The sequence below is a fragment of the Coregonus clupeaformis genome, chromosome 30, assembly GCF_020615455.1.
Source record: "Coregonus clupeaformis isolate EN_2021a chromosome 30, ASM2061545v1, whole genome shotgun sequence".
Lineage (NCBI taxonomy): Eukaryota > Metazoa > Chordata > Actinopteri > Salmoniformes > Salmonidae > Coregonus > Coregonus clupeaformis.
In genome coordinates this window covers 545248-617336 of record NC_059221.1, presented here as the reverse complement: position 1 = coordinate 617336, position 72089 = coordinate 545248, and the positions used below count along the sequence as shown (strand labels likewise).

At 43.8% G+C, this 72089-nt stretch overlaps 1 protein-coding gene across 3 annotated transcripts; it reads right to left on the bottom strand.

The window, feature by feature from the left end:
• Window positions 1–21980: 21980 nt before the first annotated feature.
• On the bottom strand, window positions 21981–51448 carry LOC121545970 (glucocorticoid modulatory element-binding protein 2). Of its 3 annotated transcripts, none has more exons than XM_041856925.2 (10): window positions 51323–51448; window positions 37810–37958; window positions 37147–37220; window positions 36048–36172; window positions 35667–35803; window positions 34873–35030; window positions 34691–34765; window positions 31759–31896; window positions 22969–23091; window positions 21981–22766 (listed from the first exon to the last, which is right to left on the bottom strand). In XM_041856925.2, the coding sequence occupies exons 2-10, from the start codon at window positions 37938–37940 to the stop codon at window positions 22135–22137; spliced, it is 1593 nt and encodes a 530-aa protein (XP_041712859.1). In that variant the 5' UTR covers window positions 37941–37958; window positions 51323–51448; the 3' UTR covers window positions 21981–22134. The 3 variants fall into 3 exon arrangements, with proteins under 3 accessions (XP_041712859.1, XP_041712860.1, XP_041712861.1); XM_041856926.2 differs by having other exon boundaries at window positions 35667–35770; XM_041856927.2 differs by lacking the exon at window positions 37810–37958.
• Between the last annotated feature and the right edge of the window lie 20641 nt (window positions 51449–72089).

Genomic DNA, 72089 nt, shown 5'->3' with positions numbered 1-72089 from the left:
ACACAACCACACAACTACTGGCCACAACTACTGGCCACAACTACTGACCACAACCACACAACTACTGACCACATAACTACTGACCACAACAAAACAACTACAGACCATAACTACTGACCACAACTACTGAACACAACTCCTGACCACAACCACACAACTACTGACCCCAAAACGAATGACCATAACTACTGACCACAAACACAACTCCTGACCACAACCAGACAACTACTGACCACAACAACTGACCACAAAACTTCTGACAACTACTGGCCACAACTACTGACCACACAACTACTGAACCACCCAACTAATGACTACAACCACACAACTACTGACCACAGCTACTGGCCACAATAACTTACCACAACCACACAACTACTGACCACAACCAACCAACTACTGACCACAACAATGCAACTACTGACCACAACTCCGGACTACAAAACCACCGACCACAACTACTGAACCATAACTACTGAACCACAATTACTGACCGCAAAACTACTGACTACACAACTATTGACTACACAACTACTGAACCACACAACTACTGACCACAACCACACAACTACTGACCACAACTACTTCCCACAATTACTGACCACAACCACACAACTACTGACCACAACCAACCAACTACTGACCACACAACTACTGACCACAACAACACAACTAAAGACCATAACTACTGAACCACACCTACTTACCAAAACTACTGACCACTACTGACCACAACTACTGAACACAACAACACAACTACTGACCACTACTACTGACCACACCTACTTACCAAAACTACTGACCACAACTACTGACATCAACTACTGACCACAACCACACAACTACTGACCACAACTACTGAACCACACAACTACTGAACACAACCACACAACTACTGGCCACAACTACTGACCACAACCACACAACTACTGACCACATAACTACTGACCACAACCACACAACTACTGACCACATAACTACTGACCACAACAAAACAACTACAGACCATAACTACTGACCACAACTACTGAACACAACTCCTGACCACAACCACACAACTACTGACCCCAAAACGAATGACCATAACTACTGACCACAAACACAACTCCTGACCACAACCAGACAACTACTGACCACAACAACTGACCACAAAACTTCTGACAACTACTGGCCACAACTACTGACCACACAACTACTGAACCACCCAACTAATGACTACAACCACACAACTACTGACCACAGCTACTGGCCACAATAACTTACCACAACCACACAACTACTGACCACAACCAACCAACTACTGACCACAACAATGCAACTACTGACCACAACTCCGGACTACAAAACCACCGACCACAACTACTGAACCATAACTACTGAACCACAATTACTGACCGCAAAACTACTGACTACACAACTATTGACTACACAACTACTGAACCACACAACTACTGACCACAACCACACAACTACTGACCACAACTACTGCCCACAACCACACAACTACTGACCACAACCAACCAACTACTGACCACACAACTACTGACCACAACAACACAACTAAAGACCATAACTACTGAACCACACCTACTTACCAAAACTACTGACCACTACTGACCACAACTACTGAACACAACAACACAACTACTGACCACTACTACTGACCACACCTACTTACCAAAACTACTGACCACAACTACTGACATCAACTACTGACCACAAAGACACAACTCCTGACCACAACCATTGACCACACAACTACTGACCTAACCTACTGACCACAACCACACAACTACTGACCATAACTACTCACCACAACTACTGACCACAACCACACAACTACTGACCACAACTACTGAACCACACAACTACTGACCACTACTACTGACCACAACTACTGACCACTACTGACTAGGGATGGGCATTTGAAATGATTTCACTATTCAAATCATATAATTAAAGTCAAACTTTTAAAACTTTTTCCACTACCACAAAAATAATTTTAAAGAGATTTAGCAAGCCCCAGAACATTACTTGTAAAGTTACCATCTAGTTGGTAATAATTAACAATAATAATAATTAAATTCAGCTATCCACATGTCATATAATTATTACTGTTGCTATTATTGTTAAAATATCATAGTTATGTTTTGTTGATGTTGTTATTGTACTATCAACTGTAACCAAGTAACAGCTCATAAACATTTAACAGCATTAAAATGGACTTTGAAAGTGTGTCTTAACCACATTCCAGACACTTTTTAAAATCAGGTTTGCCAATCAACAAACTGATGGATCTGGCAGGAGAATGTGTTCAGTCTGTGTCCTTGTACCCTCCTGGCATGCCATAGAGTGCGTACCAAACATGTAAACAAAGAGCTTACTGGGCATGTTGTCTGGCAGCTGGGTCATTGTCATCGCCTATTGGTCAGTGCAGGGTTTTCTGCAACTGCAATCAAAAGGGGTATTCAGCAGGGCTTAGGAGAGTCCACTGTGGTCAGCAGGAATATAATTGGACGACCAAGACTGTGAAATCGCAATGTCTCATTGAAGATTAACATTATTTTTCTGGCCTCTCTGGACTAAAACCCAATTATGATAAGTGTACCATATTACGTATTGGATCTTTAAAAGACACAACTTTTACATGACCCTGCAGTTTAGCTATAAAATGGGGTGATGGTGAAGTAGACATACTTGGTATTCATATCGCAAAATATATAAATGAGCTCCCCAAAATGAATTTCAATAGAAATTACACTAATTAACTAATTAGTAATATCGAGTTTACTCACTTACTTATGGTGCTGCCTACCCCTGATGACTAGTTTTTCAAAACATATGAGCAAAAAATATTTCGCTTTATCTGGGACGCTAAGCCAGAGAAGATAAAGCGTGCCTATCTATATAATGAATATGAACTGGGTGGGCTGAGATTACTAAATATTAAAGCACTAAGTGGGACAAAGTGGGACATGTTGGAGCAGAGGCATGCAGAGATGTTTTTGACCATTTCTAATTATTATTACTCAATTCTATAGTTTGGGTAACACCAGTGATTTAAGCAAACAGTTAATGTATTCTAAACTGAAAATCTGTTTCCATTACGTGGAACAGTGTAAAGTAATTGAAGTGGATTACAGTTAGTTTTGACTATTAAGCTGATGAGACAGCAGCAACTTGTTGAAGGTTCTAGGTTTGTTAATCAACAGGTTTATATTTTTACTAAATCAATGCAACAGGTTACAATAATAAGATTACCGGAAAGGGGTTCTGGGTTTGTTTATTTTAGAAGGTGTTTGTTCTGCTTAACGGGATGCTGTATCATCTGATATGTGTTTTAACTTTACCCTATGGGAAATTAGATTGGAGTTAATATTGTGTGTAAGTGTTAGTAGAGTTTTAAGAAGCAATTCTGTCAAGTGACAGCATTGGGGTTACCAAATCTAAAATGACTTTTAAAATGTTTGTTCATGAACATGAAGGGCATTGTGGTGTGTTGGATCATGCTAAAAAAAGAGAGACCAGTCATAGACGGGAGTGAATCTTTAGACTTGGTGGTGAGATATTTGTCACTGTATCTAAAAGAGAGTACATAAACGTTGGGGTGGATTAAAACAAACAATTAATGATTGGAGGGAGGACAGTGGACTTATCATTATCATGTTTTGTTTGTATTTAAAACTTTTGGGTTGCTGATTAAGATGTAGCATAGCGAATGTTAACGATAGTGAATGTTAATGACATGTACACTTTCTCTTCCAGGAGAGGGGTTAGTCATTATCTCTCTCTTTGAAATGTTTCCTGAGACTGTGGTCTGGGGAGCGCAGTTAGTGAAATTCAGCAGTTTTATAAGAATAAAGGAATCCGGATTTGGCCGTAAAGGGAGCACCCAAATTAAATAAGGCCTGGCCATTGTTGTTTGTTTTTGCCCTATGGTTTGCAAATACCCACACGCAACACACTTGTAATGAATATTTGTTAGTGTCAAGGAGTGCTGAAGGTGGGTGTGGTGCATGAATCAAGCGCAGGACGCAGAAGCTCAGTCCAAAAGACTTTAGTGCAATATTCACGTAGAAAATAAGCACAATAAGCCCGAAGGCGAAATAACGGCGCACACAGGCGTCAAACAAACGGCGCACTAACATGTGCGAAAAACCTCTCCAAAACACTGGAGGGAAGTACGTAGCTCCAACACGAAACAGAAGAGCAATCACACACAAAGACAAACACACACAACGAGAACTAAATAGGACACTAACGAGGACTAACAAGACACAGGTGTACAACATCAAGACAAAACCAAACGAACATGAAACATAGATCGGTGGCAGCTAGTACTCCGGGGACGACGACCGCCGAAGCCTGCCCGAACCAGGAGGAGGAGCAGCCTCAGCCGAAACCGTGACAGTTAGTGTTTTTAATACCATGTTTGACTTCTTGAATGGACTATTTCATTTGGTTTAGTGGGTTTTTCACGGGTTAGACAGACTGCACCTTAAAGGGGCACACACATGGAATTTTCGGAAGTTTTTATTTTCTGAGTTTTAATTTAACAGCATGTGATTTCTTTTGATAAGAACTGTACTGAAAACTTACTGTAAACCTGGAATACGAAATGTATGACATGTTTGACTGTTTTTAAATAATTGGTCTACTATAGAATTAAACAGTTATTTGAAGGGTTTGAATGACCTCTGACCTGACTTTCTAGTGTGGTTTGATCGCCCTCCCTGGAAAGCCAAGAGACATTGGGTGATGATTTAAAGGTCATATGTAATACTGATTTGAAGGCCATTTGTACTACTGATAATTAGTAACACGTTTATAGTTCATAGCCCTATTTGTGATTCGGTCCACGGGGGAAAGAGAGGGCTGCCCTTTCAATAAGGGTAGGCTGTCTTAAGTCTATTTTCCTTTGACCGTATTGGTAAAACAAATTCTTTATGGAGTTATTACAGTATTTGTTCTTTTAAATTGTTTTATTTGTACTTATCCAGTAGAAGTGTTGTTGTTTTTACACATTAATCACGATGTGAGTAATGTGTCAAAATGAGGGAATTACCAGTCCTCTGAACGTTTTTGGATTGAAGTTTTACACACCTTGAGTGATATATATAGAAGTGTATTGTTGTGTTGTTTGTTTCCGTTTTGTTTCGATACAAATCTCAGTCTGCTGGATGATGGAGATTACTCCCTAAGGATTAGTGGTCTAACTTCCTGATCCTGTGACTCTGATAGAGTGATAGAGGAGTATAAGCCAATTTGAAAAAATTGTTTCAAAGGAATGTGTGGTTATGCTCTTTGACATTTGTCTTAGAAATTTGTATTGAGAATATTAACGAAGTCAGGCACAGGACACAGAGCTAATCGAAAACGTACTTTACTCGTAGGTAACGTAAATAACATAACCTCCACGCAGGGAGGAAACAAACCCGCTCACCAGACGACAACCAAACATGAACAGACACGCACAAAATACAGTGGGAGCCAGAGGGTTAAATAGGGAATTAATCAATACAAAATGGGAACCAGGTGTGAACAATAAAGACAAGACAAGTAGAACACAGAAACATAGATCGGTAGCAGCTAGTACTCTGGCGACGCCGAACGCCGAAGCCTGCCCGAGCAAGGAGGAGGAGCAGCCTCGGCTGAGATCCCCAGACGTTCCATGAACGCCCTCCAGAACCTTGAGGTGAACTGGGGACCCCGATCAGATACAATATCCTCAGGTACCCAGTAGTGCCGGAAGACGTGTGTAAATAGGGCCACAGCAGTCTGTAGGGCAGTAGGGAGACCGGGCATAGGAATGAGATGGCAGGACTTAGAAAACCAATCCACAACGACCAGGATCGTGGTGTTCCCTTGTGACGGTGGAAGGTCCGTAACGAAATCCACCGATAGGTGGGACCACGGCCGTTGTGGAACGGGTAGGGGTTGTAATTTCCCTCTGGGCAGGTGTCTAGGTGCCTTACACTGAGCGCACACCGAGCAGGAGGAAACATAAACCCTCACGTCCTTGGCTAAAGTGGGCCACCAGTATTTCCCACTAAGACAGTGCACTGTCCGACCGATGCCAGGATGACCAGAGGAGGGTGACGTGTGAGCCCAATAGATCAATCGATCGCAGACCTCTAACGGCACGTATATATGACCCTCTGGACACTGGGGGGGGAGTGGGCTCTGTACGTAACGCCCGCTTGATGTCCGCGTCAACCTCCCACACCACCGGTGCCACCAGACACGACGCCGGAAGTATGGGAGTGGGCTCAATGGACCTCTCCTCTGTGTCATACAGTCAGGACAGGGCGTCTGCCTTAGCGTTCTGGGAACCTGGTCTGTAAGAAAGTGTGAAAACAAAACGTGTGAAAAACATGGCCCACCTTGCCTGGCGAAGGTTCAATCTCCTCGCCGCCCGGATGTACTCCAGATTGCGTGGGTCAGTCAAAATGAGAAAAGGGTGTTTAGCCCCCTCAAGCCAATACCTCCACACTTTCAGAGCTTTAACCACAGCTAACAGCTCCTGGTCCCCCACATCATAGTTGCGCTCCGCCGGGCTGAGCTTCTTCGAAAAGAAAGCACAGGGGCAGAGTTTTGGTGGCGTACCCGAGCACTGAGACAGTACAGCTCCTATCCCAGCCTCGGATGCGTCCACCTCTACTGTGAATGCTAAGGAGGGATTCGGATGAGCCAGCACCGGAGCCGAGGTAAACAGGTCCTTCAGGTGACCAAACGCCCTGTCCGCCTCGGCTGACCACTGCAGGCGCACCGGTCCCCCCTTCAGCAAGGAGGTAATGGGAGCTGCTACCTGACCAAAGCCCTGGATAAACCTCCGGTAGTAGTTGGCAAACCCTAAAAATCGCTGCACCTCCTTAACCGTGGTTGGAGTCTGCCAATTACGCACGGCCGAAATGCGGTCAATCTCTATCTCCACATCTGACACGGACAGGCGGTGCCCTAGGAAGGAGACATACTTTTGAAAGAACAGACATTTCTCCGCCTTGACAAACAGGTCATGTTCCAACAGTCGACCAAGCACCTTGCGCACCAGGGACACATGCTCGGCTCATGTAGCGGAGTATATGAGAATATCATCTATATACACCACTACACCCTGTCCGTGCAGGTCCCTGAAAATCTAATCTACAAAGGATTGGAAGACTGATGGAGCGTTCATCAACCCGTACGGCATGACGATGTATTCATAGTGCCCAGATTTCCCTCCCGGATACGCACCAGGTTGTACGCACTCCTGAAATCGCACCCCGTGCAATGACTCCATCATACTAGCAATGAGCGGTAGTGGATAACTGTACTTGACAGTGATCTGATTGAGACCCCGGTAGTCAATGCACGGGCGTAAACCTCCATCCTTCTTCTTCACAAAAAAGAAACTCGAGGAGACAGGTGAAGTGGATGGCCGAATGTATCCCTGCCCCAGAGATTCGGAGACATATGTTTCCATAGCCGCCGTCTCTTCCTGTGACAGGGGATACACGTGACTCCGGGGAAGTGCAGCGCCTACCTGGAGATTTATCGCACAATCCCCCTGTCGATGGGGTGGTAATTGAGTCGCCTTCTTTTTACAGAAGGCGAGAGCCAAATGGGCATATTCGGGGGGAATGTGCATGGTGGAGACCTGGTTTGGACTTTCCACCGTAGTTGCACCTATGGAAACACCTACACACCTCCCCAAGCACTGACTTGACCATCCCTTGAGAGCCCTCTGTTGCCATGAAATCGTGGGGTCATGAGAAGTTAACCAGGGAAGCCCCAACACCACTGGAAACGCAGGAGAATCAATCAGATAGAGACTATTTTCTCCTCATGACCCTCCTGCGTCTTCATCCCTAATCAGGCCTGACCCTAAAGGGCGACTATCTAAGGCATGTACAGGGAAGGGCACATCAACAGGAACAATAGGAATCCCTAAACTACGGGAATACTGACGATCAATAAAGTTCCCAGCTGCGCCTGAATCTACGAGTGCCTTATGCTGGGAATGAGGGGAAAACTCTGGAAATACGATATCAATACACATATGCGCAACAGGGAGCTCTGGGTGAATCGGGTGCCTGCTCACCTGAGACGGTCCACCAGTGCTCTGCCTACCGCCTCGACTCCCGAAAGAACTCCCCAGCACCGACCAGCAGTGTGTCCTCCGCAGCCACAGTTGGTGCAGGAGATGGCCCTTCTTCCGGTCTCCCTAAGCGCAGCACCTCCGAGCTCCATAGGGGTAGGGTCGGAGGTGCTGGGGGATGGAATGGACGGCCCCTGATCCGGACGTCCGCGGGTTGCCAACAGGTTATCCAGCCTTATCGACATATCCACCCGTTGGTCCAGGTTAAGGGTGGTGTCCCTGCAGGCCAGTTCCCGACGAACGTCCTCCCGTAGGCTGCATCGGTAGTGGTCGATCAGGGCCCTCTCATTCCATTCTGCGCTGGCAGCCAGAGTCCTGAAGTCCAGTGCAAAGTCCTGTGCGCTCCTCTTCCCCTGTCTGAGGTGGAATAGACGTTCCCCCGCCGCTCTCCCCTCCGGTGGATGATCGAATACCGCCCAAAAGCGGCAGGTGAAATCCTAATAGCGTACTGACGCTGCGTCTATTCCTCCCCACTCGGCGTTGGCCCACTCGAGCGCTCTTCCCGACAGACAGGAGATGAGGGTGGACACGCTCTCGTATCCCGAGGGAGCCGGGTGGATGGTAGCCAGGAAGAGCTCTACCTGTAGCAGATATCCCTGGCACCCGGCAGCTGTACCATCGTATGCCCTCGGGAGCGAGAGCCGAATCCCACTGGACCCAGGTGATGAAGAGGTGGACAGCGGTGTGGGTGGTTGTGTAGGATAACCACCTCTCTCCCATCGCTCCATAGTGTCGAGAGTATGGATCATGGTCGCCTGCTGTTGGACATGTTCCTCCATTGATCCGGAAGAAATGAATGTACCTGCTGACTCCATTTATGGTGCGTGTTTCTGTCAGGAGGTCAGTGTGATGCGGTAGGACGAAGTCAGGCGCAGGACACAGAGCTAATCGAAAACGTACTTTACTCGTAGGTAACGTAAATAACATAACCTCCACGCAGGGAGGAAACAAACCCGCTCACCAGACGACAACCAAACATGAACAAACATGCACAAAATACAGTGGGAGCCAGAGGGTTAAATAGGGAAGTAATCAATACATAATGGGAACCAGGTGTGAACAATAAAGAAAAGACAAGTAGAACACAGAAACATAGATCGGTAGCAGCTAGTACTCCGGCGACGACGAACGCCGAAGCCTGCCCAAGCAAGGAGGAGGAGCAGCCTCGGCTGAATCCTTGACACATGTTGTTTGGGTTAAGGGGTTAATCCTGCTCAGAGTTCATTCTCATACTTCATACAAATAAAATAAAAGATAAAAATGTTCTCTACTAAAAAGCCAATATGAAACGGTGTTAATTGGTGCAAAATAACATTTGTCACAAATAATTTCCCAAGAATAACTAGGAATCACATTAATTCACACCTGACACATATTAATTCACACTTTGCATCCTTCTCTGGCAAGACATTAAGTTTTCACGTTTCAAGTACTTCTCTGCTTTTAACCTAGTTCTATCTTCAGATATTGAAGTTAACACATTAACGTCTTGCTTGGATTTACACCATTCATTTCCTATTAAATGTCATACAATCATTATTATTGTTCAAGAAATGTATTTTGGATCCATGTATTTGAGAATGTTTATGATAATGTGACTAATGACTCATAGGCATATATCACTAAGCATTTTGTTTCTTCAATTATACAAAATATATACAGTGTCTTCGGAAAGTATTCAGACCTCTTGACTTTTTCCACATTTTGTTACGTTACAGCCTTATTCTAAAATGGATTAAATAAATAAAAATATTCAGTAATCTACACACAATACCCCATAATGACAAAGCAAAAACAAAGTTAAAAAACAGAAATACCTTATTTACATACGTATTCAGACCCTTTGCTATGAGACTCGAAATTGAGCTCAGGTGCATCCTGTTTCCATTGATAATTCTTGAGATGTTTCTACAACTTGATTGGAGTCCACCTGTGTTAAATTCAATTGATTGGACATGATTTGGAAAGGCACACACCTGTCTATATAAGGCCCACAATTGACAGTGCATGTCAGAGCAAAAACCAAGCCATGAGGTCGAAGGAATTGTCCATAGAGCTCCGAGACAGGATTGTGCCGAGGCACAGATCTGGGGAAGGGTACCAAAAAATTTCTGCAGCATTGAAGGTCCCCAAGAACACAGTGGCCTCCATCATTCTTAAATGGAAGAAGTTTGGAACCACCAAAACTGTTCCTTGAGCTGGCTGCCCGGCCAAACTGAGCAGGGCCTTGGTCAGGGAGGTGACCAAGAACCCGATGGTCACTCTGACAGGGCTCCAGAGTTCCTCTGTGGAGATGGGAGAACCTTGAGGACAACCATCTCTGCAGCCCTCCACCAATCAGGCCTTTATGGTTGAGTGGCCAGACGGAAGCCACTCCTCAGTAAAAGGCACATGAAGGCCCGCTTAGAGTTTGCCAAAAGGCACCTAAAGACTCTCAGACCATGAGAAACAAGATTCTCTGGTTTGATGAAACCAAGATTGAACTCTTTGGCCTGAGTGCCAAGCGTCACGTCTGTAGGAAACCTGGCACCATCCCTACGGTGAAGCATGGTTGTGGCAGCATCATGCTGTGGGGATGTTTTTCAGCGGCAGGGAATGGGAGACTAGTCAGGATCGAGGGAAAGATGAGAGATCCTTGATGAAAACCTGCTCCAGAGCGCTCAGGACCTCAGACTGGAGGCGAAATTTCACCTTCCAACAGGACAACGCCCCTAAGCACACAGCCAAGACAACACAGGAGTGGCTTTGGGACAAGTCTCTGAATGTCCTTGAGTGGCCCAGCCAGAGCCGGGACTTGAACCCGATCTAACATCTTTGGAGAGACCTGAAAATAGCTGTGCAGCAACGCTCCCCATCCAACCTGACAGAGCTTGAGAGGATCTGCAGAGAAGAACGGGAAAAACTCCACAAATACAGGTGTGCCAAGGTTGTAGCGTCATACCCAAGAAGACTCAATGCTGTAATTGCTGCCAAAGGTGCTTCAACAAAGTACTGAGTAAAGGGTCCAAATACTTATGTAAATGTTACATTTCAGTTTTCAATTTTGAATAAATTATCAAAAATGTCTAAAAAACTGTTTTTGCTTTGTCATTTTGCGGTATTGTGTGTAGATTGATGAGGGGAAAAAACGATTTAATCAATTTTAGAATAAGGCTGTAACGTAACAAAATGTGGAAAAAGTCAAGGGGTCTGAATACTTTCCGAAGGCACTGTATTTGGGAATTTTTATTTAATTATTTCTAACAAATAAAGGCTGAGATCCTGCTATTAAATGTGTCCTATTTCTTCTGGTATAGGCCAGCAAAAAACAGAAGAACAAAAGATAGGCCTATATCAAAACAATCCAATTCAGTTGATGGTCTTCAGGAGAGTATTTTGCTCAGCTGTGCTCCTGACTGTTTGTTACCTTGGTTGCAACTCCAAGGTTTCTCCCCCATTCAAAATAGATAATCTAAGGGGGGACCCTGCTGCATCCAAGCTCTTTCAATGAGCTCAAGTGACCAGGATGTAACCTTGAAGTATGAAGTGCCATGTGATTTCTCCAGATTGAAGACGTTACACTACTACTTGACACAAAGAAAACGTGCTGTTATGACCATTCAAGAAGCCTATTGAAATTGTAAATCCTCGCATACATATTGTAACCCAATACCCTATGAACGGGCTAGAACGTGTGTGATGATTGAGTTGTCAAGTTTCTGTGAGGCGAATGTTGAGTGGGTGTCAGAAAATAAAGAGGGAGAGAGGCGGTGACCGGTGCGAGTGGGCTTATTTGCGCAGTATTTCTCTACCATTGGTCACTTAATAGAATCTATTCTGATGTTCTTCAGTGACATGAGGAAGATTCGGTCAATAAAATTAAAGGTGACAAACCAGTCAAAAGAAAAACAACTGTTGGGGAAGAACAACACTGACTTAGCCTACATCATATGCACTCCTGTTCCACCTGCACCTCTCCACGCCTGGGTTGAATCAGTTCTCCAACGCTAATGAGGTATTTATATTATATTTATTATTATAGTATTTTTGTCAGTCTGGTTATTACCGTGTTGTATTGGTGTTATAATATTTCCAAATAACTAATTTGTTAGTCGTTGCAGCTTTTGCTGTCTTGCACAGTTACTCGCAATTACTGTGTATTATAATCAGTAATGGACTTGTAAATGTGTTGTTTATTAATCAAAAGAGTTATACTAGCCTATTACAACATTGGCAAAGTGTTGGCAGTTAACAGTGTAGGCTTGAATGGCGTGGTGGCCAAACCATTACGCTTGGTCGATAAAAAGAGAGAAATTTGCGTCTGAAATGGGATTGAAACAAAGACTAATCAAAGTTAAAAACAAATAAATGTTATCTGTAAAAAATAATCTGTAATTAGTCTTAAGCTTCTTAGACAAGTGTTACAATTTCCCCTTGCAAATGAACATTACATTTTCTTCACCTTAGCTCTTTCATTTCAGGGATTTGGGGAAGAATGGAGAGGTATGTCCTGGTGTTGATACTTAGCTTGCCATCTTCGACCCAAGCATACTGCTCTTCCCAGTGTCTGCAATGTGCGCAACAAATTCTCAATACAGACATCCCAGTCAACAGTTTGGTAAGATTCGCTGTACATCCAATGGAAACAAACAGCAAGTGTTGTTTTAAGTGGATTTGTATTTATTTATGATGATGTAATTTCTGTTATCAAAAGCGTGGAGCGTTGAGCATGTTGTGTCAGTAGGCAAAGGCTCTTGGTGCATTTCAGCACCATGGAGAGCGCGCGTGGCTTGTGGAAGCAAGTGAGAACCCACTGGGCACACACTGTTTGAATCAAAGTTGTTTCAACGTAATTTACCAATTTGTCAAAGTATTATGACCTGGAATCAACGTGTAAAAAAGTAATCAACCAGTACTGTTTTCATCTAATTTCAACCAGCTTTGTAAACATTGAAATTAGAGTAAAACTTCAACTTAATTCAGGGGTGCAACTTTGGTTTTAGAAGTGGGGGGACATAACCTGGCGGGGGTCTGGGGGTCCTCCCTCAGAATTTTTGGGGGCATCTAAAGCTCATTTTCTGCATTTCTTCACAATCTAATATGACTCTTTTGGGGTCACCTTTATTGTAAATAAGAATAGAATATGTTTCTAAACACTTCTACATTAATGTGGATGCTACCATGATTATGCATAATCCTGACTGAATCATGAATAATGATGAGTGAGAAAGTTAGACGCACAAATATCATACCCCCCAAAGAATGCTAACCTCCCCCTGTTATTGTAATGGTGAGAGGTTAGCATGGCTTGGGGGTATCATATTTGTGTGTCTAACTTTCTCACTCATCATTATTCACGATTCATTCAGGATTATCCGTAATCATGGTAGCATCCAAATGAATGTAGAAGTGTTTAAAAACATATTCTATTCTTATTTACAATAAAAGTGACTCCAAAATGGCACAATACATGATTTACCATTCATTTCTATTGGGCACTAAATAATCTGAAACAACCAAAACAAACAGCTTATGCATCCAACACATTTGTAGAGTCACACGCTTGATGTAGTCATTGTGTGCTATGAATGTGGGACCAAATACTTAGCGTTTTACTACTTTAATATACATACAAGTGAATGTGTCCCAATTAGGGCTGTGGCGGTCACGAAATTTCGTCAGCCGGTGATTGTCAAGCAAATAACTGTGCCCTTCTCCCTGAGTGCTGCGCAATCCGAAGCGCCTCTCATGGCTCTCCATCACGTGATCGGGTTTTCTCACAGGCTACAAGTGAAGACAGACACATTGAAGACACATCGGAGACGCAACTGCGCGCGTCCTTATGCAATTCCGAGGTGCATATTGAAGATATTGGAAGAACTGTCCACATTTACTTTTCGTCAGCCAACAAAATGAGTAGGACTAACGAACAGCAAAAGCACTAGCCTGTGTCAATCCACTATCCCCCATAGTACAAAAGTTGACCTATTCTATTCTGTGCAATAAATAAATATTCCAAACATAGTCTGGGACAGTTGTGGGGTGCAATAGATCCCAAATGAATACAACCACTAGCATCAAAAACAACTTTTTTACACAATGTGGCTGACGCAACAGAACAGAATGTTTAGCTTAAAATGTTGATAAACTATTAGGCTATTTCTTCACATTATAAGCGCAGCAATGCGCACATGGCAGTAGGCTATAAGCCCGAATGTTCCATTAGCAGGAAAACACCATTATCAAAAGTGACCGCAAATGCGATTATGCATGTAACGCTTTTATTATAAAGGTGCATTTTTATGGTGAAAATTGTCCTCCCCAAACTTGAAACTCACGCGCTGCTTATGTATGCCAGTTAGGCTCTAAACCCCTTGTAAAGTGGATTAATGTGCTTAATTTTAAGAAGTTATTTGGCCACTTTAATTGTGATACAAACCTTATCAAAACATATAGGCCTATGGGCTAGGCTACATGAGGTGTGTGACTATCATTCGAAAAGTCTCCAAAAAAAAAGGCTGTTCTTATGCTGGGCATCATTCACAAGTGATAATATATAATTAACAAGTGATAGGCTAATATTGTCACCCATCAGACTATTCTTGATTTAATCTTATCTTTACATATACTAAATAATATGTGTGAAATTTGTTTTGATTTAGAATGGACCATTATCATGCACCTGTCTCGAAACAGGGGCAGCGGGAAAAAATACATGTCATCTATGCACTTAAATAGCGAATGGAGGACGCTTTTCCTGTGGTTCATTTTCATGCCAGCCAGGTAGGCTATACTCCTGTTGCAAAGATAAACAATGTGCTTAATATTAGGAAAGTTGAGAAATAAACATAGTAGGCCTAGGCTATAGAAAGCTGATGGGATCCTCCTCTTTTTGTAGAGGCCATCACTCTGTTTTCTCATGCAATTGCATAGCCTATAGAAATGTTGAGCAACATGTGCTCATGGGCTCTCATTAAGTGTTTGATTACATTTTCGATTACATTTGCATTTACCTGAGCTCCGGGAAGCCTGGCTGTCTGACCCTGCTGGGACACCTGTCACCATCTGATCCTGCTAAGACATGATGATAATAGTGTTGTGTACTGACTGTGAACCATGACAGTGTAGCCTGAAGAGCTGTTTATACTGTGTCAGTGTGAAAAGTAGGGAATGAACTAGGGAAACGGACAGATTAATAACATTACATTACTCTACTGACTAATAAAAACTCACATTGCGCTGTCAAAAAATGTCAGAATATTGGTCTTCAATCGTTTGGCCGCTGGTTTCATCATTTGATTAAAGTATAGTGTGATTGAGGCAAAAAGAAAAGCTAAAGTTAGTGAGCTAGCTAGCTAACGTTAGCCAACTTATGGCTAGCTCTAATGATACATTAACTGGCGAAAACTAGCCAAGTTAATTTACTTCTGTTGAAACGGGACAAAAAGGCTACAAAACATTTCCACACACACAACAGCTGTTAGATAGTGCTACCTGACAGATAACTAGAGGCTAGAGCTGATCTGGCTGTGGTAGCTACTAGCTAGCTACGTGTCTAGTCCCCCCCCGTCCCCAGTGAAAGTTGCGCCCCTGACTTACATACATTGACTTAACCTGACTAACAGGTTGTTACAACAATATAATTTCAACATAATCAACAGAACTACAGTGGGGAGAACAAGTATTTGATACACTGCCGATTTTGCAGGTTTTCCTACTTACAAAGCATGTAGAGGTCTGTAATTTTGATCATAGGTACACTTCAACTGTGAGAGACAGAATCTAAAACAAAAATCCAGAAAATCACTATGTATGATTTTTAAGTAATTAATTTGCATTTTATTGCATGACATAAGTATTTGATCACCTACCAACCAGTAAGAATTCCGGCTCTCACAGACCTGTTAGTTTTTCTTTAAGAAGCCCTCCTGTTCTCCACTCATTACCTGTATTAACTGCACCTGTTTGAACTCGTTACCTGTATAAAAGACACCTGTCCACACACTCAATCAAACAGACTCCAACCTCTCCACAATGGCCAAGACCAGAGAGCTGTGTAAGGACATCAGGGATAAAATTGCAGACCTGCACAAGGCTGGGATGGGCTACAGGACAATAGGCAAGCAGCTTGGTGAGAAGGCAACAACTGTTGGCGCAATTATTAGAAAATGGAAGAAGTTCAAGATGACGGTCAATCACCCTCAGTCTGGGGCTCCATGCAAGATCTCACCTCGTGGGGCATCAATGATCATGAGGAAGGTGAGGGATCAGCCCAGAACTACACAGCAGGACCTGGTCAATGACCTGAAGAGAGCTGGGACCACAGTCTCAAAGAAAACCATTAGTAACACACTACGCCGTCATGGATTAAAATCCTGCAGCGCACGCAAGGTCCCCCTGCTCAAGCCAGCGCATGTCCAGGCCCGTCTGAAGTTTGCCAATGACCATCTGGATGATCCAGAGGAGGAATGGGAGAAGGTCATGTGGTCTGATGAGACAAAAATATACCTTTTGGTCTAAACTCCACTCGCCGTGTTTGGAGGAAGAAGAAGGATGAGTACAACCCCAAGAACACCATCCCAACCGTGAAGCATGGAGGTGGAAACATCATTCTTTGGGGATGCTTTTCTGCAAAGGGGACAGGACGACTGCACCGTATTGAGGGGAGGATGGATGGGGCCATGTATCGCAAGATCTTGGCCAACAACCTCCTTCCTTCAGTAAGAGCATTGAAGATGGGTCGTGGCTGGGTCTTCCAGCATGACAACGACCCGAAACACACAGCCAGGGCAACTAAGGAGTGGCTCCGTAAGAAGCATCTCAAGGTCCTGGAGTGGCCTAGCCAGTCTCCAGACCTGAACCCAATAGAAAATCTTTGGAGGGAGCTGAATGTCCGTATTGCCCAGCGACAGCCCCGAAACCTGAAGGATCTGAACAAGGTCTGTATGGAGGAGTGGGCCAAAATCCCTGCTGCAGTGTGTGCAAACCTGGTCAAGACCTACAGGAAACGTATGATCTCTGTAATTGCAAACAAAGGTTTCTGTACCAAATATGAAGTTCTGCTTCTCTGATGTATCAAATACTTGTCATGCAATAAAATGCAAATGAATTACTTAAAAATCATACAATGTGATTTTCTGGATTTTTGTTGAAGTGTACCTATGAGAAAAATTACAGACCTCTACATGCTTTGTAAGTAGGAAAACCTGCAAAACCGGCAGTGTATCAAATACTTGTTCTCCCCACTGTATGTATAGGTTAAATTGCGTTAAATTCCACATAGAAACATCAAAAATATTTTAATTGTGTTGCTGAAATTATGTTGAATTTTATATTTGATTAGACATTTTATTTGACCTTGCATGGAATATGGAGGCTGAATGTGTTGACATGATAGCTCAGCTGAAATGAACACAGCTTGTTTCTAAAACTAAGCAGGCTATAGAGGTAGGCATCTGGATGGTAGACTCTCTCTCACTGCCATACATTACCTCTCATATACCAGTAGGAGTCACTGTTCAGGCAGAAATTGTTGGATTGTGGATTCACATTTTATATATTTGTTTTTTGCTATGGTAGCACCCCATCTATGGTAGCACCCAAGGAGGCTTGAACATTCTAGCTCCTCCCTGTAGATTTTGCAGTGATGTAGTGTCCCTATGAGTGACAGAACACTGAGCCAATCATGTCACAACTAGAGAAGATTACCAATCCCTACGCTCTGTATTTTCCGCTGGCTGCCCCTCCACCACAGAAAGCACTGAGCTAAGCTGAAACACCTGCATTTTGTAGCTGCCTTACTTAAGACAGCAAAAAGAGACCATGTTTGTATGCGGCTTTATTAACAAAATGTTGTTGTTTTTTACATTGTTTGCAAACTGATATGTGACAAGTATTAATGCCAAAATAACATGCAAAACAGGCAACACATTTAGATTTTTTTGCTAAACCCTGAATGACGGGTCACCACTGGCTACCATACAAAAAAGCCTACAAAAATGATATCCAATGGAAATCTTGCCATTCACCTTAGTGCCAAAGGTGACCAAACCCGTAAATACGCACACACATCTTTGGTCACCGCCAACGACCTGTGACCCTAAACGTTTTTAGGTTTCAAAGTTGATAATCTCATCCATTTTGTTTATGGACTTATGGTTCTGAGACAACTGCAATATTTGAAAAGAACACCAACATCAGCAAAAACATGGCCTACAGGCCTGCAGCATAGCGAACACAGTATGATGAGGACCTTTTAGATTGGTGTTTTCATTTTTAGCCATGTTCAACAATAGATTTCTTAAAATCAATCACCCAACTAAATGGAATGCTGTGATGAATGAAATTGGACTAGCACCATCTTGTGGATGAGTAGACAAGAATAGTCCCACATTGCCAAGAGGGCAGCGTGGAGCGTTGAGCATTGTGGAGTGCCAACGCAAATAGGCTCGTGGTGCATTTCAGCATCATGGAGAGCGCCTCTCATTGCAAAATAGGACCTTTCATTGCATTCACGATCAGGAGTCCGCTCAAATGATTCACATTTAATAAACTGTTGTAGCCTTTGAAGTTCACTGATTGTAATCCATCAAAACATTTGAACTTTGAACAAAAAGTTCCCATCAATTTAAATGACATGGATCATGAAAGGGCAAATCAAATTCAACTTTGAGCGGTGAGTCCATCAACTGTTATTCACGGTTGATGCCATCTGATTTCATTTGCTGTGCACCCAAAACCAAGTGCAACGCACCTGTCGGCAGTCACTGGCCAAAGATGAGTATCTGGATAACAAGATAACTAATGTAAAATATACTGTGTCCGTAAAATGTATATAGGTTCAGAACTTTTGTGAAACAGCACAGTTGAAAAATATGGCAAATAGAACTCACAACTGGAGGGGTTGAGGGTATCTGAAGGATGGGACTAAAAACAAACAAAAGATAACTATTGTAAATTATAAACTGGGTGGTTCGAGCCCTGAATGCTGATTGGCTGACAGCCACAGGTATGACAAAACATTTATTTTTACTGATCTAATTACATTGGTAACCAGTTTATAATAGCAATAAGGCACCTCAGGGGTTTGTGATATATGGCCAATATCCCACGGCTAAGGATATTGGCCATATACCACACTTCCTCTGGCCTTATTGCGTAAATATACTGTGTCTGTATATTGTATATAGTATTTATAAGCTGTAGGTAGAAGCCTAAGTGTTGTTGTCCATTAGTTTACTCCAATTAGTGGAGGTAGGGTTAGGGGAAAATAATAAAGGAATATATATATATATACAGTTGAAGTTGGAAGTTTACATACACTCCACAAATTTCTTGTTAACAAACTATAGTTTTGGCAAGTCGGTTAGGACATCTACTTTGTGCATGACACAAGTAATTTTTCCAACAATTGTTTACAGACAGATTATTTCACTTATAATTCACTGTATCACAATTCCAGTGGGTCAGAAGTTTACATACACTAAATTGACTGTGCCTTTAAACAGCTGGGAAAATTCCAGAAAATGATGTCATGGCTTTAGAAGCTTCTGATAGACTAATTGACATAATTTGAGTCAATTGGAGGTGTACCTGTGGATGTATTTCAAGGCCTACCTTCAAACTCAGTGACTCTTTGCCTGACGACATGGGAAAAATCAAAAGAAATCAGCCATAAAATTGTAGACCTCCACAAGTCTGGTTCATCCTTGGGAGCAATTTCCAAACGCCTGAAGGTACCACGTTCATCTGTACAAACAATAGTACGCAAGTATAAACACCATGGGACCACACGGCCGTCATACCGCTCAGGAAGGAGACGCGTTCTGTCTCCTATAGATGATGAATGTACTTCGGTGTGAAAAGTGCAAATCGATCCCAGAACAACAGCAAATGACCTTGTGAAGATGCTGGAGGAAACAGGTACAAAAGTCTCTATATCCACAGTAAAACGAGTCCTATAGACATAACCTGAAAGGCCGCTCAGCAAGGAAGATGCCACTGCTCCAAAATCGCCATAAAAAAGCCAGACTACGGTTTGCAACTGCACATGGGGACAAAGATCATACTTTTTGGAGAACTGTCCTCTGGTCTGATCAAACAAAAATAGAACTGTTTGGCCATAATGACCATCGTTATGTTTAGAGAAAAAAGGGGAATGCTTGCAAGCCGAGAACACCATCCCAACCGTGAAGCACAGGGGTGGCAGAATCATCCTGTGGGGGTGCTTTGCTGCAGGAGGGACTGGTGCACTTGGATATATTGAAGCAACATCTCAAGACATCAGTCAGGAAGTTAAAGCTTGGTCGCAAATGGGTCTTCCAAATGGACAATGACCCCAAGCATAATTCCAAAGTTGTGGCAAAATGGCTTAAGGACAACAAAGTCAAGGTATTGGAGTGGCCATCACAAAGCCCTGACCTTAATCCTATAGACATTTGTTGGCAGAACTGAAAAAGCGTATGCGAGCAAGGAGGCCTACAAACCTGACTCAGTTACACCAGCTCTGTCAGGAGGAATGGACCAAAATTCACCCAACTTATTGTGGGAAGCTTGTGGAAGGCTACCCGAAACGTTTGACCCAAGTTAAACAATTTAAAGGCAATGGTACCAAATACTAATTGAGTGTATGTAAACTTCTGACCCACTGGGAATGTGATGAAAGCAATAGAAGCTGAAATAAATCACTCTCTACTATTATTCTGACATTTCACATTCTTAAAATAAAGTGGTGATCCTAACTGACCTAAGAGAAGGAATTTTTACTAGGATTAAATGTCAGGAATTGTGAAAAACTGAGTTTAAATGTGTTTTGCTTAGGTGTATGTAAACTACCGACTTCAACTGATATATATATATATATATATATATATATATATATATATATATATATATATATATATATATATATATATATATATATATATATATATATATATATATATATATATATATTTTTTAAATGAGTATCTGGAAAAGCAAAAAATAAACACTTCAGCGTTCTCTACCGGCAAGTTCTGATATCAAGGTGTGGGGCTAGTGCCATATTACAGGTCTGAAAACGTACATAATAAACACTATTGTAACAGGCCGATGCAATACAATAATAGCTTTCAGAGCGTGTAACGAGCATGAGTAAGTTTAAAAAGAAAAACATTGCGTTAAAACAGGGCCATATTTCAACATACAAACTTAAAGCTTACCTACAGTATTTCATTGCAGCACGACCAGCTGATGAAAAGACTGGTGAAATTCACAACTCTAAAACGCCTTTTCTGGTCAGAATAAATGTGTTACACAAAGCTATTAAAAGTATTGATTTCATGATGAATTGAACAACTGGTTTACAAATAAAAAGAAATGCCAAATACTTGAAGTTTTCCAGTAATAGCAAGATTTAAGAATTTACACAATTAATTTACAGAGTACACTTACAAAGTTCAACAAAACCACCAGTTCATTCACTTCTAATTTGTTCAAAACTATTAAATACATTTTCAGAACCCAATATAATGAAATGTATTGTAATATTCAACAAAAAGTTATATACAGTTAATTCATTGTTGAAATGGAAAAACATTCGGACGTTGAAAGATGAGCATTGTAGAATTGAAATGTTTAGCATAATGTAAAGATGGCACCTACACCCCAGTGAAAATGGACACCTGAGAAGAGCTAAGATCATGGCTTTTAAGCAGGGTCAGCATCTACCTGCAAGGTTAGAACAATATACAGTGTTTTGAATTCCAAACTCAATTCTGCCCTGACATTTTCACACACACACACACACACACACACACACACACACACACACACACACTTGCTGGTGCTTTGAGTAAAATGAGCAGTGCATGTAGTTATACATTTTTTAAGTAATCTTTACTGATATGGGTCCTTCATAGTTCAACACCACTAGACCTACGCACTGGTTCCAGTACTTGCACTCCAAACCAGTGAGGACAAACGGGGCCTCAGTCCCTGCCGTGTATTTAACACTATAAGAGGAGTACATCTCTCTAACTCTCCACCGTCTCCTTTGCCTCCTGCTCCTCAGTCTCAGGTGCCACCCCCTCCTGCACATTAACTTCCACCTGTCTCCCCAACGCTGTTACCACTGCCGCCGTGCCCTGCAGTGCGTTGTTACCCACGGGCACTGCCACCATGGTAGTGGTGCCCTGGGCCGTGCCCCCAGCCAGGCCCTGTAGCTGGGCGCTCAGCGCGGCGGGCAGCGTGATCAGCTGGTAGCCTGGGCTGACCATCTTGACGAAGGCTGTGGTGGCGGTGGCTCCCTCCTGAACGGCGGCGGCCGAGGAGAGTACCGTCAGATTGGAGGCATCTGGCCCCAGCTCGCCCGTGGGGGACGTCAGCACCGTGTAGGTCTGTTGGCCGGCACTGGCTGGGGCTCCCCCCACCGAGAGCACTTTACACCCAGCAGGCAGGCCCGTCAGTTGGGTGAGGGGCAGGGTGATCTGGGTGGGGGCACTGGACATAACGGCAGGGCCCGAGACAGCACGGGTGAGGCGTGGGCGTTTGGGCGTGGGCGGCGTGGCCACGGGAGTTAGGGTCATGAGGACGTTGTTGAGGTGTTGGGATTTGCTCTTTAGCTCCTTGGCACGTTTCCTGTGCTCGTCACACTGCTGCTCCAGAGCTACAGCAAAAGACAGGGGTCAAATTTAATACACAAGGCAAAACAGTAACATTTCACATTATTTGAAAAAGGAGCTGCTTCTAAGCCTGCTGCAACGAAAAGAGTGACGTCTACAAAAGAGTGAAATCTAGGAAATCCTCATAACACACAAAGGGCTCAAAGGCAAAATAAGGAAGAATTTTATTGTGAGAATTTAACTCACCGACAAGACTGCGTGAATACTGCTCCCTATAGCGGTCCATCTGGCTCTTGTGACTGGCTAGCACCTTCTTAACCAGGTCGAGCATGCCGAAGTTCTGCACTATATTGTTCAGCAGCACAGCGTCTGAGAAGACATGGTCCAACACAGAGAGTAGGAGCATGAAAAGATAGGATTGAAGTGAGAATGACAGGACAGCAGAAAAACTGATCCCACATGACTGTATGTTCAACGAATGGGGGAAAAATGTCTGAACAAAGTCCTTGTTTAAGTTTCATATTTGTTTTAGCACATAACATACAAGCAGAACCATCTTTGTTTATTTTGTCCTATTATAAGACCCTCCCAGGGTTTAAAGCAAAAACTAAAAAATCCTAGGACTGAAACCTAAAGTCAATTTCAGAAAAGACCAGGAAGCCCCACGGCTTAAAATGGTTGACGCTCTACAGACCAGAAAACGTGAGACGGTAGTCCATACGTTTGAAATGGTGAAACTCTGAAACTCTCAACCTCTACACGAGGTGAAGAAGCAGATAAATGCACTAGACCTTGTCATATCAGTCTGCAGCTGGCATGCATAGTCGTCTAGAGAACTTTCACTAAAGACACTAGTTGGGAAGGACAATCCCTCTCAGACAACCGTTGGTCCATCTGAAGTATCTATTCTAACGAACACTCCATTCGAAGACAAGCCGAGTCTCACCGAAGTGGGATAGGACAAAAACCCTTTTTGAGAAAGTGTTTCAGAGAGACGACGATCAAGGACAACTATGCTTAAATATACACAGTCGTGGTCAAAAGTTGAGAATGACACAACTATTGGTCTCCACAAAGTTTGCTGCTTCAGTGTTCTTATATCTTTATGTCAGTAGTTACTATGGTACACTGAATTATAATTACAAGTATTCCATAAGTGTCAAAGGCTTTCATTGACAATGACATTCCGTTTATGCAAAGAGTCAATATTTGCAGTGTTGACCCTTCTTTTTCAAGAAGGCTCTGCAATCCGCCCTGGCATGCTGTCAATTAACTTCTGGGCCACATCCTGACTGATGGCAGCCCATTCTTGCATAATCAATGCTTGGAGTTTGTCAGAAGTTGTGGGTTTTTGTTTTATCCACACGCCTCTTGATGATCGACCACAAGTTCTCAATGGGATAAAGGTATGGGGAGTTTCCTGGCCATGGACCCAAAATGTCAATGTTTCGTTCCCCGAGCCACTTAGTTATCACTTTTGCCTTATGGCAAGGTGCTCCATCATGCTGGAAAAGGCATTGGTCGTCACCAAACTGTTCTTGGATGGTTGGGAGAAGTTGCTCTCGGAGGATCTGTTGGTACTATTCTTTATTCATGGCTGTCTTCTTAGGCAAAATTGTGAGTGAGCCCACTCCCTTGGCTGAGAAGCAACCCCACACATGAATGGTCTCAGGATGCTTTACTGTTGGCATGACACAGGACTGATGGTAGCGCTCACCTTGTCTTCTCCGGACAAGGTGTTTTCCGGATGGCCCAAACAATCGGAAAGAGGATTCATCAGAGAAAATGACTCTACCCCAGTCCTCAGCAGTCCAATCCCTGTACCTTTTGCAGAATATCAGTCTGTCCCTGATGTTTATCCTGGAGAGAAGTGGCTTTTTTGCTGCCCTTCTTGACACCAGGCAATCCTCGAAAAGTCTTCGCCTCACTGTGCGTGCAGATGCACTCACACCTGCATGCTGCCAATCCTGAGCAAGCTCTTCACTGGTGGTGCCCTCGATCCCGCAGCTAAATCAACTTTAGGAGACGGTCCTGGCGCTTGCTGGACTTTCTTGGGCGCCCTGACGCCTTCTTCACAACAATTGAACCTCTCTCCTTGAAGTTCTTGATGATCCAATACATGGTTGATTTAGGTGCAATCTTACTAGCAGCAATATCCTTGCCTGTGATGCCCTTTTTGTGCAAAGCAATGATGACGGCATGTTTTTCCTTGCAGGTAACCATGGTTGACAGAGGAAGAATAATGATTTCTAGCACCACCCTCCTTTTAAAGCTTCCAGTCTGTTATTCTTACTCAATCAGCATGACAGAGTGATCTCCAGCCTTGTCCTCGTCAACACTCTCACCTGTGTTAACGAGACAATCACTGACATGATGGCAGCTGGTCCTTTTGTGGCAGGGCTGAAATGCAGTGGAAAAGTTTTCTGGGGATTAAGTTCATTTCATTGCAAAGAGGGACTTTGCAATTAATTGCAATTCATCTGATCACTCTTCATGACATTCTGGAATATATGCAAATTGCCATCATCAACACTGAGGCAGCAAACTTTGTGGAGACCAATACTTGTGTCATTCTGAAAACGTTTGACCACGACTGTACATTGCATTTCTTATCCGAATGAGCGGTGGTTAGGGTGCTAAGTATTATGATTACTGTGAGCGTAGTTTCCAAATGTAACAACGATAGTTTGAATCTCTGTCTCTCCCTTCCACTCTCTTTCTACTGACCCCTCCTTCCCCTAACCAAGCAGTCATGCTATTGTTAGTCCAGTCCACTAGAGACCTGTTTTCATTGTATTACGTGGGTGTTTGTATTCTGTGTTATTATTTAGTTAGTTAGTAAATAAATAATTAAGCCAATTTGTGTATTGCTGATTCATCAATAAGGTTAGGGTTCTTGAAGATTCAAGGATTATGAGACTGATAAGGTAATTATTTAATGTGACTTATCGATATAACACATACATACACACACACATACATATATATATATATATATATATATATATATATATATATTCTAATAGTTTAATTCGGGGGATGGTAACTCGTTAAACAACTTATTCTGTGGGGCCCCAAATTCCTAATGAGTTAATTATTACATGATTAATTTAATCAAGTGACAATTAAAACGTAGTTAGTTGATTCAATAAATAACAGTCATCACATTAATGTAAGTCAAGTCACGACACGTGACACTTGGCATTCAGGCCAAAGAGTTCAACCTTGGTTTCATCAGAAAAGAGAATCTTGTTTCTCATGGTCTGAGAGTCCTTTAGGTGCCTTTTGGCTAACTCCAAGCGGGCTGTCATGTGCCTTTTACTGAGGAGTGGCTTCCGTCTGGCCACGGTACCATAAAGGCCTGATTGGTGGAGCGCTGCAATGATGGTTGTCCTTCTGGAAAGTTCTCCAATCTCCACAGAGGAACTCTGGAGCTCTGTCAGAGTGACCATCGGGTTCTTGGTCACCTCCCTGACCAAGGCCCTTCTCCCCTGATTGCTCAGTTTGGCAGGGCGGCCAGCTCTAGGAAGAGTCTTGGTGGTTCCAAACTTCTTCCATTTAAGAATGACGGAGGCCACTGTGTTCTTGGGGACCTTCAATGCTGCAGACATTTTTTGGTACACTTCCCCAGATCTGTGCCTTGACACAATCCTGTCTCAGAGCTCTACGAACAATTCCTTTGACCTTATGGCTTGGTTTTTGCTCTGACATGCACTGTAAACTGTGGGACCTTATATAGACAGGTGTGTGCCTTTCCAAATCATGTCCAATCAATTGAATTTACCACAGGTGGACTCCAATCAAGTTGTAGAAACATCAAGGATGATCATTGGAACCAGGATGCACCTGAGCTCAATTTTGAGTCTCATAGCAAAGGGTCTGAATACTTATGTAAATAAGGTGTTTTTTTATTACATTCTAAAAACCTGTTTTCGTTTTGTCATTATGGGGTTTCGTGTAGATTGATGAGGAAAACATTATTTTATCAATTTTAGAAGAAGGCTGTAACTTAACAAAATGTGGAAAAAGTCAAGGGGTCTGAATAGTTCCGAATGCACTGTACATACAAAAGTATGTGGACACCCCTTCAAATGATTGGATTCGGCTATTTCAGCCACACCCGTTGCTGACAGGTGTATCAAATCAAGCACACATACATGCAATCTCCATAGACAAACATTGGCAGTAGAATGGCCTTACTGAAGAGCTCAGTGACTTTCAACGTGGCATCGTCAACAATGACTCAGCCGCGAAGTGGTAGGCCACACAAGCTCACAGAACGGGACTGCCAAGTGCTGAAGCGTGTAGCTCATAAAAATAGTCCGTCCTCGGTTGCAACACTAACTACCGAGTTCCAAACTGCCTCTGGAAGCAACGTCAGCACAATAACTGTTTGTTGGGAGCTTCATGAAATGCAGCCGCACACAAGCCTAAGATCACCATGCGCAATGCCAAGCGTCGGCTGTAGTGGTGTAAAGCTCGCCGCCATTGGACTCTGGAGCAGTGGAAACGCGTTCTCTGGAGTGAAGAATCACACTTCACCATCTGGCCCTCCGACAGATGAATCTGGATTTGGCGGATGCCAGGAGAACGCTACCTGCCCCAATGCATAGTGCCAACTGTAAAGTTTGGTGGAGGAGGAATAATGGTCTGGGGCTGTTTTTCATGGTTCGGGCTAGGCCACTTAGTTCCAGTGAAGGGAAATCTTAACGCTACAGCATACAATGACATTCTAGATGATTCTGTTCTTCTAACTTTGTGGCTACAGTTTGGGGAAGGCCCTTTCCTGTTTCAGCATGACAATGCCCCCGTGCACAAAGCGAGGTCCATAAATAAATGGTTTGTTGAGATCGGTGTGGAAGAACTTGACTGGCCTGCACATACCCCTGACCTCAACCCCATCGAAGACCTTTGGGATTAATTGGAACACCGACTGCGAGCCAGGCCTAATCGCCCAACATCAGTGCCCGACCTCACTAATGCTTGTGGCTGAATGGAAGTCCCCGCAGCAATGTTCCAACATCTACTGGAAGGCCTTCCCAGAAGAGTGGAGGCTGTTATAGAAAAGGGGGGACCAACTCCATATTAATGCCCATGATTTTGGAATGAGGTGTTCGAGCAGGTGTCCACATACTTTTGGTCATGTAGTGTACCTTAACAAAAAAAAGTAGGGGCGTAGATCAGAAAACCAGTCAGTATCTGGTGTGACCACCATTTGCCTCATGCAGCGTGATACATCTCCTTCGCATAGAGTTGATCAGGTTGTTGATTGTGGCCTGTTGTCCCACGCCAATGGCTGTGCGATGTTGCTGGATATTGGCAGGAAATGGAACACGCTGTCGTACACGTTGATGCAGAGCATCCCAAATATGCTCAATGGGTGACATGTCTGGTGGGTATGCAGGCCATGGAAGAACTGGGACATTTTCAGCTTCCAGGAATTGTGTAAAGATCTTTACGACATGGGGCCGTGCATCATCATGCTGAAACGTGAGGTGATGGCGGTGGATGAATGGCACAGCAATGGGCCTCAGGATGTCGTCACGGTATCTCTGTGCATTCAAATTGCCATCGATAAAATGCAGTTGTGTTCATTGTCAGTAGCTTATGCCTGCCCATACCATAACCCCACCGCCACCATGGGGCACTCTGTTCACAACGTTGACATCAGCAAACCGCTCGCCCACATGACACTGTCTATCATCTGCCCGCTACAGTTGAAACCGGGATTAATCCGTGAAGAGCTCACTCCTCCAGCATGCCAGTGGCCATCGAAGGTGAGCATTTGCCTATTGAAGTCGGTTACAATGCCAAACTGCAGTCAGTTCAAGACTCTGGTGAGGACGACGGGCACGCAGATGAGCTTCCCTGAGATGGTTTCTGACAATTTGTGCAGAAATTCTTCGGTTGTGCAAACCCACAGTTTCATCAGCTGTCTGGGTGGCTGGTCTCAAACAAACCCGCAGGTGAAGAAGCCGATTGTTGAGGTCCTGGGCTGGCATGGTTACACGTGGTCTGCAGTTGTGAGGCCGGTTGGACGTACTGCCAAATTCTCTAAAACAACGTTGGAGGTGGCTTATGGTTGAGAAATGAACATTCAATTATCTGGCAACAGCTCTGGTGGACATTCCTGCAGTCTGCATGCCAATTGCACGCTCCCTCAAAACTTGAGATATCTGTGGCATTGTGTTGTGACAAAACTGCACATTTTAGAGTGGCCTTTTATTGTCCCTAGCACAAGGTGCATCTGTATAATGATCATGCTGTTTAAATCAGCTTCTTGATATGCCACACCTGTCAGGTGGATGGATTATCTTGGCAAAGGAGAAATGCTCACTAACAGGGATGTAAATTTGTGCTCAAATTTGAGAGAAATAAGCTTTTTGTGTGTATGGAACATTTCTGGGATCTTTTATTTCAGCTAATGAAACATGGGACCAACACTTTACATGTTGCGTTCATATTTTCAGTATACAGTGGGGGAAAAAAGTATTTAGTCAGCCACCAATTGTGCATGTTCTCCCACTTAAAAAGATGAGAGGCCTGTAATTTATCATAATAGGTACACGTCAACTATGACAGACAAAATGAGGAAAAAAAATCCAGAAAATCACATTGTAGGATTTTTTATGAATTTATTTGCAAATTATGGTGGAAAATAAGTATTTGGTCAATAACACAAGTTTCTCAATACTTTGTTATATACCCTTTGTTGGCAATGACACAGGTCAAACGTTTTCTGTAAGTCTTCACAAGGTTTTCAAACACTGTTGCTGGTATTTTGGCCCATTCCTCCATGCAGATCTCCTCTAGAGCAGTGATGTTTTGGGGCTGTCGCTGGGTAACACGGACTTTCAACTCCCTCCAAAGATTTTCTATGGGGTTGAGATCTGGAGACTGGCTAGGCCACTCCAGGACCTTGAAATGCTTCTTACGAAGCCACTCCTTCGTTGCCCGGGCGGTGTGTTTGGGATCATTGTCATGCTGAAAGACCCAGCCACATTTCATCTTCAATGCCCTTGCTGATGGAAGGAGGTTTTCACTCAAAATCTCACGATACATGGCCCCATTCATTCTTTCCTTTACACGGATCAGTTGTCCTGGTCCCTTTGCAGAAAAACAGCCCCAAAGCATGATGTTTCCACCCCCCATGCTTCACAGTAGGTATGGTGTTCTTTGGATGCAACTCAGCATTCTTTGTCCTCCAAACACGACGAGTTGAGTTTTTACCAAAAAGTTCTATTTTGGTTTCATCTGACCATATGACATTCTCCCAATCCTCTTCTGGATCATCCAAATGCACTCTAGCAAACTTCAGACGGGCCTGGACATGTACTGGCTTAAGCAGGGGGACACGTCTGGCACTGCAGGATTTGAGTCCCTGGCGGCGTAGTGTGTTACTGATGGTAGGCTTTGTTACTTTGGTCCCAGCTCTCTGCAGGTCATTCACTAGGTCCCGCCGTGTGGTTCTGGGATTTTTGCTCACCGTTCTTGTGATCATTTTGACCCCACGGGGTGAGATCTTGCGTGGAGCCCCAGATCGAGGGAGATTATCAGTGGTCTTGTATGTCTTCCATTTCCTAACAATTGCTCCCACAGTTGATTTCTTCAAACCAAGCTGCTTACCTATTGCAGATTCAGTCTTCCCAGCCTGGTGCAGGTCTACAATTTTGTTTCTGGTGTCCTTTGACAGCTCTGTGGTCTTGGCCATAGTGGAGTTTGGAGTGTGACTGTTTGAGGTTGTGGACAGGTGTCTTTTATACTGATAACAAGTTCAAACAGGTGCCATTAATACAGGTAACGAGTGGAGGACAGAGGAGCCTCTTAAATAAGAAGTTACAGGTCTGTGAGAGCCAGATTATCTTGCTTGTTTGTAGGTGACCAAATACTTATTTTCCACCATAATTTGCAAATAAATACATAAAAAATCCTACAATGTGATTTTCTGGATTTTTTTCTCTCAATTTGTCTGTCATAGTTGACGTGTACCTATGATGAAAATTACAGGCCTCTCTCATCTTTTTAAGTGGGAGAACTTGCACAATTGGTGGCTGACTAAATACTTTTTTCCCCCACTGTATCTTAAACATTTGAACCAGGGACCAATGCGTATTGGTGAATCGTTACATCTCTACTAACTATCTTACATAGCCAAATGTGTGGCCTGAGTTCCACTCCATATAAGGAAATCAGAAATACATTATTTAGGCCCTATCCTATGGATTTCACATGACTGGGCAGAGGCGGGCATAGGCATAGGCCCACCCACGGGGTAGCCGGGCCCAGCCAATCAGAATGAGTTTTCCCCCCCACAAAAGGGCTTTATTACAGACAGAAATACTCCTCTACCCCCACCTCCCTCTGACAATCCAGCAGGTACGGTGAAGAAGCTGGATGTGGAGGTCCTGGGCTGGCGTGGTTACACATGGTCTGCAGTTGAGGCCGTTTGGACGTACTGCCAAATTCTCTAAAAACGACGTTGGAGGCGGCTTATGGTTGAGAAATAACATTCAATTATCTGTCAACAGCTCTGTTGGACATTCCTGAAGTCACTGTGCCAATTGCACGCTCGCTCAACACTTGAGACATCTGTGGCATTGTGTTGTGTGACAAATCTGCACATTTTAAAGTGGCCTTCTATTGTCCCCAGCACAAGGTGCACCTGTGTAATGATCATGCTGTTTAATCAGCTTCTTGACAGCCACACCTGTCAGGTGGATGGACTATCTTAGTAAAGGAGAAATACTCACTAGCAGGCATGTAAACACATTTGTTCACAACATTTGAGATAAATAAGATTTTTGTGCATATGGAACATTTCTGGGATCTTTTATTTCAGCTCATGAAACCAACACTTTACACGTTGCATTTATATATTTTTGTTCGAGAGAGAGAGATTTAAAATCCATGTGATGGAACTCCTCTGGAGGACTTTAACCCTTGCCGCCCTCCTCCACACACACACACACACACACACACACACACACACACACACACACACACAGAGAGAATTGAATTAAGAGAAGCCCCACTGACCGTTGACCTGCAGGGGAGGCTCGGTGATGCGCTCCTGCATGCCCTTTAGTACGTCCTGGATCTCCTTCTGGAAGTCCTCCACCACATCCTCCAGCAGCCCAGCCTCCTTCAGACCCCTCCAGAAGGTCACAGAATCCTCTGGAACAAAGCATGCACACACACCATGAAGTCACTTCTAAACAATGTACTAAATACTCTGAAAGAGATATTCAGAGTTAGATAAAACACTGTTTATGCCAGATTGCTAAACTTGTGACTTGCCAGTAAATCAGTGGTTTTCAAACCTCTCTCGGGACTCCCAGACGTTTCACAATTTTGTTGTAGCCCTGAACTAGCTCGCCTGATTCATCTATTGAAGGACTTGATGATACACTTCATGACCAAAAGTATGTGGACACCTGCTCGTCGAACATCTCATTCCAAAATCATGGCCATTAACATGAAGTTGGTCCACCCTTTGCTGCTATAACAGCCTCCACTCTTCTGGGAAGGGTGGAGGCTGCGGGGACTTGCTTGTTGGAACATGTTGTTGGAACATTGCTGCGGGGACTTGCTTCCATTCAGCCACAAGATCATTAGTGAGGTCGGGTACTGATTTTGGGCGATAAGGCCTGGCTCGCAGTCAGCGTTCCAATTCATCCCAAAGGTGTTCACGCAGACGACACACAACTAATATTTTCCTTTCCCCCTTCTGATAACCAGGTGGCGAATCGCATCTCTGCATGTCTGGCAGACATATCAGTATGGATGACGGATCACCACCTCAAGCTGAACCTTGGCAAGACGGAGCTGCACTTCCTCCCGGGGAAGGACTGCCCGTTCCATGATCTCGCCATCACGGTTGACAACTCCGTTGTGTCCTCCTCCCAGAGTGCGAAGAGCCTTGGCGTGACCCTGGACAACACCCTGTCGTTCTCCGCTAACATCAAGGCGGTGATCCGATCCTGTAGGTTCATGCTCTATAACATTCGGAGAGTACGACCCTGCCTTACACAGGAAGTGGCACAGGTCCTAATCCAGGCACTTGTCATCTCCCGTCTGGATTACTGCAACTCGCTGTTGGCTGGGCTCCCTGCCTGTGCCATTAAACCCCTACAACTCATCCAGAATGCCGCAGCCCGTCTGGTGTTCAACCTTCCCAAGTTCTCTCACGTCACCCTGCTCCTCCGCACACTACACTGGCTTCCAGTTGAAGCTCGCATCTGCTACAAGACCATGGTGCTTGCCTACGGAGCTGTGAGGGGAACGGCACCTCCGTACCTTCAGGCTCTGATCAGTCCCTACACCCAAAACAGGGCATTGCGTTCATCCACCTCTGGCCTGCTGGCTCCCCTACCTCTGCTGAAGCACAGTTCCCGCTCAGCCCAGTCAAAACGGTTCGCTGCTCTGGCACCCCAATGGTGGAACAAGCTCCCTCACGACGCCAGGACAGCGGAGTCACTCACCACCTTCCGGAGACATTTGAAACCCCACCTCTTTAAGGAACACCTGGGATAGGATAAGTAATCCTTCTACCCTCCCCAAAAAATAAAAAAATAAAAAAAATATATAAAATAATAAAAATACAAAAATTTTAAATTATACAAAAAAATACAAAAATTGGTAAAGTGGTTATCCCACTGGCTATAAGGTGAATGCACCAATTTGTAAGTCGATCTGGATAAGAGCGTCTGCTAAATGACGTAAATGTAAATGTGTTCGATGTGGTTGAGGTCAGGGCTCTATGCAGACCAGTCAAGTTCTTCCACACCGATCTCGACAAACCATTTCTGCGTGGACCTCGTTTTGTGCACGGGGACATTGTCTTGCTGAAAAAGGAAAGGGCTTTCCCCAAACTGTTGCCACAAACTTGGAAGCACAGAATAATCTAGAATGTCATTGTATGCTGTAGCGTTAAGATTTCCCTTCACTGGAACTAAGGGGCCTGAACCATGAAAAACAGCCCCAGACCATTATTCCTCCTCCACCAAACTTTACAGTTGGCGCTATGCATTGGGGAAGGTAGAGTTCTCCGGCATCCGCCCAACCCATATTTGTCCGTCAGACTGCCAGAGAACTTGTTTCTACTGTTCCAGAGTCTAATGGCGGCGAGTTTACACCATTCCAGCCGACGCTTGACATTGTGCATGGTTATCTTAGGCTTGTGTGCGGCTGCTCGGCCATGGAAACCCAATTCATGAAGCTCCCGACAAACAGTTATTGTGCTGACGTTGCTTCCAGAGGCAGTTTGGAACTCGGTAGTGAGTGTTACAACCGAGGACAGATGATTTTTACACACTTCAGCACTCTGCGGTCCCGTTCTGTGAGCTTGTGTGGCCTATCACTTCGCGGCTGAGACGTTGTTGCTCCTAGACGTTTCCACTTCACAATAACAGCACTTACAGTTGACCGGGGCAGCTCTATCATGGGCAGAAATTTGACGAACTGACTTGTTGGAAAGGTGGCATCCTATGACGGTGCCACGTTGAAAGTCACTGAGCTCTTCAGTAAGGCCATTCTACTGCCAATGTGTGTCTATAGAGATTGCATGGCTGTGTGCTCGATTTTATACACCTGTCAGCAACAGGTGTGGCTGAACTAGCCAAATCCAGTAATTTGATATAGTGTAAGTTGACAAGTTGAATTCAGTGTGCTAGCTGTGGAATAGTTAAAATACATGGAACGTCTGGGGGTCCCCGAAGAGAGATTTGAAAACCTCTACAGTAAATAGAGGTTGAAAAAGAGAGTAAGTGTACATCATGGTCACAATTATAACTGTCAACAGATCTATGTGCTTTAGCAATGTCATGTGATTTGAAAAGCAGTGGGGCCATTACATGATTGGGTGTCTAATTATTGAACGTTGAACATCTAAAGTAATCTAGCCTAATTTCTAAGTGGTCAGTTCGAAAGAAGGCAGGTTAAAATGATAACTCTGAGATTTCAAACTCACCTCCTATGGCCGTGACCCATTCCGTGGTGTCGTCTGATGATGCCTCTGTTGGAAACGTGGCCGGTGATCCGTTCACTACAACGACAGCATGGTAAGCTTTGAACACCTCAAATGTTACACAATTATTTCCACAGACTAGGATTTGAGTGGATCACAGTGTGCGTCTGAGTGTGTGTGTTTACCGTCAGCTAAGGAAGGGGTGACAGTGACGTAGTCAGTTGACTGCTGGCTGCTGAGTGACACTCTGGTCCCCACCAGGTCAATTTTGGTACTGCGGCAGGTGTTGGAGCACACCTTGGAGTGCTGGTAGAAATCCAGCTCGCCTGAGTCCATGATTTTCCTATGGGGAATTACATCATACACCATTATTCAGCTGCCAGACAGCATCAGAGAAAGTCTTATCTCCTGATAAAGTGCAGGGTCGTGTTCATTAGGGCACACAATGGAAAACTATTTTAAAAATATTGCAACCAAAAGCAAAAATAATCATTTCTTATTCAGTCCAGGTAGTCCCTTCCCTGTTTCAACCCATTTGAAATGGTTTTCTTTCATTTAGTGGCTATTGAACATGACCCAGGCCATACTGAACTAGTACTTTGGAAGCACCCTTCATATATTTTATGTTACAGTGCCATCTTGTGGCATATTTCAGAACTGCAACATGATTGATAATCCACTTTGCAGACTGGCAGTTGGAATTTAATAATAATAATAATAATAATAATAATAATATGCCATTTAGCAGACGCTTTTATCCAAAGCGACTTACAGTCAAGCGTGCATACATTTTTGTGTATGGGTGGTCCCGGGGATCGAACCCACTACCTTGGCGTTACAAGCGCCGTGCTCTACCAGCTGAGCTACAGAGGACCACATTTAAGAGAACTCTACTAAATTCTTTGCATGGAGGACCATATGGTTCACATTGTAAATCCTTTGTGTAAACCCAAGTTTTCATCCCGTCGAAGCCACTGACCTGATCATAGTGCCGTTCACACGGATGGCTCTCTTCCAGTCCTTCAGTGTAGATTTACCAGCCAGATAGACAAATTCCTTGGGACTGATGAGATGCTCATTGAACTGGAACACAGATATGACCCTGATGACATCTGTCTATTCATAAGTGCACATCGTAGCAAAACGGCGTGTAAAAGAAAACAAGCATTTTTATTGGACAAGATCAGCCAGTTTTTTTTTTCTCATTTAGGGCCAAATGAACATAACCTGATACCTCCATGGTTCCTTCCTTTGTGTGCATATCATGGGGCTAATAAACCTCAGAATGATGATCCGATAGGACTGTGAAAGACGGAGTTAAGCTTAAAGAATGGCTAAAAAGTGAGTTAATCAGACTTACTTGGACACATTTGATGTTGATGCCTGGGCAAACAAACTTCTTCCAGACCAGGGTGCCCTTCACGTCCCCACAGGTGATTGGGTAGACCACGTCAGCTTCCACATCCATCTCCTCTGACAGCTTCACTGCTCAGACAGACAGAGGCAGATCACAAGCCAGCATTTAATGTATTTGATCATTTAAGACATGCACACAGCCACTTTACAAAAACTAAGTGATGGTTTAGTGAATGGTAGTTTGATAGGCCTTAGGGTATCTGGCTCGAGGGACAATGAATGAGTTAAAGGAGTTTGTACAGCAAAACTAGCTGTGCCCTTTTGTACAGGGGATATTATGTTCTTATAAATACATTGTGAATACCGCTAGAGAAGTTTCCAAACAGTGTCACAAACATCACAGAGTTATGTTTAGATTCATCATCAAGCTCATGGCAGTGTCAATGTCCTGATCAACATATAACTTCATACTTTACCTTAAGCTCCTTTAGTCCATTACTGGGTTAACATTACTCCTTATAGACCAAGGACCTTACATGTTCTGTTTAGAAACTAATTGGCTCTGGCGGCCAAAACAGCCAGATACTCCATCTAAACATGAATCAATTCTCAATTGCGGTACGGTTCTAGAAACATAACGCCCTCTGCTTTCATATCACATCAAAATTATTTCACAAATGCAAAATATACACTTAGTGTACACTGTTCTAACCAGTTTGACACAGTTGCAGCCGACAGTAGTTTTCAGTGACAACACGTTTTTTTGGCGTCCATCTTCCGTTTACACACAGGTGTTCGGAGACACAGATAGCGAATTAGCACAGGTAGTCGACTGTCTTCCGTTTGTTTTCCATAAACAAGCGCTGCAACATGGAAATATGGCCGTGTGGGAACCCTATAAAAAGGTGTAGTAATATAACCTTTTTGTTAATTTTTGCTGATATGAAGGATACGTTCCTTAGGTTTCCAAAACCGTACCGCAAGTGATGAGTGTTAACGTTTAGAGCAAGCGTCGGGGATCTTAACAAACCTCCCCCGGCCAGAAGATCCTATCGTCAATAGGCGCTAAAGGTAGTTTGCGTCTATGAATGGGCTAACTTTACCTAGGACTGCCTCCTTTGTCACAGTGCTGGTGGCGTCGGTTTCTGACTCCACGCTTCCATCTGTAAGTTCCTCCCTGAATGGCACAGATAGAGAAACTCCAATGAGTCAATAAGCCATAGACAAAGTTCAGTGAGTGCTAAATCAAAGACAATATGCAGCACCCCAGATGAGAGGGGACAGATACTATCAAGCGTACCACTACCAAGACTCGACTATGCCCGTCTTTGGTAGTGGTACGGTTGACTATAAACCTACTACCACCACTAGGGTTGACCTTTTGAATATATGTAACCTGACGAGGAAAAACTCAACAAACAGTCTTATGTAACATAAGGTATTGGCTAGTGGCAGCTGCTAAGGGGAGGACGGCTCATAATGGCTGGAACAGAGCGAATGAAGTGTCAAACACATGGGAAAATGTGTATTTGATACCATTCCACTCCAGCCATTACCATGAGCCCGTCCTCCCCAATTAAGGTGCCACCAACCTCCTGTGGTATAGGCCTAAGGGGTATCACTGACTCAAAGTGACTGAGGTTTGTGTGTATGGTAAACACACAATTAACTCACTCTTTATGTTTTTGGCTTTAATACTTCCCTGGTTGGTCTGTAGAAGCTGTCATGGGACTTCAAATCTCTGGTGTGTGTGTACCACCACTCACCCTGCCTGGGTCAGCTCTGTAGCCACCAGCACAGTCTTCACCTCCTCTGCAGCCGAGCCCTCCCCTGCTCCATCCGGCGTTGTCACGACTACCACCTCCTCCACATTAACATTGACCTCAGATGATGCCATGAGGGGGGTCAGGTCTCACTGAGTGAAACAGACACAGTTCTGTGCTAATGATGAAATGTGTCATTCCAGAGCACATCTCCCTTCAATGTCTTTTAGGCTGGTTTAGCTTGCATGAGATATGAGGTGGGCTATTATTGGTAATTGACAGAAGTGTATTCGATCTCTTCACTATGGCTACCACCAACTGGCCTTTCAGGGGTGATTGATCATACCTTTGCTTAGGCCACACATTTGGCTATGTAAGATAGTTAGTAGAGATGTAACGATTCACCAATACGCATTGGTCCCTGGTTCAAATGTTTAAGATACAGTGGGGGAAAAAAGTATTTAGTCAGCCACCAATTGTGCAAGTTCTCCCACTTAAAAAGATGAGAGAGGCCTGTAATTTTCATCATAGGTACACGTCAACTATGACAGACAAATTGAGAAAAAAAATCCAGAAAATCACATTGTAGGTTTTTTTATGTTTTTATTTGCAAATTATGGTGGAAAATAAGTATTTGGTCACCTACAAACAAGCAAGATTTCTGGCTCTCACAGACCTGTAACTTCTTATTTAAGAGGCTCCTCTGTCCTCCACTTGTTACCTGTATTAATGGCACCTGTTTGAACTTGTTATCAGTATAAAAGACACCTGTCCACAACCTCAAACAGTCACACTCCCAACTCCACTATGGCCAAGACCAAAGAGCTGTCAAAGGACACCAGAAACAAAATTGTAGACCTGCACCAGGCTGGGAAGACTGAATCTGAAATAGGTAAGCAGCTTGGTTTGAAGAAATCAACTGTGGGAGCAATTATTAGGAAATGGAAGACATACAAGACCACTGATAATCTCCCTCGATCTGGGGCTCCACGCAAGATCTCACCCCGTGGGGTCAAAATGATCACAAGAACGGTGAGCAAAAATCCCAGAACCACACGGGGGGACCTAGTGAATGACCTGCAGAGAGCTGGGACCAAAGTAACAAAGCCTACCATCAGTAACACACTACGCCGCCAGGGACTCAAATCCTGCAGTGCCAGACGTGTCCCCCTGCTTAAGCCAGTACATGTCCAGGCCCATCTGAAGTTTGCTAGAGTGCATTTGGATGATCCAGAAGAGGATTGGGAGAATGTCATATGGTGAGATGAAACCAAAATAGAACTTTTTGGTAAAAACTCAACTCGTCGTGTTTGGAGGACAAAGAATGCTGAGTTGCATCCAAAGAACACCATACCTACTGTGAAGCATGGGGGTGGAAACATCATGCTTTGGGGCTGTTTTTCTGCAACGGGACCAGGACGACTGATCCGTGTAAAGGAAAGAATGAATGGGGCCATGTATCGTGAGATTTTGAGTGAAAACCTCCTTCCATCAGCAAGGGCATTGAAGATGAAACGTGGCTGGGTCTTTCAGCATGACAATGATCCCAAACACACCGCCCGGGCAACGAAGGAGTGGCTTCGTAAGAAGCATTTCAAGGTCCTGGAGTGGCCTAGCCAGTCTCCAGATCTCAACCCCATAGAAAATCTTTGGAGGGACTTGAAAGTCCATGTTGCCCAGCGACAGCCCCAAAACATCACTGCTCTAGAGGAGATCTGCATGGAGGAATGGGCCAAAATACCAGCAACAGTGTGTGAAAACCTTGAAGACTTACAGAAAACGTTTGACCCGTGTCATTGCCAACAAAGGGTATATAACAAAGTATTGAGAAACTTTTGTTATTGACCAAATACTTATTTTCCACCATAATTTGCAAATAAATTCATTACAAATCCTACAATGTGATTTTCTGGAATTTCTTTTCTCATTTTGTCTGTCATAGTTGACGTGTACCTATGATGAAAATTACAGGCCTCTCTCATCTTTTTAAGTGGGAGAACTTGCACAATTGGTGGCTGACTAAATACTTTTTTCCCCCACTGTACGAGTGCATCAGTCTGCGGTCCCCAAACCGATCTAAAATGTAGCATGCGGTCGGTCAGAAAATCGATTCAAAAGTTACGAATCGGCAGTTCACAAAAATGTTTCTCATATTAGGCCTACTTTTTACCCGTTCAAAAATACCTCATTTTCTGACAACTGATGCGTCCTCTCCTTCAGTGTCGAACTAAGCATGTAACTGTCTTGACAGTCATTAATCAATAAGTCATTTTGCATGCCAAACAATCCCAGGCAATATCAGTAGCCTACTCAAACTGTGCATTGTACGCTGCGCTGACCAACAAGAGGTAGGCCGTGCGTCACATTCAAAGGTTTGTAAAATGGCTTGCACAATATTAGGCTTTATTAGTCGAGTGACAACCAATGCAATTTGTTAGGTTATTGTTATCAAATGCGCTGTTGAAAATAGTGTTTTACCAGAATAAAGTAGCCTAAGCTACCTGCTGATCGGGGCTTAGGCTATATTCAATTTTATTTTGATTGTACAGGTTCACCATCAGCAATGGTTTTGGTAGTTTTGCTTTAAACCATAGATGGGCAACTGATGGGGGTGGGGGCCACAAGAAATCTGAACTCAACATGAGGGGCTGCAGTTGCCCGCAGGTCTGATATCTGCGTGAGAATGACTAACAAAATAAAATGGGGGCCCCCCCAGCCGGTAATTTGACCATGATACCAAGCTTAGATAGCTGGCCACTAAACTAACTTAGCAATAAATAAATAAAATGTTGCTGACATGGGCTAATTGACTGACTATCAGTGACTGACATAACAAGAGGAAAAACTGCTGATGCACTACCCAATTTCGATTTTGCACCTTGTGTATTCTACTATACTAACTCGCAACAGTAAGTTAAGATCCTGACTGAGTTCCTAAATAAATAAATACACAGAGGGCAGTTGCCCATCCCTGCTTTAAACAATCAGTGTATGTGTTATTTTTTTTAATATACAGGGTAAAGTTGATAATTTCCTAAGAGGACAGCAATCACTTTTGCTAACAGCACTGCATGGTGGAAGCAAGAGGAGAAGAAAAGTTCACTCATTCATTTTTTTCCTTTCAATTAAGACCTAGACCACCCGGTGAGGGCAGTTCCTTACTTATCAGTGACCTTAATTCATCAATCAAGTACAAGGGAGTGAAAACCTGCAGACGCTCGGCCCTCCGTGGAACGAGTATGACACCTGGTCTAAATCATTTGACGGGGTGAAATCCAAAAGTTGTGCTATATATATATATATATATATGATAATAATAATAACAACATTTCAATCAACAGGTTGAAGGGTGATGATCACACCTTACACTTATTGGCTTGCATACAGTGAGGGAAAAAGTATTTGATCCCCTGCTGATTTTGTACGTTTGCCCACTGACAAAGAAATGATCAGTCTATAATTTTAATGGTAGGTTTATTTGAACAGTGAGAGACAGAATAACAACAAAAAAATCCAGAAAAACGCATGTCAAAAATGTTATAAATTGATTTGCATTTTAATGAGGGAAATAAGTATTTGACCCCTCTGCAAAACATTACTTAGTACTTGGTGGCAAAACCCTTGTTGGCAATCAGAGGTCAGACGTTTGTTGTAGTTGGCCATCAGGTTTGCACACATCTCAGGAGGGATTTTGTCCCTCTCCTCTTTGCAGATCTTCTCCAAGTCATTAAAGGTTTCGAGGCTGACGTTTGGCAACTCGAACCTTCAGCTCCCTCCACAGATTTTTTTTTGGACTGATCATGTCTTGACAAAATCAGCAGGGGATCAAATACTTTTTTCCCCTCACTGTGTATATATATGTATATATATATATATATGTATATATATATATATATATATATATATATATATATATACACACACATACATACATACACACACATACACAACAAAAACATTCAAACGCAACACGCAACAATTTAAAAGATTTACAGATCACAAGGAAATCAGTCAATTGAAATAAATTCATTAGGCCCTAATGTTGGTAACAGATACCTTTAAAAATAATGGGCCTCAGGATATCGTCACGGTATCTATGTACATTCAAATTGCCATCGATAAAATGCCATTGTGTTGGTTGTCCGTAGCTTATGCCTGCCCATACCATAACCCCACCGCCACCATTGGGCACTCTGTTCACAATGTTGACATCCGTCTGTGGTTGTGAGGCCGGTTGGACATACTGCCAAATTCTCTAAAACGACGTTGGAGGTGGCATATAGTAGAGAAATTAACATTCAATTCTCGGGCAACAGCTCTGGTGGACCTTCCTGCAGTCAGCATGCCAATTGCACGCTCCCTCAAAACATCGGTGGCATTGTGTTGTGTGACAAAATTGCACATTTTAGAGTGGCCTTTTATTGTCCCCATCACAAGGTGCACCTGTGTAATGATCATGCTGTTTAATCAGCTTCTTGATAATCCATCTACCTGACAGCTGTGGCATATCTTGGCAAAGAAGAAATGCTCACCAACAGGGATGTAAACATACTTCTGCACAAAATGAGAGAAATAAGGTTTTTGTGGGTCCAGAACATTTTGGGGATCTTTTATTTCAGCTCATGAAATATGGGACAAACACTTTACATGTTGTGTTTATATTTTTGTTCATTGGCTATGTCATAGCTAATTTATGAAAATAAATATTGACACATTACTAGCTCAAACACTGAATCTGCAAATTAATTGGTGGGTGATTGTGATTTCATATCAAAAGTGGGGGCACAAAAAGCAAACATTGCCCCCCTTATCTGATATTGTGGTGGTAAATGGCCAGTTTCCCTTATGGCTCAGCTCAGGTGCCTACATCAGAGGTACCCAAAAATGTTTGGCCCACGATAGGGCCAAATATTGATGCACGGACCGGTTTGGGTTTTTATTTTACCTTCTATAATGGTATTTGAATGTTTGGTTTTTTAAATGTGATAAAGGCATCAATTTTTACAGTTTACTTCACTACTTGAGTCATCTCTCTCCGCTCTCTCTTTCCACACAGAACTAGCCCTGCACCCTGTCACTCAAGGAGCGCATTTGTTGTCCCTCCTCGACCACGAGACACTTGCGTTCAGTCTCTGCATGGTCAATGCAGCACGTCTTTTCTTAGTATGTTGGGCCTAAATCTTCTTAGCCTTTAATCACTAGCTAGCTAATAAATATACTAACTCAGAGCAAACGTAACTAGCTATACAGCCTGATAATACCAGTGATGGTGTAGACCTACATTTGCATGTTTTTTGTGCAACAGTATCTTCTAAATCAAAGGAAAAGGCTAAGCAAATATATGTTAGCTACATGAAGTAGCTTAGAGAAACCATCCAATGTAGCCAAAGATTGTAGGGTCCCCTAGGAAACACTTGTCAACACTTTGGTTCCTTCCCTGTCACAATAACTAGTCCCTGGCATTTTCATTTGTTGAATAAAAAGTGCCCACTATTATATTCTAACTATATAATTATTTTTCCATGATTCCAGCAGTTCACCCAAGTGGTTTGCTCTAAATCACAAGTCATTCACAATTGCAACATTTTGTTAAACATAAGGCCTAGATTGTTTGCCCATATTGTGCAGCCCTACGTGGCAGTGTGGAAATGACTTCAAATGAGTGCAGGAAATGCCAAAATTGATGACAATGCTTTAAATTATTTAAACAATCAGAATGGAGAAAGACACATTGAAATCACTTAGAATGTATGTGTTGCCACCCTAGAGTCACGCCCTACTCAAGGCATATTTATAACTTTTATTATTCCAAAACATAGAATACCGTCAAAGTCAAAAAAAAAATGTGTAATACCGTGATATGACAGCCCTAACCCACGACCCGATTTTGATATCTGAAAATGCATTCTAACAGTATTTCTGTCTTCTCAACTCACCATCACATACTTTTAATGTGGGGATATGAGTCAATTGCAAATTAGTCTGACATAATGTTGTTATCTTGAACGTGGCATTAATGCTCAGAGGGAGACGGCAGGGTATTCCCTTAGAGTCAGTAGTGACCAGTGAACGCATTCGGTCACATGACAGCTCGATCAGCTGTTCGATTTCGCTTACCGGCATGTCAACTGAGCTAGGATCACAGTCCAACGGATTGGGAAGTAAGTCCCAATTGGAGGTGAGCAGTCGCCGAGTGGTGCAGTGGTCTAAGGCACTGCATCGCAGTGCTAGCTGTGCGCCTAGAGATCCTGGTTAGAATCCAGGCTCTGTCGTAGCCGGCCGCGACCGGGAGACCCATGGGGCGGCGCACAATTGGCCCAGCGTCGTCCAGGGTAGGGGAGGGAATTGCCGGCAGGGATGTAGCTCAGTTGGTAGAGCATGGCGTTTGCGACGCCAGGGTTGTGGGTTCGATTCCCACGGGGGGCCAGTATGAAAAAAAATAATAATAATAATAAATATATATATATATATATATATATATATATATATATATATATATAATAATAATGTATGCACTCACTAACTGTAAGTCGCTCTGGATAAGAGCGTCTGCTAAAATGACAACAAAAAAAAAGCTGCCATCACTTGTGTGGGACACTTACTGATGCTGTTTTAGAAACATGCACAGCCGAGGGAAGACGGCATGGTTCGCTTTTGAAAGACTCTCCAATAAGAAATCATTATTTCTTCTGAATCCACTGATTCGGTCACTCACCTGTATAATGTTTTTGTATTTAACCTGCATGCTTGCGTTCAGTTTCCCAAATATGTATGTTACATAGGCAAGGAGACATTTTCTTTTCATTACACAGAAAGTCAACCAAGATCACCACCAAGCCTCGGTGTGAAATAGAACACTCATGTTCTGATCCCATATCTCCACATCATTTTGCAAACAGGCGTGCATGCAGTTGAACAAAAATACACTGCTCAAAAAAATAAAGGGAACACTTAAACAACACAATGTAACTCCAAGTCAATCACACTTCTGTGAAATCAAACTGTCCACTTAGGAAGCAACACTGATTGACAATAAATTTCACATGCTGTTGTGCAAATGGGATAGACAACAGGTGGAAATTATAGGCAATTAGCAAGACACCCCCAATAAAGGACTGGATTTGCAGGTGGTGACCACAGACCACTTCTCAGTTCCTATGCTTCCTGGCTGATGTTTTGGTCACTTTTGAATGCTGGCGGTGCTTTCACTCTAGTGGTAGCATGAGACGGAGTCTACAACCCACACAAGTGGCTCAGGTAGTGCAGCTCATCCAGGATGGAAAATCAATGCGAGCTGTGGCAAGAAGGTTTGCTGTGTCTGTCAGCGTAGTGTCCAGAGCATGGAGGCGCTACCAGGAGACAGGCCAGTACATCAGGAGACGTGGAGGAGGCCGTAGGAGGGCAATAACCCAGCAGCAGGACTGCTACCTCCGTCTTTGTGCAAGGAGGAGCAGGAGGAGCACTGCCAGAGCCCTGCAAAATGACCTACAGTAGGCCACAAATGTGCATGTGTCTGCTCAAACGGTCAGAAACAGACTCCATGAGGGTGGTATGAGGGCCCGACGTCCACAGGTGGGGGTTGTGCTTACAGCCCAACACCGTGCAGGACGTTTGGCATTTGCCAGAGAACACCAAGATTGGCAAATTCGCCACTGGCGCCCTGTGCTCTTCACAGATGAAAGCAGGTTCACACTGAGCACATGTGACAGACGTGACAGAGTCTGGAGACGCCATGGAGAATGTTCTGCTGCCTGCAACATCCTCCAGCATGACCGGTTTGGCGGTGGGTCAGTCATGGTGTGGGGTGTCTTTGGGGGGGCCGCACAGCCCTCCATGTGCTCGCCAGAGGTAGCCTGACTGCCATTAGGTACCGAGATGAGATCCTCAGACCCCTTGTGAGACCATATGCTGGTGCGGTTGGCCCTGGGTTTCTCCTAATGCGAGACAATGCTAGACCTCATGTGGCTGGAGTGTGTCAGCAGTTCCTGCAAGAGGAAGGCATTGACGCTATGGACTGGCCCGCCCGTTCCCCAGACCTGAATCCAATTGAGCACATCTGGGACATCATGTCTCGCTCCATCCACCAACGCCACGTTGCACCACAGACTGTCCAGGAGTTGGCGGATGCTTTAGTCCAGGTCTGGGAGGAGATCCCTCAGGAGACCATCCGCCACCTCCTCAGGAGCATGCCCAGGCGATGTAGGGAGGTCATACAGGCACGTGGAGGCCACACACACTACTGAGCCTCATTTTGACTTGTTTTAAGGACATTACATCAAAGTTGGATCAGCCTGTAGTGTGGTTTTCCACTTTAATTTTGAGGGTGACTCCAAATCCAGACCTCCATGGGTTGATAAATTTGATTTCCATTGATAATTTTTGTGTGATTTTGTTGTCAGCACATTCAACTATGTAAAGAAAAAAGTATTTAATAAGATTATTTCATTCATTCAGATCTAGGATGTGTTATTTTAGTGTTCCCTTTATTTTTATGAGCAGTGTATAAAAACGCAACATGTAAAGTGTTGGTCCCATGTTTCATGAGCTGAAATAACAGATCCCAGAAATGTTCCATACGCACAAAAAGCTTACTTCTCTAAAATATTGTGCACAAATTTGTTTACATCCCTGTTAGTGGGCATTTATTATTTGCCGAGATAATCCACCTACCCGACAGGTGTGGCATATCAAGAAGCTGATTCAACAGCATGTCCATTACACAGGTGCACCTTGTGCTGGGGACAATAAAAGGCCACTAAAATGTGCAGTTTTATCACACACCACAATGCCACAGATGTCAAGTTGAGGGAGCGGGCAATTGGCATGCTGACTGCAGGAATGTCCACCAGAGCTGTTGCCAGAGAATTTGATGTTCATTTCTCTACCATATACTGCCTCCAACGTCGTTTTAGATAATTTGGCAGTACATCCAACCGGCCTCACAACCGCAGACCATGTGTATGGCGTCGCGTGGGCGAGAGTGCCCCATGGTATGGGCAGGCATAAGCTACGGACAACTAGCACAATTGCATTTTATCTATGGCAATTTGAATGCACAAAAATACAGTGACGAGATCCTGAGGCCCACTGTAAGGCCCATGTTTTTTTTAAGGTTTCTGTGACCAACAGTTGCATATCTGTATTCCCATTCATGTGAAATACATAGATTAGGGCCTAATGAATTTATTTAAAATCGACTGATTTCCTCATAAGAACTGTAACACAGTAAAATCTTTTAAAATCGTTGTATTTATATTTTTGCACACACACAAATATACAGTGCAGTCGAAAAGTAAATCAGACCCCTTGACTATTTCCACATTGTTATGTTACAGCCTTATTCTAAAATTGGTTAAATTGCCCCCGCCCCCCTCATCAAATCTACACACAATACCACATAAACAGGTTTAGAATTGTTTGCAAATAAAAACAAACAAAAAAACGGAAATATCATATTTACATAAGTATTCAGACCTTTTACTCTACTTTGTTGAAGCACCTTTGCCAGCGATTACAACCTTGAGTCTTCTTGGGTATGACACTACAAGCTTGGCACACACATATTTGGGGAGTTTCTCCCATTCTTCTCTGCAGAGCCTCTCAAGCTCTGTCAGGTTGGATGGGGAGCGTCACTTGGCTGTGTGCTTAGGGTCATTGTCCTGTTGCAAGGTGAACCATCTCCTCAGTCGGAGGTCCTGAGCACTCTGGAGCAGGTTTTTAAATCAAGGATCTATCTGTACTCTGCTCCATTAATCTTTCCCTTGATCCTGATTAGTCTCCTAGTCCCTGCCGCTGAAAAACCTCCCCACAGCATGATGCTGCCATCACCATGCTTCACCGTAGGGACATTGCCAGGTTTCCTCCAGACGTGACGCTTGGCATTCAGGCCAAAGAGTTCAATCTTGGTTTCATCAGACCAGAGAATCTTGTCTCTTTTAGGTGCCTTTTGGCAAACTCCAAGCGGGGTCATGTGCCTTTTATTGAAGAGTGGCTTCCGTCTGGCCACTCTACCATGAAGGCCTGATTGGTGGAGTGCTGCAGAGATGGTTGTCCTTCTGGAAGGTTCTCCCATCTCCACAGAGGAACTCTGGAGCTCTGTCAGAGTGACCATCGGGTTCTTGGTCACCTCCCTGACCAAGGCCCTTCTTCCACGATTGCTCAGTTTGGCTGGGCGGCTAGCTCTAGGAAGGGTCTTGGTGGTTCCAAACTTCTTCCATTTAAGAATGATGGAGGCCACTGTATTCTTGGGGACCCTCAATGCTGCAGACATTTTTTGGTACCCTTCCCCAGATCTGTGCCGCGACACAATCCTGTCTCAGAGCTCTATGGACAATTCCTTCAACCTCATGGCTTGGTTTTTGCTCTGACATGCACTGTCAACTGTGGGACCTTATACAGTGAGGGAAAAAAGTATTTGATCCCCTGCTGATTTTGTACGTTTGCCCACTGACAAAGACATGATCAGTCTATAATTTTAACGGTAGGTTAATTTGAACAGTGAGAGACAGAATAACAACAAAAAAATCCAGAAAAATGCATGTCAAAAATGTTATAAATTGATGTGCATTTTAATGAGGGAAATAAGTATTTGACCCCCTCTCAATCAGAAAGATTTCTGGCTCCCAGGTGTCTTTTATACAGGTAACGAGCTGAGATTAGGAGCACACTCTTAAAGGGAGTGCTCCTAATCTCAGCTTGTTACCAGTATAAAAGACACCTGTCCACAGAAGCAATCAATCAATCAGATTCCAAACTCTCCACCATGGCCAAGACCAAAGAGCTCTCCAAGGATGTCAGGGACAAGATTGTAGACCTACACAAGGCTGGAATGGGCTACAAGACCATCGCCAAGCAGCTTGGTGAGAAGGTGACAACAGTTGGTGCGATTATTCGCAAATGGAAGAAACACAAAAGAACTGTCAATATCCCTCGGCCTGGGGCTCCATGCCAGATCTCACCTCATGGAGTTGCAATGATCATGAGAACGGGGAGGAATCAGCCCAGAACTACACGGGAGGATCTTGTCAATGATCTCAAGGCAGCTGGGACCATAGTCACCAAGAAAACAATTGGTAACACACTACGCCGTGAAGGACTGAAATCCGAAATCCTGCAGCGCCCGCAAGGTCCCCCTGCTCAAGAAAGCACATATACATGGCCGTCTGAAGTTTGCTAATGAACATCTGAATGATTCAGAGGAGAACTGGGTGAAAGTGTTGTGGTCAGATGAGACCAAAATCGAGCTCTTTGGCATCAACTCAACTCGCCGTGTTTGGAGGAGGAGGAATGCTGCCTATGACCCCAAGAACACCATCCCCACCGTCAAACATGGAGGTGGAAACATTATGCTCTGGGGGTGTTTTTCTGCTAAGGGGACAGGACAACTTCACCGCATCAAAGGGACGCTGGACGGGGCCATGCACCGTCAAATCTTGGGTGAGAACCTCCTTCCCTCAGCCAGGGCATTGAAAAAGGGTCATGGATGGGTATTCCAGCATGACAATGACCCAAAACACATGGCCAAGGCAACAAAGGAGTGGCTCAAAAGAAGCACATTAAGGTCCTGGAGTGGCCTAGCCAGTATCCAGACCTTAATCCCATAGAAAATCTATGGAGGGAGCTGAAGGTTCGAGTTGCCAAACGTCAGCCTCGAAACCTTAATGACTTGGAGAAGATCTGCAAAGAGGAGTGGAACAAAATCCTTCCTGAGATGTGTGCAAACCTGGTGGCCAACAACAAGAAACGTCTGACGTCTGTGATTGCCAACAAGGGTTTTGCCACCAAGTGCTAAATCATGTTTTGCAGAGGGGTCAAATACTTATTTCCCTCATTAAAATGCAAATCAATTTATAAAATTTTTAACATGCATTTTTCTGGATTTTTTTGTTGTTATTCTGTCTCTCACTGTTCAAATAAACCTACCATTAAAATTATAGACTGATCATGTCTTTGTCAGTGGGAAAACGCACAAAATCAGCAGGGGATCAAATACTTTTTTCCCACACTGTATAGACAGGTGTGTGCCTTTCCAAATCATGTCCAATCAATTGAATTTACCACAGGTGGACTCCAATCAAGTTGTAGAAACATCTCAAGGATGATAAATGGAAACAGGATGCACCTGAGCTCAATTTCGAGTTTCATAGCAAAGGGTCTGAATACTTATGTAAATAAGGTATTTCAGTTTTTTATATTTAATACATGTGCAATTTTTTTTTTTTTTTGAATAAGGCTGTAACGTAACAAAATGTGGAAAAAGGGAAGGGGTGTGAATACTATCCGAATGCATTGTACACACGTACACAAAAGTATGTGGACACCGCTTCAAATGAGTGGATTCTGCTATTTCAGCTACACCCATTGCTGACAGGTGTATAAAAATCGAGCACACAGCCATGCAATCTCCATAGACAAACATTTGCAGTAGAATGGCCCGTACTGAAGAGCTCAGTGACTTTCAACGTGGCACTGTCATAAGATGCCATTTAACACTACAGCAATACAATGACATTCTAGACGATTCTGTGCTTCCAACTTTGTGGCAACAGTTTGGGGAAGGCCCTTTCCTGTTTCAGCATGTCAATGCCCTCGTGCACAAACTGAGGTCCATACAGAAATGGTTTGTCGAGATCGGTGTGGAAGAACATGACTGACCTGCACAGAGCCCTGACCTCAACCCCATCGAACACCTTTGGGATGAATTGGAACGTCGACTGCGAGTCAGGCCTAATCGCCCAACATCAGTAGCTTCCAATCTTCTGGGAAGGCTTTACACTAGATGTTGGAACATTGCTGCGGGGACTTGCTTCCATTCAGCCACGAGCATTAGTGAGGTAGGCACTGATGTTGGGCGATTTAGGCCTGGCTCACAGTCGGCGTTCAAATTCATCACAAAAGGTGTTCGATGGGGTTGAGGCATTGAGCATGTTGATCTACACGAACGTTATATATATATATATATACACAAAAGTATCTAGAATAGTCTTGAAAGGAAAATATGCACATGCCTACTAGGTAGTTGGTGATGAATGTTTACAAACTAAGACATTTGGAATCAACGCTATTGAGCTAGCTAGCTGTTACGTATAACGCTAGTTCTTCTCATTACAGTTTGTTTTGTGCTGTAGATACAACATTATTCATGGTATAAGAAGCTAGCTAGCTAGTTGGGTGGGTGGCTAGGTGTTTAGCATGTCAAGCCAGGCCCAAACAAGGCATACAGATACTTTTTGTACTATGCCGCGCTAGCTGGATATTTCAAAGTTAGCGGAACCATACATTGTAACATTTAATTTTACAGGCTGTAAATTCAGCTTCACAGTTCACGCACAGAAAGCCAACGCTAGCGAGCTACGTCGTGGGGATGAAATAACGTAGCACGTTACGACGCCCCGACCGAAGCGTCCAGTGTTTACGTCCTGCTGCGTCGTGAGGAGCAGTTGCTTGCCAACGTTAGCTAACTACAGAGGCACATATCAGCCTGTTTTTATAGTACTGTAAAACTTGCTCGTCTTACCTTTTTCAGAAATGGCTGTTTCAGTGGTCAAGAATAACGCTAGCTGCTAACGTTGCTCAAAGTTCACGGGCGTAGTCTTTGCGCAGTCACTTGATGGTTCCGTCACAGATAGAACAATGAGCCAGATGTTTCACCGGATGTATAAAGCTGAAGCATCCGGTTGACGTTTCCACTCACCATCAAATATGGTGATGAGAGGAAGCCCAGTGGCCGGCAGTTGGAGAAGATGGAGCGAGATGGATTTTGGCCAACATTTTGCTAATTTTCTCATCGATTTAAATACACTGCTCAAAAAAATAAAGGGAACACTTAAATAACACATCCTAGATCTGAATGAATGAAATAATCTTATTAAATACTTTTTTCTTTACATAGTTGAATGTGCTGACAACAAAATCACACAAAAATTATCAATGGAAATCAAATGTATCAACCCATGGAGGTCTGGATTTAGAGTCACCCTCAAAATTAAAGTGGAAAACCACACTACAGGCTGATCCAACTTTGATGTCATGTCCTTAAAACAAGTCAAAATGAGGCTCAGTAGTGTGTGTGGCCTCCACGTGCCTGTATGACCTCCCTACAACGCCTGGGCATGCTCCTGATGAGGTGGCGGATGGTCTCCTGAGGGATCTCCTCCCAGACCTAGACTAAAGCATCCGCCAACTCCTGGACAGTCTGTGGTGCAACGTAGCGTTGGTGGATGGAGCGAGACATGATGTCCCAGATGTGCTCAATTGGATTCAGGTCTGGGGAACGGGCGGGCCAGTCCATAGTATCAATGCCTTCCTCTTGCAGGAACTGCTGACACACTCCAGCCACATGAGGTCTAGCATTGTCTTGCATTAGGAGGAACCCAGGGCCAACCGCACCAGCATATGGTCTCACAAGGGGTCTGAGGATCTCATCTTGGTACCTAATGGCAGTCAGGCTACCTCTGGCGAGCACATGGAGGACTGTGCGGCCCCCCAAAGAAATGCCACCCCACACCATGACTGACCCACCGCCAAACCAGTCATGCTGGAGGATGTTGCAGGCAGCAGAACGTTCTCCACGGTGTCTCCAGACTCTGTCGCGTCTGTCACATGTGCTCAGTGTGAACCTGCTTTTGTCTGTGAAGAGCACAGGGCGCCAGTGGCGAATTTGCCAATCTTGGTGTTCTCTGGCAAATGCCAAACGTCCTGCACGGTGTTGGGCTGTAAGCACAACCCCCACCTGTGGACGTCGGGCCCTCATACCACCCTCATGGAGTCTGTTTCTGACCGTTTGAGCAGACATGCACATTTGTGGCCTGCTGGAGGTCATTTTGCAGGGCTCTGGCAGTGCTCCTCCTGCTCCTCCTTGCACAAAGGCGAAGGTAGCGGTCCTGCTGCTGGGTTGTTGCCCTCCTACAGCCTCCTCCACGTCTCCTGATGTACTGGCCTGTCTCCTGGTAGCGCCTCCATGCTCTGGACACTACGCTGACAGACACAGCAAACCTTCTTGCCACAGCTCGCATTGATGTGCCATCCTGGATAAGCTGCACTACCTGAGCCACTTGTGTGGGTTGTAGACTCCGTCTCATGCTACCACTAGAGTGAAAGCACCGCCAGCATTCAAAAGTGACCAAAACATCAGCCAGGAAGCATAGGAACTGAGAAGTGGTCTGTGGTCACCACCTGCAGAACCACTTCTTTATTGGGGGTGTCTTGCTAATTGCCTATAATTTCCACCTGTTGTCTATTCCATTTGCACAACAGCATGTGAAATGTATTGTCAATCAGTGTTGCTTCCTAAGTGGACAGTTTGATTTCACAGAAGTGTGATTGACTTGGAGTTACATTGTGTTGTTTAAGTGTTCCCTTTATTTTTTTGAGCAGTGTATTTAATCTCAATACAGTTTTCTGTTCCCAAAACTAGAATCTGTTACGAACAGAGTGGACAAAGTTTTGTATTCTCAACCCTTTTCCAATGCTTCAAAAAATGGTGTTGTTTAGAAGGACCTTGAGTAATTGCACACGCACACTTCAAAGAGCGGCGTTCCCTAATGGAAATATGCAACTACATGCTAAAACACACCAATAGGATCTCGCTAGCTCGTGCTTGGCTCTGCCCACCTCCTTGCCTGTTCTGCACACTATGATTAATTTGCTCCCATTGGAAATGACAGTGTGTGGTCTATCTTGGGTTAGTTATAAAACATGATTTGGTTCCATCATGATCATGGGACACTCTTTTCATGCCACTTCGATACGAAGTGATTTGTGTAGCAGGTTAGTAGATCATTTTTGCTAACCCTAACCCTGTTCCCAACCTTAACCTCAGTCTCTTAACCTGCTACGTTAATTATCCTAACCTGCTGCGTAAGCTCTCATAACCTGCTTCGAAAAAGTGGCATGAAAAGAGTGTTTCTCGTTGCATCAAGGAGGCAGATGTTTCACCTGATGTATACATCTGAAGCATCTGGTTGTAACTTCCACTCCCCACCAAATATGGTGAGGAGAGGAAGCCCAGTAGCCAGCAGTGGGAAAAGATGGAGCGAGATGGAACTGGGCTGACATTCTGCTGATTTTCTCATCGAAGAAAAGCCCGATCTCAATCGTTTTCTGTTCCCAAAACTAAAATCTGTTACGAACAGAGTGCACTAAGTTTTGTAGACATGTGCTTTGTTCACAAGAAGTGGAAGAGCTAATTTAGTTATTGCACATGTGCACTTCACAGAGAAGGCGTTCCCTAACGTGTAGGGAACGCCCCGTGTGGCCCAGTTTGTAGAGCATGGCGCTTGCAATGGTGACAAACGCACTGAAATACTGTTTAAATCGACTATGTGCACTACAGCGCTTTCGATAAATTCGTTCGGAAGAGGTGGTTTTAACCAGAGAGGAAGAGGCTAAATTCAAGGTTTTATTCAGCCCAAAATCTGTCCACGGAAACACGGCCATAAAGTGAGGAATTTTTTATGGCGAGGAGGAGAAGATCCGTGGACCCTTCCTGTCTGGAAGTAATTTAGTAATTCATTGTGCTAGCCGTTGGCGCTCTGTAGAGTTGCTATTTTCTCGAGTTTTCTCAAGTCAATTAACTTGTGACATTCCTGGAGTGCTCATTATACTAATAAAGTCAATTTTAATCAACAAATACGTTTAAAAAAGGTTAAGCGTACAGGACTGGGTACATATTTGGCTGTGTTGGCATAATCACTACATACTGTATACATTTACATATTTTGCAGCCACTCTTATCCAGAGCGACTTCAGTAGTGAGTGCATACATTTTCATTCGTACTGGTCCCCCGTGGGAATCAAATCCACAACCCTGGCTTTGCAAGTGCCATGCTCTACCAACTGAGCCACACAGGACTATATCCCATCGAGCCAAGCTGGAGAGGATGCCCATTGTCACAGTTTCAAGACCAGTCAGAAACGTCCAGCTAACCCTACGCCAATGACGCCGATGGATCTCAAAACTTAATTGGGATTTGCGTTAAGTAGCAATGATATCCTTCTCCACCGTTGTCTTATGACACGACAGATAGCTCGAACCAGTAGTGACTATTCAACAAAACAATAAATAATTTTCAAGTTTCTTTCCAGATATTTTTTTTTTTACATTTTCAAGTTGAGGGTGCAATATATATGAAGTTTGGCAATGAGGACGAAAACTAGCATAGCTCAGCTAGCCAGCTAGTTTAGCCAGGGAAAACGGAGGAAAACATGCTCGAGACCGGATATAGCTGGGCACACATGTACACTAGGCTATTTGAGGACACAGATTGTCGTTTTTATGCCCTGATATCAGGAGCTGGGGGCGAAATGTTTGATTAAACAATTCAGAGACTGAAACGAATACATCAGATGACAAATACTGTATTTAAGGAGAGCGAATCGATATACAATCCCGAAATCAGCTGTAACTGTCAATAGTAAAACAAAGCTTAAAACGATGTTTGAATGAACCCGAATCCAGAAAATGAATGGTGAAGTCGCTTCCAGACACAGTAGACCCCTCCTCCTCACCACTCTATGAGAAAGTGTCAATTTGGTCTCCCAACAAATGTATTGCTAATTTGCTACGTGAGGATTATTTGATTATTGGGGATTTATTATTCTCCTAAATTGATGGGATGACTAACTTAGAAAGAATGCATTCTTGACTGGGCTAATGTAGGTTGTGACACCTGGCAGGCTGTGATTGATGTGAAGAGTTGTTTTAGGGGGTAAAATGAGATAAGGATTGTGTCTCCAAATGCTAGACTATATTGGTTCTTTGTGATCTGTGAACCTTCCTTGGACATAGGAATGATGTCTAAGGGAGCTGGCTCTTCTCACTATGACAGGTTGTTATGAGGAACGTATGCCTGGTAACAGAAGAGGCTGGCAACAGGGGTGCATCAACGGATTGGCTGAGTAAAGTTTAAACCACGCTCAAGTCTTTACTCTGATTGGCCAGCAGAGAAGTGGGAAATTCCCTCTGTCAGAGTATTTGAGTATTGGATCTGAAACAATGTGTTAGTTCTCTGGGGTGCCCTGCGAGGTATCTCAGAGAGCCCGTATATACGAAACATCATATTTACCATTGAAGGTTTTTGCATTAATTAAAATAACTAGTATATCTTAGAAGTCGTGTTGACCTCTTTTGTTCCTAATACCAGATTTGAATTGACGCGACTTTCACAGATTGAATAGAAGTTTCGCAATGGTTATATTCTTAGGAATGCACTGGTATGACTGGACGCACATGGCAATTCGGCAACTTTGAGAAAAAAAAAGTTATATTGGAGTTGTGACTATTGTCATAAAGACAGATCGAGGACTCATCATGGATATAACCTGTTTTAGCATGGACGTTGCCATTGAGGGCTTCCACCATTTTAAAATAGTCAACTGGGTGGGGATTGCTATGAGTTGGGAGCAATAAGCCAATGAAGAAGAAGAAAATGTACTACTTTAAAATGGAGATAGCCTCAATGGCGCTGCCAAATTGTCAAAGACGCCAGTCACCCAAGTCATAGACTGTTCTCTCTGCTACCGCACGGCAAGAGGTACCGGAGCGCCAAATCTAGGTCCAAAAGGCTCCTTAACAGCTTCTACCCCCAAGCTATAAAACTGCTGAACAATTAATCAAATGGCCACCCGGACTATTTACATTAACTCAGCAGCCTCCACTGAGACACCGCTACCTGAGGTAGAACAAAACACAACCATGTTTTTTCACATCTCTAATGTCTAACATTTATGAAATCAATGGTCGTGAAATAATATTTTACTGCAACAGTGGTTAAGTTGATAGATGGTATTGCAACCTCTGATATTGCAAAAATGTGGAATACAAGTAGTCAGTTGTCTGCCCTACATACACAAACAAACAGCATTAGGATATCTTAATGCATCTTGGAAATATAGACCTATAAACACAGAGATACAATAGGCAGAAATATCAACTATGAATAACTTTCCAAGTCAAATCCCTGTCACATTGCCATATGCTAGGTTTAGATGAAATGATGCCCCTGTGGTCAGCCTCTTGCAATTACGTTAGGTGGCGCCCCTAGATTTCACTTCAAATCAGAAGATGGGAGGAGCTATAGGAGGACCGGCTCATTGTAATGACTGGAATGGAGTCTATGGAACGGTATCAAACACAACAAACATATGGAAACCACATTTGTCTCCGTTACATTTATTCCATACCAGCCATTATAATGAGCCCATCCTCCTATAGCTCCTCCCACCAGCCTCCTCTGCTCCAAATCCTCTGCTCTAAGTCCCAAATCCAAAATGGCAGCCACAATATCATTAAATGGGGGTTTAATCACATGTATATACACTGAACGAAAATATAAACGCAACATGCAACATTTTCAAAGATACAGTTCATAAAAGGAAATCAGTCAATTTAAATAAATTCATTAGGCCCTAATCTATGGATTTCACATGACTGGGAATACAGATATGCATCTGTTGGTCACAGATATCCTAAAAAAAGGTAGGGGTATGGATCAGAAAACCAGTCATTATCTAGTGTGACCTCTATTTGCCTCATGCAGCGCGACACATCTCCTTCGCATAGAGTTGATCAGGCTGTTGATTATGGCCTGTGGAATGTTTTCCATCCTTGGCTGTGCAGAGTTGCTGGATATTGGTGGGAACTGGAACACACTGTCGTACATGTCGATCCAGAGCATCCCAAACATGCTATATGGGTGACATGTCTGGTAAGTAAGAAGGCCAAGGAAGAACTGGGACATTTTCAGCTTCCAGGAATTGTGTACAGATCCTTGCCACATGGGGCAGTGCATTATTATGCTGAAACATGAGCTGATGACAGCAGATTAATGGCACAGCAATGGGCCTCAGGATCTCGTCACGGTATCTTAAATTGCCATCGATAAAATACAATTGTGTTCGTTGTCCTTAGCTTATGCCTGCCCATACCATAACCCCACCGCCACCATGGGGCGTTGACACCAGCAAACCACTCGCCCACACAACGCCATCTGCCCAATACAGTTGAAACCAGGATTAATCCGTGAAGAGCACACTTCTCCAGCGTGCCAGTGGCCATCGAAGGTGAGCATTTGCCCACTGAAGTCGGTTGCGATGCCAAACTGAAGTCAGGTCAAGACCCTGGTGAGAACGATGAGCATGCAGATGAGCTTCCCTGAGACGGTTTCTGACAGTTTGTGCAGAAAATCTTCAGTTGTGCAAACCCACAGTTTCATCAGCTGTCTGGGTGGCTTGTCTCAGACCATCCCGCAGGTGAAGAAGCCGGATGTGGAGGTCCTGGGCTGGCGTGGTTGCACGTGGTCTGCAGTTGTGAGGCCGGTTGGACATACTGCCAAATTCTCTAAAACGACGTTGGAGGCGGCTTATGGTAGAGAAATTATCATTCAATTCTTTGGCAACAGCTCTGGTGGACATTCCTGCAGTCAATTTTATGCTCCCTTAAAAACTTGAGACATCTGTGGCATTGTGTTGTGTGACAAAATTGTACATTTTAGAGTGGCCTTTTATTGTCCCCAGCACACGGATGATCATGCTGTTTAATCAGCTTCTTGATAAGCCACACCTGTCAGGTGGATGGATTATCTTGGCAAAGAAGAAATGCTCACTAACAGGGATGTAAACAAATTTGTGCACAAAATTCGACAGAAATACGGTTTTTGTGCAAATGGAAAATGTCTGGGTTATTTTATTTCAGCTCATGAATCATGGGACCAACACTTTACATGTTGCGTTTATATTTTTGTTCAGTATACTGTAAGATCCTAATCCTGGAGGCACAAGTTATACCCACAGTTGGTATACCGCAAGTTGTAGAGCTCGGGAAAGGGTGTCCAGGGTTCACTTTCCTTTCGTTGGAGCCTCAGAGTTGCCTCAAAGATGCTCGTGACTTGGAGTGCTTGGTGTTGCCATGAAAATCAGTCTTCTGCCTTTTCTAAATTCAGACAATGGTGTTTGAGTGTATTTTATGGCAGGCCTATTGGATTACCAACATAGTTTAATTACAAAAAATAGTATTGAGTCATACAGTGCCTTCAGAAAGTATTCATACCCCTCAACTTTTTCCATATTTTGTTGGGTTATAGCCTGAATTTAAAATTGATTAAATTGAGATGTTGTGTCACTGGCCTGAACACAATACCCCATAAGGACAATGTGAAAACATGTTTTTAGAAATGTTTGCACATTATTGAAAATGAAATACAGAAATATCTCATTTACGTAAGTATTCACACCCCTGAGTCAATACTTTGTAGAAGCACCTTTGGCGGCGATTACAGCTGTGAGTCTTTTGGGGTGAGTCTCTAAGAGCTTTGCACACCTGGATTGTACAATATTTGTCCATTATTGCTTTAAATAAATATTCTCTGTCAAGTTGATTGTTGATCATTGTTAGAGAGCCATTTTCAAGTCTTGCCATAGATTTTCGAGCCAATATGAGTCAAAACTGTAACTAGGCCACTCAGGAACATTCAGTGTCGTCTTGGTAAACATCTTCATGTAGAGTTGGCCTTGTGTTTTAGGTTATTGTCCTGCTGAAAGGTGAATTTGTCTCCCAGTGTCTGTTGGAAATCAGACTGAACCAGGTTTTCCTCTAGGATTTTGTTTGTGCTTATTCCGTTTCTTTTTATTAAAAAAAACAACAACATAGTCGTTTCCGATGACAAGCATACCCACAACATGATGCAGCCACCACCATGCTTGAAAATATGAAGAGTGGTACTCAGTTATGTGTTGAGATGGATTTGCCCCAAACATAATGCTTTGGATTCAGGACAAAAAAAGTTAATTTCTTTGCAGTATTACTTAAGTGCCTTGTTGCAAACATAATGCATGTTTTGGAAAATATTTTAATTGTGTACAGGCTTCCTTCTTTTCACTCTGTCATTTAGGTTAGTATTGTGGAGTAACTACAATGTTGTTGATCAATCCTCAGTTTTCTCATATCACAACTGTTAAACTCTGTAACTGTTTTAAAATCACCATTGGCCTGTTTTAAAATCACTATGAGCAATTTCCTTCCTCTCTGGCAACTGAGTTAGGAAGGACGCCTGTATCTTTGTAGTGACTGGATGTATTGATACACCATGCAATTTCCTTCCTCTCTGGCAACTGAGTTAGGAAGGACGCCTGTATCTTTGTAGTGACTGGATGTATTGATACACCATCCAATTTTCTCAGGGGACCCCACATGGGGCCCAACCCCAAGTTTGGGAACCACTGTATTAACCTCTCTCTCTGCTTGTTTCCTCTCTCTCGCTGTCTCCTCTGCATACATTTGTAGCCTGCCTCACCCTCACCAGTGAGCGCCACATCACTGTCTGTCTCATTAGCCTACTCTCTGTAAAGCAAAAATATTATGAGAACGTAGCCTATTTTCTGCTCCAGCTGAGGTAGGCACCATTTATCGTTAGCTTCTTACTTCATCCTTCTAGCTGGCTAAGTAATACTAGCCAGAGCCCTTCAACGTTGATGCAATAGAGTCTCTGCCGGCAGCTAGCGACCTGACTGTGACATATCTATAAGTGACTATTTACCAGTTGTGCACTCATTCTCCAAGAGACATATTTTGTTTGTTTGGGGGATGTCAGTAGACACAGCAGGAGTCACGGGATGGTTTTAAAACGTAATTACGGATGTTAATCCAGGATTGTGTTCTCCGTTTTCCTCTACGGCCCCCACAAGCTTCACGGGACTCGTTTGAAGTCTCTGAAGTCGGTCCTGCCGACGTGCCAACTTCTGTCTGTAGTATCTGTCGGTGCTGTTGTTTTTTGATAGTGAATATCTCACTACACATGTGTAGGGATCAAATGTTGCATGTTGGGTGACATTTGGGTATTAGTCAGTATAAGTATTTTTATCCACATCATTTTGTCTTTTGGGATATTTTTTTCTCATCCCGCACAGTAGGTGGCCCAATACAACTTTTGGATGTAGTCCGCCGTCAAACCCCAATGAAGAAGAAGAAGAAGAAGAAGAAGAAGAAGAAGAAAATTTGGGCGCCACAAATGAGTGTGTAAACGGTGTGGTTGAACTGACAACTGGGGGAAAAGGGCCTTGGTCAGGGAGTTGACCAAGAACCCGATCGTCCTCTGACAGAGGTCTAGAATTCCTCTGTGGAGATGGGAGAAACTTCCAGAAGGACAACCATCTCTGCAGCACTCCACCAATCAGGCCTTTATGGTAGAGTGGCCAGACGGATGCCACTCCTCAGTAAAAGGCACAAGACTGCCCGCTTGGAGTTTGCCAAAACGCACCTAAAGACTCTCAGACCATGAGAAACAAGATTCTATGGTCTGATAAAACCAAGATTGAAGTCTTTGGCCTGAATGCCAAGCGTCACGTTTGGAGGAATCCTGGCACCATCCCTACGGTGAAGCATGGTGGTGGTATCATCATGCAGTGGGGATGTTTTTCAGCGGCAGGGACTGGGAGACTATTCAGGATCGAGGCAAAGATGAACAGAGCAAAGTACAGAGAGATCCTTGATGAAAACCTGCACCAGAGCACTCAGGACCTCAAACTGGGGTGAAGGTTCACCTTCCAACAGGACAACGACTCTAAGCACATAGCTAAGACAATGCAGGAGTGACTTCGGGACAAGTCTCTGAATCTCATTGAGTGGCCCAGCCAGAGCCCAGACTTGAATTCGATCGAATATCTCTGGAGAGACCTGGAAAAAGCTGTGCAGCAACGCTCCCCATCCAACCTGACAGAGCTTGAGAGGATCTGCAGAGAAGAATGGGAGAACCTCCCCAAATACAGGTGTGCCAAGTTTGTAGTGTCATACCCCATAAGACACAAGGCTGTAATCGCTGCCAAAGGTGCTTCAACAAAGTACTGAGTAAAGTGTCCAAATACTTATGTAAACATAAGTATTTGGACACTTTATGCATAATTATGCAAACATTTATAAAAACCTGTTTTTGCTTTATATTATGGGGTTTATGGGTGTAGATTGATGAGGGGAAAAAAGCTATTTAATACATTTTAGAATAAGGCTGTAACGTAACAAAATGTGGAAAAACTTCAGGGGTCTGAATACTTTCCGAATGCACTGTATGTTCTTCCTCTCCTTCTCCCTATTAAGTGATGACCTTTTATACCTTTCACGTAATCTCCTTTTTACCCCTCTCCCCCTCTTCCCTCCTCTTGCACTATTCATCTGTCTTTCTTTCTCTGTTCTCTTCTCTTTCCTTCCTCCTCTCCTCAGCAAACTCCATGGCCCTTTTTCCCTCTCCCCTCCTCTCTCGCTTTCTTTCCCTGCCCTCTGTCTCCCTTTTCATTCTATCCTCCTCTACCTTCCTCTCAGCAAACTCCAATAACTTAATTCACCTGCTTTTTCCCTCTCCCATCCTCCCTCATTTTCTTGCACCATACACTTGCATCCTCCTTCCTTTCTGTAATCTATTACCAACTATTTCCTGTGTTTGAATGGTGCAAAATGCACTTGTCACTTAAATCTTGATGGATTGATTGCTTTCATTTTACTTCTGCGACTATTTCATACTCTTGCTTGTGCCTGTTGTTTTTTACTGTTAACGTTACGACCACAGAAATGTTTGTAATGACCTGTCAAACACACCCTGGTAATGGCTGAAATGGGCTAAATGAAATACATTGGCTTTCTGTTCAATCTATAAGAACACTAAAGCTCGACAATTACATCACAAGAAAAAAAAGAAAGATACATACATTTTGATTGGTGTTCACTTTTTGTGAAATTTTAAAAGGTATAATTTAATACAGTTGAATTGTCAACAAATTAGATGCGCTGAAATAAAAGCGAGGGTGTGGATTTTCTATGTGTGATTTTCTATGTTTTGTTCTAGTTCGTGTTTTCTATGTTGGCCAGGGTGGTTCCCAATCAGAGGCAGCTGATTCTCGTTGTCTCTGATTGGGAACCATACTTAGGCAGCCTGTTGGCATTAGTTATTTGTGGGATCTTGTTCCGTAAGGTTTGTTTTGGTGTATTTATCTAGGACTTCACGTATCGTTTGGTTTGTTGTTTTGTTCGTGTGTGTACTTAATAAAAGATGTACGCATATCACGCTGCGCCTTGGTCCGCTGTTTATAACGATCGTGACAAGTGTTTGGTGGTTAAAGTCCTGTTATACCCCTTTATGTTAATTTATTAATATATGCAAACGAGGCACACATCATTTTCTTTATTTTTAACACAAAATATATCTTCATCCATTGCCTAACTGTTCCATTTATTAGAATTGTCTTTAAAACCTTTCAACAATTTTGATGACCGTTGCTAGTAAAAGATTCCTTGTATTTTGTGCCTTCAGAAAGTATTCATACTCCTTGACTTTTTCCATATTTTGTTGTCTTACAGCCTGAATTCAAAATGGATTAAATATATGTTTTTTGTCATCCATAATATTTGCAAATGTATTGAAAATAAAATACAAAAAATAATTTAGAACGGTCATCCAACTCTGAATTCCAAGTCGGGATTTCGGGCCTCTTTCTAGAGCCGACAAGAAGGACCGCCGCCCCACCTTCCTGTTCAAGTGAGCACAGCACAACAAGGTGAGTCCTAAAATGTATTGTATGCTGCTGCATAAATGATGTAATATGCCAGGGAGATATGTATACTGTAGCTAAGAAAGTAGTACTAAGTGTATGCTGTGTAGTAAGCTGTTTGTAGCCCATGTGCTTCACCCTAATAATTTGCTCCCTTTTCACCTCATAACTTAGCCTACTGTTCTGACTTGGTTGCGCACATTTAGCCTATAGCCTGTTTTAGAGAAATCTCATCATCGAATATTGTAAGAGCTTTCATTGTCTGCTTATATGCCCCCTTTATTTATCCTACGGTTCTGACTTGGTGTACAGGGAGATTGCTGTAAGAATGGCCCATGTTCTGAATTCTGTCGCCGTACATTTCAAAAGTGCTGAACAAATCGTTACATTGACTACATCCGTCCTAGCTCGCTTGTTAATGTCTTAATCGAAATTACGGATTGCCTCTTATCCGCTCGTCATCCCCTTATGCCATAGTTTGTACATCTCAATTGTCAGTAGAAACCACATTTGTTTAAGCAAGTCAGCCATGGCCTTCTGAGTGGCGCAGTGGTCTAAGGCACAGCATCGCAGTCCAAGAGGCGTCACTACAGATCCGGGTTTAATCCCGGGCTGTGTCACAGCCGGCCGCGACCGGGAGACCCATGAGTCGGTGCACAATTGGCCCAGCGTCGTCCGGGTTAAGGGAGATTTTGGCCGGCTGGGATGTCCTTGTCCCATCGTGCTGTAGTGTCGAGTCAATGTTGCTAATTATGCTGTAACAAAGGAGTCCGCTTATACTGAGCTTTGATCATAAGTTTTATTCATATCACAAGATTTCAGCATAAGTTTACAGATGTCTAGAGCATCCGGAGAGCAGAGTCCCAAAAGAATATGTCTGCTCTAATGTTCTTTGTTCAAACCCAGTACTTATAATATTCCCCAAAATATGGGTGGCTCCCTCTACTGTCCAATCCCCTGTCTCCAACACACACTCCCTCTGTTCTATGGGGCGTCACTCTAAAACAACTCCCTCTGAAACTGAATAAACATCCTCTCAGGTTCCACTTGAAAACATTAGCAAAGTCATAATTCTTAATACACTACAGCGCTCTACCAAGTCCTTGTGGCGGCCGGGCGCATGCACGCTGACTTCGGTCACCAGCTGTACGGTGTTTCCTCTGACACATTGGTGCGATTGGTTTCCGGGTTAAGCGAGCAGTGTGTCAAGAAGCAGTGCGGCTTTGCGGGGTCATGTTTCGGAGGATGCATGGCTCTCGACCTTCGCCTCTCCTGAGTCCATACGGGAGTTGCAGCGATGGGACAAGACTGTAACTACCAATTGGAGATCACGAAAAAGAGGTGGATAAATAAATAAAGCAAGTCAGCCATATCAGTTTATCGGCACCGTTTGTCACCGTTATAGTGCAATTAATGTATTGTTTAGTGTTGTGTAGTTGCTTTGTTGCATGCATCCCCAAAAAATGTGGGGAGTTTGCCCCACCAAGATTTGTATGCTAAAATTGCTACTGCACAACCCTGAGTCAATACATGTTAGAATCACCTTTGGCAGCGATTACAGCTGTTAGTCTTTCTGGGTACGTGTTATGATGAGTTTCTGGTATTGAGAAGTTCAGAATGCAAGAGAGTATGTTACACAGATGGATATTTGATTCAGTCATTATTTAATGGTTACAATGTTTGATTCAATGACAGGGGGTACGGACATAGCCTCCTGCCATCTGAATGACATCCATAGACAATCTCTCAGCTTATATACTCCTCTTCCAATCTACTTTTATCTTACCCAGCTGCTAACCATTATTGATTGTCACTCATCCACCACCATATCATGTGCCTCCTCGGTGTTGCGTGGCACCCTAGCCAGGCCATTCCATCACGCACCCATCCTAAGATTAGCACCAGTGGCCCCTAATCTATCTTGGCACACTGACCTTCTATTACTCACTCGTGACACCACTAACACATGGCTTGTCCTTGTTCTCTGTCCACATACAGCTTTTGAGTTGCACATACATGAATGAATGCTGTATTACAAATCATCATAACAGTAAGTCTCTAAGAGCTTTGCACACCCGGATTGTGCAACATTTGGCCATTATTATTTTCAAAATTCTTTAAGCTCTGTCAAATTGGTTGTTGATCATTGCTAGACAGATATTTTCAAGTCTTGACATAGATTTTCAAGCATATTTAAGTTAAAACTGTAACTCGGTCACTCAGGAACATTCACTGTCTTCTTGGTAAGCAACTCCAGTGTCTTTTTTTATCCTGAAAAACTCCCCATTCCTTAACGATTGCAGGCATACCCATAACATGATGCAGCCACCACTATTCTTGAAAATATGGAGAGTGGTACTCCGTAATGTGTTGTATTTGTGGTGAGTGATTTCGAAGGAGTAAGTCGCAGGAGGGTAAATCACAGAATAATAGGATTTATTCCGAAACAGAGTTACGCAGTAATGCGTCAAAACACTCCAGTGCTCAAAACAGGCTCACTGGAAACAACAAGGCACACAGGGAAATATCCCGGCGATACAAAATACACGGAGCTCCACGAGCTTCTCTAACCTCCACAATAAACAATCAAAAACAAAGACAAGGGGGCAGTGGGAACACTTATACAGGTACTGACGAGGGGATATGAACCAGGTGTGTGTAATAAACAAGACAAAATAAATGGAATGATGAGATGAGGAGCGGCAGTGGCTAGAAGGCCGGTGACGACGAACGCAGAAGCCTGCCTGAACAAGGAGAGGAGGAAGCTTTGGAGGAAGTCGTGACAGTACCCACCCCCTTGACGCGCAGCTCCAGCAGCGCGCCGACACCGGCCTCGGCGACGGCCAGGTGGACGCGGAGTAGGGCGAGCCAGATGGCGACAGTTGAAATCCCGCAATAGGGAGGGATCGAGGATATCCCTCACCGGAACCCAGCACCGCATCTACGGACCGTATCCCTCCAACTCCACGAGGTACTGAAGGCCCCCCACCCAACACCTCGAATCCAGGATGGAACGGACGGAGTACGCCGGGGCCCCCTCGATGTCCAGAGGGGGCGGAGGAACCTCCCGCACCTCAAACTCCTTTAGCGGACCAGCCACCACCGGCCTGAGGAGAGACACATGGAACGAGGAGTTAATACAGTAATCTGGAGGGAGTAATAACCTATATGTAACCTCGCTTATACTCCTCAGGACTTTGAACGGCCCCACAAACCGCAGGCTCAGCTTCCGGCAGGGCAGGCGGAGGGGCAGATTCCGGGTCGAGACCCAGACCCGATCACCCGGTACCAAAACAGGGGCGTCACTGCGGTGGCGGTCAGCGTTGGCCTTCTGGCGACGCACAGTACGCTGGAGGTGGACGTGAGCAGCATTCCACGTCTCCTCTGCGCGCCGAAACCAGTCATCCACCGCAGGAGCTTCGGTCTGGCTCTGATGCCACGGTGCCAGAACCGGCTGATAACCTCAAACACATTGAAATGACAATAGGTTAGTGGAGGAGTGGCGGAGAGAGTTCTGGGCATATTCTGTCCATGGCAAGAACACCGACCACTCCCCCGGTCGGTCCTGGCAGTAGAAGCTCAGGAACCTACCCACATCCTGATTCACCCGTTCCACCTGCCCATTACCCTCGGGGTGAAACCCAGAGGTCAGGCTGACCGAGACCCCCAGACGTTCCATGAACGCCATCCAGACCCTGGATGTAAACTGGGGACCCCTTTCAGACATTATATCCTCTGGCACCCTGTAGTGCCGGAAAACGTGAATAAACAGGGCCTCCGCAGTCTGCAGGGCCGTGGGTAGAACAGGCAGAGGAAGGAGGCGGCAGGCTTTTGAAAACCGGTCCACAACGACCAGGATGGTGGTGTTACCATGAGAGAGGGGAAGATCAGTGAGAAAGTCAATACACTTTGGAACTGGTAAGGGCTGTAACTTACCCACTGGGAGGTGCCTAGGTGCCTTACTCTGGGCGCACACCGAGCAGGAGGAGACATACACCCTCACGTCCTTAGCCAAGGTAGGCCACCAGTACTTTCCGGTCAGGCAGAGCACTGTATGGCCGATACCTGGGTGGCCAGAGGAGGGGGACGTGTGTGCACAATAGATCAGATGGTCACAGACAAGAGACGGCATGTACTGCACCCCAGCTGGGCACTGAGGTGGAGATGGCTCTGTGCGTAACGCCCGCTCTATGTCCGCGTCCATCGCCCACACTTCCGCCGCCACAATGCAGGACGCCTAAGGGGGTGTTGTCTATGGGCCTCTCCTCTGTGTCGTACAGCCGTGACAGTGCGTCTTCCTTCACGTTCTTCGTACCCGGGATGTAAGACAGTGTAGGGCGGAGCTAGCATGTTGGAGTGAACGGCTGTGTGTGAGAGGCTCCCGCAACTTTATTGCGAAATAATCTAACCTAATTTACTTTATTGCACTTGTTACAACAAACTTTTCTTTCTAATACAATATTGTAACTTTCTATGTGAAAATGCCTAGTAATAAGCGACCAAAGGACAATAAATCCACATCAGAGGCCTACTCCCCACCAAACAACGAGACAGACATGGCGGAAGGCACAGGTAACAACGTGACACTTACAGAACTTACCCGGGCTTTGGGAGAACTACGTGTTGCTATAGCGTTGGATCTTAAGGCTACTATTGCTAAACTGGACACTAAAATCGAGAGCACCATTCGAACGGTCGCTTCGCAGGGCCAGAGTATTGTGGACCTTGAGAAAGCTTCTGAATTCAACGCTGGTAGGATCGACGAGTTAGAGAAGCTATGCACGTCATTGCAGGATAATGTGCAGAGGCTTTCTGTGAAAGTGGTCGACCTGGAGGGCAGATCCAGGCGTCATAACCTTCGCGTTTTGGGTCTGGCAGAAGGGGTGGAGGCGGGCTCTCGCCCCACCGACTTCTTCGCCAAGCTACTGAAGGATGCAATGGGACCGGATGTTTTGGCTTCGGATCCCCTACTGGACCGTGCACATCGCGCCCTTGTCCCAATGCCTGGACCGGGCCAGCGTCCTCGCACAGTAATCATCTGTTGTCACAGTTTCAAGACCAAGGATCTTATCCTGCGCGAGGCTCGAATGAGGGGCAACCTGTTACATAAAGGGCACCCCTTTCGTGTCTATGAGGAGTATGCGCCCGATGTGGCAAAGCACCGCGCTGGCTACAGAGATGTCATGACCAAACTCTACAAACTCCATCTTCGCCCAGCCTTGCTCTTCCCTGTAAGACTAAGAATTACCCGCCTTCCGGGGAGAAGATCTGGCTCTCCTCGGTTTTGGATGCAGAGAAGTTTATCCGGGAATATACGCCAATCCCCCGTACAGGTTAGAGTGCCTTGTCATTGTGTGTTAGGGTCTGCTCATGGACTCGAATCCATACCATACCATAATGGGTGAAACCGTATTAAACGGTCTCAGCAAGGGCTACCGAACATGTAATACGATGAGCTGACCAATGGAGGGCAGTCAGAGCTCTCACTTAACGTTAATTTCACTTTCATACCGACTGGGTTTAGAGCGATGCCTGTTTGGGAGGCCTTCCAGGTCAGATCATTGACACTTTCGGATGGATACAGTGGGGAAAAAAAGTATTTAGTCAGCCACCAATTGTGCAAGTTCTCCCACTTAAAAAGATGAGAGAGGCCTGCAATTTTCATCATAGGTACACGTCAACTATGACAGACAAGATGAGAATTTTTTTTCTCCAGAAAATCACATTGTAGGATTTTTAATGAATTTATTTGCAAATTATGGTGGAAAATAAGTATTTGGTCAATAACAAAAGTTGCTCAATACTTTGTTATATACCCTTTGTTGGCAATGACACAGGTCAAACGTTTTCTGTAAGTCTTCACAAGGTTTTCACACACTGTTGCTGGTATTTTGGCCCATTCCTCCATGCAGATCTCCTCTAGAGCAGTGATGTTTTGGGGCTGTCGCTGGGCAACACAGACTTTCAACTCCCTCCAAAGATTTTCTATGGGGTTGAGATCTGGAGACTGGCTAGGCCACTCCAGGACCTTGAAAAGCTTCTTACGAAGCCACTCCTTCATTGCCCGGGCGGTGTGTTTGGGATCATTGTCATGCTGAAAGACCCAGCCACGTTTCATCTTCAATGCCCTTGCTGATGGAAGGAGGTTTTCACTCAGAATCTCACGATACATGGCCCCATACATTCTTTCCTTTACACGGATCAGTCGTCCTGGTCCCTTTGCAGAAAAACAGCCCCAAAGCATGATGTTTCCACCCCCATGCTTCACAGTAGATATGGTGTTCTTTGGATGCAACTCAGCATTCTTTGTCCTCCAAACACGACGAGTTGAGTTTTTACCAAAAAGTTCTATTTTGGTTTCATCTGACCATCTGACATTCTCCCAATCCTCTTCTGGATCATCCAAATGCACTCTAGCAAACTTCAGATGGGCCTGGACATGTACTGGCTTAAGCAGGGGGACACGTCTGGCACTGCAGGATTTGAGTCCCTGGCGGCGTAGTGTGTTACTGATGGTAGGCTTTGTTACTTTGGTCCCAGCTCTCTGCAGGTCATTCATTAGGTCCCCCCGTGTGGTTCTGGGATTTTTGCTCACCGTTCTTGTGATCATTTTGACCCCACCGGGGTGAGATCTTGCGTGGAGCCCCAGATCGAGGGAGATTATCAGTGGTCTTGTATGTCTTCCATTTCCTAATAATTGCTCCCACAGTTGATTTCTTCAAACCAAGCTGCTTACCTATTGCAGATTCAATCTTCCCAGCCTGGTGCAGGTCTACAATTTTGTTTCTGGTGTCCTTTGACAGCTCTTTGGTCTTGGCCATAGTGGAGTTTGGAGTGTGACTGTTTGAGGTTGTGGACAGGTGTCTTTTATACTGATAACAAGTTCAAACAGGTGCCATTAATACAGGTAACGAGTGGAGGACAGAGGAGCCTCTTAAAGAAGAAGTTACAGGTCTATGAGAGCCAGAAATCTTGCTTGTTTGTAAGTGACCAAATACTTATTTTCCACCATAATTTGCAAATAAATTCATTAAAAATCCTACAATGTGATTTTCTGGATATTCTTATCTCAATTTGTCTGTCATAGTTGACGTGTACCTATGATGAAAATTACAGGCCTCTCTCATCTTTTTAAGTGGGAGAACTTGCACAATTGGTGGCTGACTAAATATTTTTTTTCCCAACTGTATACTTATATTCCCCCATTTTTGTTCTGTTTCGTTATTTATTTTTCAATTCTTACATTATTCCTATTACCATACCATGCATTTATTGCTTGCAGGGGTCTGGGGGTGATGGTTGGGAAGGGGCAGACGCAGACACCTGGATAGCAAGTTGATGCTTTGTGCTGTTCTGCCTTTGTCATAGCCTGGCCCGCTCTCACGATTTGATTCCCACCAGCCCTCCGTGGTGCTTGTGTCTGTGTAGGTGTGCGTACATATAATAATTATTATTTGTACTTTATTATTATTTTCTCTTAGCATTTTAGTATTATGTATGTGTATATTTTAAATTAGTATAGATTATTATTCTGGGGTATGAATGTTTGTGTATGTAGATGTGTGTGTATGGATGTATGTGTGTATGCGTGTGTATGTATCTGTACATATTTAAGAATATTTATTTTATATGTATTTTTTTTTGGGGGGGTTGTATGTGTGTGTGTGTGTATGTATGTGTGTGTGTATACGTGTGTATATGTGTGTGTGTGCCTATATAGATACGCACGTGTATGTGTGTGTGTGTGTGTATGTATGTAGGTATGCACATGTATGTATGTGTGTGTGTGGATGTGTATATGTGTATGTGTGCACATATGTGTATATATAAATCACTATTTAAAAAAAATTCTTTTAAAATAATTTTTTATAATTTTTTTATTTATTTTTAAAAAAAAAATTTTTTTGATTGGGGGGTACGTTCAATTGATCAAAATCCTTGTTCCCATCTCCTAACCCACAATATGTAACTGTACTGCTTTCTATGTCGGTTACTGATGGTTTATGTTTAGACTTGCTTAGCAATAGAAGATTGTGATGATACATCTTGCTTATCTCAGGGATTGACCCAAGATGAACCTTAAGTGCGCAATATGTTTAAGTTGCAACTTATTCTGTTTAGGTTTATTAGATGCTAATTGAACACTTTAAGTGCGGGAGCCTCCTCAGTTCATATGTTAGTAGAAGTTCTAGGATAGTGAGAGGTGAGCATATAGTTGGGATTTTATTTTAGTTTTACCTCTTGTTCGAGGTCGCGCCGTGGTTTTTTGGCATCGGCCAGACAATGTGTTTGTTATTTTTATTTTCATATTTTTTTCTGTCCTATGTGTGTATGCCTGTTAAATGTGGGTTGATGGGGGGGGTAAAGGTTGGGGAAAGTAGGGGAACAGGGTGGAGAGTAAAGGTGCTTGCGGGGGAGGGGTGGGTTGGATACTGCTCGGGTGTAGGTGCTACATATGCTGATCGTGATGGTTTGGTGCGCTTTCTTACCTTTTTAGTGAGTTACATGTTATGCAGGCCACCATAGGAACTACAAATGAGAGGAGGGCGGGACTTACATTCACTTCCTGGAATGTCAAGGGTTTAAACGAACCAATTGAGAGAGGCAAGGTCCTAGCCCACTTGAAAGCACTTTCGTCTGATATTATATTTTTGCAAGAAACCCATCTGAAAAACAAATCTCATAACAGACTTAAATGTAAGTGGGTGGGGCAAGTGTATCACTCTAACTTCTCTGCCAAAACGAGAGGCACA

What these genes read in the sequence shown, in the direction of transcription:
- LOC121545970 (XM_041856925.2), bottom strand. Translation starts at nt 37,940, where the DNA reads ATGGCATCATCTGAGGTCAATGTTAATGTGGAGGAGGTGGTAGTCGTG. An exon ending in GCCTCCCCTGCAGGTCAACG is followed by an intron (nt 23,092 to 31,758) that starts GTCAGTGGGGCT and finishes ATGTCTTCTCAG; the next exon opens with ACGCTGTGCTGCTGAACAAT. An exon ending in GTATTCACGCAGTCTTGTCG is followed by an intron (nt 22,767 to 22,968) that starts GTGAGTTAAATT and finishes CTTTTGCTGTAG; the next exon opens with CTCTGGAGCAGCAGTGTGAC.